Consider the following 56366-nt stretch of genomic DNA (forward strand, 5'->3'; position numbering starts at 1 on the left):
GAACCCCAGCACCGATGTATATCCCATCATGGAGGTGGTTCATTGCTGTTCAACGTGTGCATGCTTGGTCCACATGCAATGGAACAAATAGCTCTCGGTCCTGCACCATCCCTGTGATTGTGGACCCGCCCTTTACCATCCTTAGGGATATTGTGGACTGATTTTCTGATGACCCTCAGGTCTTTCTTCCTAGTCCATGGTATTCTGGAAGCTCCGCTGAAACTATGTGGGAATCTCCACTGACAATGACCCCTGGGGCTTCCTCAGTTGGAGATCAAACTTAGGTAACTCTCATGGTAAACAAGGTGTCTACCAGGGAACACCCATACTCAGAGGGCCTGCTTGCATGTTGATTAACCTACTGTTTGTCCATGTAAAGATCAATTTTGAGTGAATCCTTAAGGTTTTGAAGCTTCAAAATGCCACTATCACCTTTGAGTCAATATTGGAGTCCAGGACGTAAAGTGAGGACCCAACGCATTTTTGGTCTTCATAAAAATGAAAACAATTATTTGCAAGGTGCTATGGGAAATAGAAATATTTCTCCCAAGTTGGCTCCCCCAAATATATGCCAAACTTAGCTGCTTACTACACGGGGGAAATGACTACACTTGGATGTCAACGAAAAGTAGGTCAGGGGTTATTCTCCCTAAGGGCTATCAGGCATCTAGAGCAATCAGACTATATACTCTGTCCCACCCTAAGTAGGACCCATTGTCTTCTGAGAAGGATAGTAGCAGATTGTTTCCCTGAAGGAGAGCCAAGGGTAGTCTAGCCCACTCAAAGTGAGCAAGATTAGGCCGACATCATTCATCTAGGGTCCACCCTTCTTGTCACATGTATACCCTTAGTCCCTCCCCTTCCTACTGCCTGCACACCCCTAGCTCATCCCCTGCCTGTGACATGTGTGCTTACCTGTAATCACTCTACCTAAGTACTAATAAGCCTTGATTAGCAATACAGAAAGGCTCTGTCCTGTGCTCCCCACCTCACCTCGCTCCCTTGCCCTTGGCCCACGCTGTGTGTGCACCTGGCTGGTAAGATCATGGCCATGCAGGAGGTGAGCATGCTACCATGAAATGTGTCTGACTTCTTGATTTCACTCTGTCTCCCATTTCTCTATGACTTTATGATAATCTTTACATAGATCTTAATCATACAGTTGTGCTAACTGATCCCGTGATTAGTTGGGGGGGGGGCTGGCCTTTCCCCCACACGGCGCTATGAAACCCATAGGGAGTGAGCACCATGCCACCACTCACATGTAGAAGATGAGGCACAGGCAGAGAGCGAGCAGGATCGTGATGCCAACTCCCCAGGCGATGCCCTTAGAGACTTCTGACCTGGAAGTGGGGTTCCCTGCAAACAAATGATATTTTGGGGTGAGCCCCAGTCCCACCAATCAGACATCTGAACACATCAACACCCACATCCAAACCCACTGTCACCCAGTCTGTCCCAAACTTGAGTGACTCTGTGTCAGACAGGACAGACCCACTCTTTAGGGCTGCTGGGAGTGTACTTCACTCCACTGCACATTTCATTACAACATATGACTTTGTCTTCTTGAGCTGTGCTTGGACATTTTTCTGCTTAGTTCTGCGACCTCAATTCTTCCATTTGGTTTAGCTACAGAAACATCAAGAGCAAGTGTGTTAGTCTGGGTTGACTAGAGCAGCGGTTCTCAACCTGAAGTTGTGTAGCCCTTTGGGGGTCAAATGATCCATTCACAGGGGTGGCCCAAATCATATCAGTAGGAAAATTACAGTGATGAAGTAGCAACAAATATAATTTTATGGTTCGGGGTTCAACACAACATCAGGAACTGCATGAAAGAATCATAGCATTAGGAAAGTTGAGAACCACTGGGCTAGGGGGAAAAGATCTGGGATACTCTTGTGTGGGTGAGAAAGAACTTTATATCAAAGAGCAATTGTATATGGAGAAAATATCCCAGCCCAGTCCATATCAAGTCCATTAGTCCAATATTAGCCCATATGTCTGACACCAGTCTGTAAATTCCACTTCAGACTCATGCAGCAATGCCCTTGAATGCAGGAAGATCACTGGCCAGAGGGTGAAAGGTCTTGTGGATCCAGTGGCAGTGTAATCATCTCAGTGCTGGTTCCTCCAGCTCCAAGTCTCTGGCTGCCATCAGGATAGCTCCATGTAGTTTGTCAACAGAATGTCTGGCAGGAAGAGAGTGTGTGTCCCACCTGCAGTGAGCTATTTCTCTCCATTGCATCTCCAAATGTGGTCGTCAAGCTTCAACCTGATTGACAGGCTAGACTCCACCCCTTGGAAAGTTGACAGGAGATGACGTAACAGCCACAGCAAGTGCGAGAGTCTCTATGGACATCCATGTTGTCCTTTTCTTTCTTTCCGTCTTTTCAAATCACCTTTTCCTTTCTTCATGCATCATATGCTTTGTGTCTTCCCACAGCTCCTCAGATTTTCTTTCATTAGTTTTCAAGGAGTCAAATCTAGTTTTGAGATGTTCTGAAAATTCAGTTGGGATGTACTCAGAGTTATCCTTTGACTTTCATGGACTTGTTTAAGTTTTCTTCAACATCAACTTGGACTTACATATGAGCCATTGATGATCTGGCTCCTGGTCTTGTTTTGCCTACGGAATGTTGAACCTCTCCATTGTCTCTACACACAGATGTAATCAATTTGGTTTCTGTGTATTTCATTTGGGCAATCCATGTGTATAGTAATCATTCATGTTGTTGAAAAATAAAAGATATTTGTGAGGAAGGAGTCGTTGGTCTTGCAAAATTTCATCATATGATCACTAGCTTCGTTTCCATAGCCATCAAAGGAAACCAGCTTCTAACAACCATAGGCACAATTGTACAGTGATAATACATAAAGGTTATAGTCCTAGAAGATAGGAGACAGAGGAGAGAGAGTAAAATAAAGGAGTCAGACACACTTCATGGTAGTATGCTCACCTCCAGGACCGCCATGGTCTTAGCAGCCAAGTCCACACAGAAAGAGATATATTTCCAGTCACAGCTAATATATGTATAGGGAATGTACAAGCCCCCTTCTTTATAAATAATACCACATACGTCAGAGGAAGGGGCAGTCAAATAGGCACAGGCATGCAGGACATGTGACAAGATGAGCAGATCATAGATTCAAGATGTCAGGGAGGGTCTGTCCATATGAATATGCGAGACAGGAAGGGGATGAGCTAGAGGTGTACATGCAAGAGGAAGATGAGGGAGTACCGGTCCATAAGTGACTAGATGGGGGGGGGGGCGAAATCCTAGATTCAAATGGCCGCCCACCTATCATCTTCTTGACTTGGCTTGACCTTGTCTCTGGGCTTTCCTTCAGGGAAACAATCCATTCTCCTTATCAGAAGGGAGCGGGCCCCACTTATGGTGGGACACACAAAAAGGTCTGATTGCTCTAGCTGGCTAATACCATCAGGGAGATAACGTTTAAGTAACTGACTACCCATCATGGGCTAGAAAGCAGCACTCTATTCCCACATACAATATAGGGGACAATGTGGGGGAAAAACCCTTTTGCATCCCACACATAACTCAGGCTACATTTTCCAACTACTGTGCCTTCCTCTTTGTCTCTAGATTTCAAATCCCAGTCCCCAGTTATTATCAAGGCATGTTGATTGCAGGAGGATCAGTTTCAGAGTGAAGACTTTGATAGAATTCACTGTCTTCCTCACTGGCTTTAGTGGTTCCTGTATACATTTGAGTTGACCTGTGTTGACTGGACCTCCTAGTGTGCGCATAACAGTGATCCTGTCACAGACAGCATTGCATTTCCTGGGAGTCCTTTCAGATGTTGAATTTGACACCATTCCTCTTGATTTTGTCATTCCCAGCGTGGAAAACCATAGGATGATCTGATGCAAATGGCCAACACCAATCCATGTCAGCTCACGCGTGTCTGGTATATGGATCTATAGGCATACCATTTCATTTTGACAATGTCCAACTTTCCTAGGTTCATATTTTGTATATTCCATGTTCCAGTAATTAGCAGATATGTTCCGTGGCTTCCTTTCAAGTGGAATCATGCCCCACCAGCACATGGAGGTCCTGTCCCCATCACTCTGATCCACACGACTTTGAGAAGGCAGCAGCGCTTCCTTAGTCACAGTGTGAGGGCCTTTTAGCTGGAGACCCTCATCTTGGGGCATGAACTCTAGCAGCGTCTGACTGCTGTTCATGAGGGTTTAGTATTTGACTACGTTTCGTTGCTGTTCTTAGAGCGTTCCATGGCTAATTCCTTAAACATGAACAGTCACTTCCTTCTCTGTAGGGTGGGAGGCTCATGTCCCTCACTGAATCACCACCACTGAGTGGATGCTGACTCACAGACCCTATAGGACAGGGTAGAACTACCCCTGTGAGTTTCTAAGACAGTTACTCTTTATCAGAGTAGAAAGCCCGGTGTTTCTCCAAAGCAGCAGCTGGTGGTTTTGAACTGCTCACCTTGCAGTGAGCAGCCCAACTCATAACCCAACTCCACTAGGGTTCCATGACAGCTCACCTAGGTTGGCTTAATTGCACTGTGACCAAGGAGCTCAGTCCCATGAACAAGGCACGCCAAGGCAGATACTCACAAGGCCATTTGATTCGCTCACTGATGGACTCTGGCTGAGAGAGTCCTGAGATTGTCAAGCGAGGGAGGGATCCTTGGAGAGGAGAGATTGAAGCACAGCACGAAGAGCCTATAGGAGCTGCCTAGTGGGTGACGTTGGCGTGAAAGGGCAGGAAGGGAAGAAAGTATGGGAGTGAGAACTACAGCAGAGAGCCGAAATAGCGGCAATGACCTTACCCTGTAAGGCTTGGGTCAATGGGTATGTTTGGGAATGTTTCTTGCCCCTTGGTGGGACAGTACTTAGGCTTTTGACCAAAACACAGAGATTTTCCGTTCTAGCTCACCCAGTGTCTCTTGGCAAGAAAAGTCCTGCATATTTGCTTCTGTAAAAATTCGAGCTGGGATGGCCCCCATACCAGCTACGTGGACAACCACCCCTCACCCCAGAAGAATTTACTAGAGAGGATGGCACTGAAGCTGCAACTAGGGGAGAGGGACATGTCTGATCAGAGCAAAAGGGAGCAAATGAAGGGGGTGGAAGAGAGAGTGGAGCGCATCCTGGCCCATCAGCCTGGAGGACGATACCCCCACTCTGACCAGCCAATGGACAGAGTGGACAATATGGGTGATCCAACTATGAGACATGCCGGCCCTTGATGGCCCAGGACCCTAAGAGGGACAACACTGGAGACTCAGTGTCGGGGCTGGACCAGACTGACACTGTGAATCCAAGGCAAACCACTAAAAGTGTGTGGCAGAGTAGCCGTGGGAGCAGAGCAGGGAGCCCCTGCGGGAATACAAAGGACAGACTCTGGGGCCAAACCATGGTACCCCATGGGACCTGACTAAAGGACACACCTAGAGATAAAAAAAATCAGACCTTAATCTATTTACAGGTTTTTCTTTCTTTCTAAATTTGTTTATTTTAATTAATTTATTCTTCTATGGGTAAATAAATTGAGCTGGCCATTCGTCATCTATCTTGATATGGTTTGATTTTCTGTGCACATGATTATCTCTATAGATCTATCTAGATAAGAGAGACTGGATAAATAATCTGGAGGGGAAAACAATGGGACCAATGGTTCTGGGGGGACATGGGAGAGGGGGAGGCAGAGGAAAGGAGGTGGTGCTGACCAACCCAGGGACAGGGGATCAAGAAGTGATCCAAAATTGGTGGCAAGGAGGGTGTGAGAGGCCTGGTAGCGATTCAGCAAGGGCAATGCAACGCAGAGAAATTACTAAAACCCAAATGAAGGCTATGCCTGATAGTGGAACAAAAGGAAACGAAGGAGAGGACTAGGTGACAAAGGGTATTTATTTATGGAGGTCTAAATACTGGCATGTGTATATGGAAATATATTTATATAGGAGGGTGGGGAAAGAGACCTACATGGATATATTTATAGGCTTAGTATTAAAGCAGCAGCTAGGTATTGGGCCTCCACTCAAGTACTTACTCAATACAAGAACACATTGTTCGATTAAATTGGTATTCCAGGATGCACACTTTCCCGACACAACTGCTAAAGGAAAATGTGTGCATAAGCAAATGTGGTGAAGAAATCTCATGGTGCCCTGGTATAAAAAGATGTAGTTGTGGAGTCTTAAAAGGCTTGAAGATAAACAAGTGGCCATCTAGCTGAGAAGCATCAAGCCTAATGGCAGAAGCGCACCAGCCTGTCTGACCATGAGGTGTAGAAGGGACCAGTTATCAGTCATCAAAGAACAAAAAATTATTATCCTTGGGTGTCCACCTTTCCAATATGATCAATGAAGACAAACGTGTGCATAAGCAAATGTGAAGAAAGCTGATGGTACCCAGCTATCAAAAGATATACTGTCTGGGGTCTTAAAGGTTTTAAGATAAACAAGCAGCCATCTAGCTCAGAAGCCACAAAACCCACATGGAAGAAACACACCAGCCTGTGTAACCACAAACTGTCGAAGGGATCAGGTATCAGGCATCAAAGAACAAAAAATCATATCATTGTAAATGAGGGTGAGTGCAGAGTAGAGACCCAAAGCCCATCGTTAGACAACTGGACACCCCTTTACTGAAGGGACTCAGGAAGGAGAGAAGCTAGTCAAGGTGCAGGGTAGCAACGATGAAACATATAACTTTCTAGTTCTTATATGCTTCTCCTCTCCCACTATCATCATCCGAATTCTACCTTACAAATCCGCCTAGACTAGAGGATGTACATTGGTACAGAGAGGTACTGGAAACACAGGAAATCCATGTAAGATGACCCCTTCAGTGGTGGTAGTGGAAATGCCTGGAGGGTGGAAGGAATGTGGGGGTAGAAAGGGGAAACCGATTAATGAATCTACATATAGCCTCCTCCCTGGGGGATGGACAGAAGAGAAGAGGGCAGAGAATAGGGAGATGTTAGACAGTGTAACAGATGACAAAATAATAATAATTTATGAATTGTGAAGGGTTAATGGGGGAGGGAAAAATGAGGAGCTGCTATTAAGGGCCCAAAAGAAGACAAATGATTTGCGAATGATGATGGCAACAAATGTACATATGTGCTTGACACAATGGATGTATGTGTGGATTGTGATCAGAATTGTACTAGCCCCCAATAAAATGATTTTTTTTTAAATTCGACCTGGGAAACCCTATGGGACAGCTCTACTCTGCCATATGGAGTTACTGACAGCAGAAAACGGAGTTGACAGCAGCTAGCAAAGACCGCAATAACAGAGACCAGGGTAGTAGATGAGTTTTGTTGTGAAATTGCAAATGAATGTTCAAGTGGGGAAAGTCAGAGGCAATGAGCATATAGGTGGAATACAGCCGGTGGTTTGTAGGTAACTATTTAACAACTCCTAAAAAGCAAAAAAAAAAAAAAAAAGCAAAAGAACTCAAACGTGTAGCACTTGCCAATTGCCATGGTGTAAACACTCGTAGCATGGCCAGTTTTCAGGGCTCAACTAGAAATCCCTGTACACAGAATTTGGAAACAATGTCTCTGCGCAGTCATTCCCGCTGGCTGCAGCACATCACTGAATCTGCCTAAGCTACTACAGACCAGTGTGTGAGTTCAATGTTGCAGACACTGTATCCATCCATCTCCTTCAGGGTCTGTCTCGTTTGGCTTTTCCCCTTCCCCCACCCCTCTCTCTACACACACACACACACACACACACACACACACACACACACTTAACTGTACAGTAAACCCCAAACCAAACTGACTGCTGTTGAGTCAGGATCCTCAATCATACAATGACATTCTAACACACAAAATTTGTATATGCAATTGGGGAAAAAGATGACAAGAGACTGGAGGAGGCAGGGTTACCACACACCTTCAATTGAGGTCAGGGGGGTGGAACTGAGCAGTGCCTGTCCAGCGAAGCAAAAGAAAGGACCATGTGGGAGGCAGCCCATAGGCAGAGGAGTCCTAAGGGATGGTGGTATAATTGAAGGCAGGAAATAGACAAAAGTTTTGAGGTAGCCTCCTCCATGTAGTCATGTCTGAGTGGGAGAGAGAGAGAGAGAGAGAGAGAGAGAGAGAGAGAGAGAGAGAGAGAGAGAGAGAGAGAGAGAGAAGAGAGAAGAGAGAGGTTGTATTCCTACACCAACTTACGTAGTCATGGGGCATGTGTGTCCCACCAAACACAGACACCTACATACATCTCATGGTGGGCAGCATGTTGATGCTGAGGTCCCTGAGTCCACAGCAGGTGAACTGAACACCAGTGCTGGGGGCAGATAAGGAGCCTGGCTGTCCCCTATCAGGGAGTACAGTAACAGCATGTCCACAGCCAGAGTTCAAGCTGCCGGACAGATAGCAAAGCCATATGTTTGTCAAAGACCACTCTAAGGGGGCACTATGATGGGGGGATATTGTGGGGTGATTTTTAACTGTGAGAATGTGACTGGTTCTCTCCTCTAATTCACCAATGCCAAGGTGTCCCTGCACCCAGAGTCCTGGCCTTGCAGGCTTCTTTAATCCTGAGAATAGAATGTCCACACACACTCTCATCCGGCCATTCAGAGTCCCACAGGACCACAAAGCAGCGGTTATCAACTTGTGGGTCTTGACCCCTTTGGGGCTAAGTGACCCTTTCACCGGGATCACCTGATCAATAACAGTAGCAAAACAACAGTGACGAAGGAGCAATGAAAGTGATTTTATGGTTGGGGGGTCACCACCACATGAGGAACTCTATTAAAGGGTCATGGCATTAGGTAGGTTGAGAACCACTGTCATAAAGCGGCACACAGACACACACGCACACACGCACACACACACACAAACCACGCCCCCCACACCCACACCTTGGGAAAACCAGGGAGTCATAATGAGGACATTATGTTGGAATGAACCAAGTCAGTCATGAACTATGGGCTGATTAATGAAGATAAAACTGGCAAATGGACTTGTAGAGAGACATGAGTTGATGAGCAGCTAGTCAGTCTGGGAGGGAAGTGGGGGAAGAAAACCATAGCTCAGGGCTCATTGAACCTCTGTGATCGGTGGTGGAGACATTTGGGAATGGACAGTGAGTGGTGACGGTGCACCCCATGAGGAACAAAACCAATGTGTCTGAATTGCACATGACAAAGGCAGGATGGGCTAATGGGTGTCTCCTGCCGTAGACTAGGGAGAGAATCCCAACTGAACGAAATCCAACATAAAGGATGAGATCAGGGCCAGGTCCTGTGAGGCACGAGGGCTGAGTTCAGAACGGGACATTGGCCTGGGGCTGGTCACAGCTGCATCTCTTGGGTTTCACTAGAAGGTCCTAAATGGTCTTGGTGACCACAGGTCAGGGGTGAGGTGAAGCCCTTTGTAGATTGGCTCCTGAGCGGAGCACTTGCCCCCCCTGCTGTCCTGACACCTGGCCTCAGACCTTGTCCAATATAGATAGAAGACCTCAGACCTGCTGTGAGAGCAGAGTGCTCAGGCCCCCACAGCCCCAGAGAGGAGTGTCGGCCCCCGACCTGGGCCATCTCACCTACAACACCCGATGGTCAGGTTCTGCGGTCTATCTGGACAGACCGAAATAACCATCCCTTTTTCAGTAGCAGGAAGAAGGGTGTTGGCTCTTTACTCCCAGAAATTTAGGAAACAGGAAGGAGATGGTGTCTAGTGTCCCGTTCCTCACAAGCCCCTTCTTGTAGGACCCAGCACCCAGTATTCCAGGCTCTGCCCCACTCCACCAACACCCACTACCCCAAGGACCCAGGCTTCGCAGCCCAGCACTCACAGGACACGATGAGCTGGATGGTGCTCTCTGTGGTCACATTTGCTCCCGGGAGGGTCACTTGGCAGGTGAGGTTTGTGCCGTTGTGTGCTGGCTCCGGGGTGAAGGTGAGGATGGAGGAGTGGGGATCCATGGGGCCCAGGGATGTGACAGTGACCCCAATCCAAGAGAAGATTGGAGGTGTTCCTCTCCTGCAGGCCCATGCCGTATTACATGTTATGTTTCTGGGGTGACCAGCTTCTAGGGTCCCCTGGACGTGGATTTTGGGGGTCTCTGTCAGGACTGGAGAGAGAGAAAGAAATTGAAGCCCTGGAAGTGGTTACTGGCTACTGGTCCCGGAATGAAACTTCTACTCCAGGCAGGCGGGATCCTTCCCTGCTAATGGCAGCATCCTGCTTCCCTCTGTCCCTCCCAGCATGAGGAGCAGGGAACCCACTGCTCTGGTGCAGGGGGACCTGGCCCCGCTGTCACTTCTACTGGCCCCCACTTCTTACCTGTCACATTCACATAGAGCTGGTCATATTTGTAATTGTATTTCACATAAGTTCCCCTGACAAGCCTAAAGAAGTAGGATCCCACGTCTGTCATCCTGGCATCTGTGATGTCCATTGAGCAGCTGTAATTCCGAGGGTCCCCAGTGAGGTGGAATCTGTCCCTGGTCTCCTCCTGTGCTTTTCTCTTGGGGTCATTTGTGGCCACAGGAGGGTCTTTGTCAAAGTTGGACCCATTCCGGAACCAGTAGGCCAGAGTTGGGGTAGATTGATTCCAATCATTCTCGGGATAAGAGACAACACAGGGGATGGAGACACACAGTCCTTGCTGCACCGTCACGGACTTTGAGATCTGTAGGTTGAATTTGCGATGTTGAACCCAGAGCCCTGTAGGGAACAAAGATTGGCGTCAGCTCCAGCTCAGCACCACCGGCCGTCCCCAATGTTCACTGACCTTGACCCAGCAGGGGCAGTGGCAGCAGCAGCAGCAGCAGCAGCAGCAGGAACATTTTTGGACAAAGCGGGACAGGGCCCTGGTGTCACGAGTCTGAGAGGAAGCCCCAACAGGAAATTCAGATGATGTCCCCAAGTGATGTACCACAGAAAAGGAACTTCACACCACACGCTGCCAGAACCTCGGAGGGAAATGGCTTCTCCTTTCTAAATGGAGTACTGATAGCAGGGAGGATCCCAAGCTCAGCCCCTGACGAGGTGTCTGTGGACTTGCCCTCACACACCACAGCCCAGGCCAGGGAGGCAGACCCTGGCTGACAATACAAGTAGAGACACTGACCCTTTTGAGTTGCCCTGAGTGGTCATGGACTTAGCTTGTATACATGTCAAGACCCAAGAGGGAGGCACACCAGTCGCCAGGCCCTTCCAACTCCTGTTGGGGCCACTGTGGGGGGAGATCAGGTGGTGGGAATCCTGGTTGCTCTGTCCAAGGGGAAACTGAGTTCTCAGGGATGTTGTCACTGACAGCGAGTCATTTCCAACCCACAGTGACCTGTGCACAACAGAATGAAAAATTTCCCGGTCCTGCGCCATCCTCACCATTGTTCCTGTGCTTGATTCCACGGTCGTGACTCTGTGTGAATCCATGTCCGTGCGGGTAGACATGATGATCAAGGGCTGAGCCGATGAGGTCAGGACTCAGCCAATCGCAAGCCTGTCACCCTCAACAGTGGCCCTGGGGCTTTGGATTCCTCAACCTTCACAGTGACCTCTGGCCCAAGGATTCCTGATGTAGATTGACCACACAGATTAGGCTCTGGGGGCTGGGCCTTGGAATATGACTGAGACTTTGGGGTGTGGAGAAGTCCGGTTTTGGGAATAAGGTGGTCTCAGCTCCCACACTATTCTGAGGAGGGGGAGACCTGGGGTTGTGCTCTGGCATTAGGTATCCTTGAGTCCATTCCAGCCCACAACAACCACACGTCCCACAGGAGGAAACACTGCTCTGTCCTATCGCCACCTCATCTTTGTTCCCGACCTGAGCCCGTGGTTGCTGCCTCTGTGTCAGCTCATCTCAGTGAGGGCTTCCTGTTTCCCTCTGTCCTTCTAATGTACCTAGCATCACACCCTTCTCCAAGGACTGGGCTCTCCTGACCAGATGTCCAAAGTATGCCAGGCTTGCAGCATTGCCTCAAAGAACACTCTGGCCAAACTCCTTCTGAGACAGCCCCCTGGGACCTTTGAGCAGTCCATGGTACTTTCAATAGTCCCTGCAGCACCACACTCCAAATGCACCGAGTGTGCTTCTGTCTTCCTGGTTTGATGCCCAACTTTTCCAAGCATAGGAGGCAATGGACAATACCATGGCTTGGGTCAGGCGCACCTCAGGTCTCAAAGTAACATCCTTGCTTTTCAAACACTTCATTTATCTTAAATCATTTTATTGGGGGCTCATACAGCTCTTATCACAATCCATCCTTCCATTGTGTCAAGCACATTGGTACATTTGTAGCCATCATCCTTTTCCAAACCTTTTCTTTCTACTTGAGCCCTTGGTGTCAGCAACTCATTTTCACCTCCCTCTCCCTGAGGAACTTTTGCTAATTTATAATTTATTATTTCATGTCTTACATTGACCCATGTCTCCATTCACCCACTTGTCTGGTGTCAGTCCCATGGGAGGGGTTACAGGTAGATCATTGTGATGGGCTACCCATCTCTCCCCCATCACGGTGTGTCAGCATTCCATTCAATCATCTCTGGCTCTTCCTGTCTAGAGCTCTGCTTCTCCTGCCCCGGTATCTGCTCTCTATAGTCCTTCTCCACCTTGGGTCTCATCTAGATGGCTTTTCTCAAGAGTATCGTGGATAATAATTTTGTTGTTGTTGTGGAAGGACTATGTCTTTATTGGGCTCAGACCGGGAGACCTTGCGTCTTAAGAACCTCTGTGTACTTGTCGATCTTCTTCTCCAAGTTCTTCTTGGCCTGTTTCCGCAGCCTCATCACCTGCTGGATCTCCCTGTGATGCAGTAATTCATATGCTTCCTAATGACACGACCCTTTAATACAGGTCTTCATGTTGTGGTGACCCCCCCCCCCACCGCCCTCAACCATGAAATTATTTATGTTGGTACTTCATCACTTCATTTTGCTACCCTTATGAATCTGGCAACCCCTGTGAAATGGTTGTTCGACCCCCAGTGTGTCATGGATCTTGGTTTTTTTCCTCCCTTTTCTCTTGCAGGTTGGCTGTCACTCACTGCCAGGTTCTTCCGGCCCACGTCGGAACTAGGCGGCCAAGGTAGGTGAACTTCCACTGGCTTTCAACCTCACCCCCTTGAGGCAGCAGGAAACACCATCTGCTTTCCCTTGTGTAGAGAGTGTAGCAGGGGCAGGAGTGCAGGGTTTTCATGAGTCCATCAAAGTTCATGAGCCAGTTCAAGACTGCCTGGCCCCGCTTGATCTTCTGGGGCAGCATGCCTCCCAAGGGTTTTGCCTGAAGATGAGCGTGGGGGACCCAGACGTGGTAGGGTCCCCGAAGTGGTATGTGAGGCGAGAGATCTGGTGGTCATGCTCTTCTGGAAGAAGGCCAGGTCCTTTAAGTTGTTTCCTTAGAAATGGCCAGATATATTGATGCCCTCACAGCGCAGTGCCACCTTGTGGCTCAGCCACTCTTGCTCAGTCACAATGGCTGCCAGCCTGCCCAGGAGATGGCCATGGATACAGAGCGCCATCTTCTGCATCCTCCAGGGAAAAGTGGATAATGCTCTTTAATTTTCTGTTGCCAACTTGTTATTTTGCTAAAAAGTGACCTCAGAGGCTAGTTTCCCCTCAAGCTTACAGGGGCATCTCCCGGGCAATGGATTTAGGGGTCTGCTTACATCAACGTTCACATCAAGCCTTGACTCTCAAGGAAATGGAGCTTTTCCTTTTGTGGGGTTTTGTTCTCGATCTGGCAGGGTCAATGTGGAGGGGTTTCCTGATCAGAAAAGTCAATTGTGGTAGCTGGGCACCATCTAGTTCTTCTGGTCGCAGGGTAGAGGAGGCTGTGGATTATGTAGGCTAGTAGCTCTACAGAGTAGCAGCATCTTGGAGACATTGGTTTCTGTCTTTCTCTATTGCTCCTGATGAATGGAGACCAAGAGTTTTATCAGAGACCATTGGTCACAGCTCCTCGGTTGTGAAATTTGATTACTTGGATGTTTATGGTCTTGGGGACAGAAAGGGGTTTTCCACCCAAATAAAGGGTTCTGATAGGATTCGGTCCAGACCACAGTGGCGACTTGATAAATCTCAGATGGTTCTGCTCAGAGAAAGAAGGGGGAAAGGGAAGTGTGTGTCTGAGAAATCACGGGGGCTTGCAGCTTATTTGGGGGAAGTTATAGAAACCCTCTGCTTGTGGCCAGCACGTGCTGACCTCTGCTTGGATGAGAAGAAGGGCTGTGTGAAAGCAGCAGGGGGTTCAACTCTCCAGAGAAAGGAAGCTGGGGCTCTCCCGGGGTTGGTTTGACATCGTTTATTGTGTCCAGTAAATGTGAGGTGTAAGGCGACGACTCTGGAATGAGAGTAGTGTGGTGGAGTTTGAGGGGTGGCATCAACTTAAACTCTTGAACAATGCACGGTGTCTGTGAGTTTCTTTGTAGGCATGGGAGTGGGGATCAGAGCCCATCAAAGTAGAACAGAACATCCATTTAGACAATGCGATAGGTAGTCAGTGCAACTAGGGAGTGGTGTTTATGAATGGACAAATGCATGTCACTCTTCTCAAAATTTACCGTGAGTACGATGGTGTAAGACTTCATTGGCCAAAGAAACAAATGCAGAGACACTCAGCTACGTATATGGAGAGCTTTATATCAAAGAACTCAATTGCATATAAAGAAAACACTGCAGCCAAGTCCAGATCAAGTCCATAAGTCCGACGTTAGTCCATACGTCTAATACTAGTCCACCCATTCTTCTTCGGACTCATATAGCCACTCACAACGATGGTGAATTCAGGAAGGTCACAGGGCAGTGGGTGAGAGTCTTGTGTATCTAATGGTGGCAGAAGAATCCCCAAGGCTTTGACAGCACCAGCCTGTGGTTTGTCAACCGGAATGAGCCAGAGAGAGAGTGTGTGCAGCCTCCAGGGAGAAAAAGTGGGAGATTCCCGTGTCCTCATGGGAAGGCCACGCCCATAAGGAGGCATCAGGATGTGACCCGACTGACAAGGTAGACACCATCCCTTCCCTCTTCATATCCTCATATTGACTCGAGGTTTTATAAGTACCACAACTGTACACTCGCACAAACACACATCTGTATATATGCAAAAGCATTGATTCAGGAGAGGACTGGTCAGGGGCAGGTGTGATGAGACAAGGGGTGAACATGGGGCCTGAAAGTGACTGGCTGCAGGGTCGCACAGGGACAGGTCCTTAGATGCTGGCACATCCAGGCTAGGCTCCCACCCATTCTGCATCCAGGTGAGGTCACGTCAGCCGCGCTCACACGTTGCAGGAACCGGACAGTAGCTGTACCTGGAAGAGCAACCTGGAGCCCGGTGTTGGGAGAAGAATGGGAGGCGGGGAGAGGAGGTGAGTTCAGTGAGGGGAAGAAAAGCTAAGGGCACAGGAAGCCTGGACGGGGTCAAGATGAACAGCAGGGGAGCATCTGTCTGGGCAGAAGACCAAGATGATGAAATCTAGTGGATTATTAGATCTTGGAGATAGAAGGCAAGACAGAGTCTGGACTGCATTGTGGATTCGGCTGGATCAACAGTGATTTGGATCCCAGCAGGAGCTGTGGGGTGTGGAGGGAAATGAGAAGCTCCCCCTTGGTCATGCTGAGTAGAGGAATCCAGGGGGCTTCCTGAGGCAGGTGTGAAGTGGAACATCAGAAGGTGAGAAGTTCTGGTCACTCACCTGAGACACTAGACCACGGATGTGGGTGCTCCTTGCGTGTCTGTACCCTCCTCACCCACTGCCGGCCTGGCCGCTCCTTTCCTGGAGTGTTTCACTCTGTATGAAGAGACCACAGAGCCTCTCAGCTGGGCCATATGGAGCCTGCTGGCACAGGGACTCTCTGTTTCCCCTTAGGGAACTGGAAAGTGAGGGAGAAAGGGGACAGGGCAGGCCTTCTCCAGAGTCCTTCTGATGAGAGCTAGGGACTCCAATTCTGGCACATTGGCCAGGTGGACACAGACGCCAAGGCTCAGTCATATGGACGCCTGTGGAAGTGTCACCATCAGTCCACCTTTGCTCTTGGTCTTGAGCCCCAGAACCACAGGCCTCCCACCAGGGCTGGGTGTCTGGGGTTTGGTGGCTTCCCTCTGCCTTCTCCACATTCCCTCCCTTCATGGGGTGGTGCTCACATGCAGAAGGTGAAGCAGATGCTGAGGAGGACAGCCTTGACCACAGAGACCGCAATGGTCAGCTGAACCGCTTCGGCCATGGGTTCGGGTGTCCCTGCGGGAGAATGGGATGAGAACTTGCTCCTTTCCCAGAGCACATGTCTAGTTCCTTCTGCTCGCAGAACTGAGCTATTGCTCTCTCATCCTCTCCTGCATCAGGGCACGGGGACCACAGTCAGCCAGCCTTCACCCCAACCCACATCCTAAAGGGAAGGGAAAACCTCAAGTCTTAGCTCGGGGGCACCAAGTTACTGGGAAAGCTGGTGGAATTTTCTGGCTACTGACATTGTTGAGAGTCACACAACTTGAGAAACACAACACAGCTAACTGTGAATAGGGAAAGAAATGTCTTCATGTCTCCACACATCTCAGGATTATCAATCTATCTATCTATCTATCTATCTATCTATCTATCTATCTATCTATCTATCTATCTATCTATCTATCTATCTGATGGAGCTCTGGTGGCAAGGTTTGCATGTTGGACTGTGTTCTGCCGTAAAAACGATTAACCTACCCCATGAGAATAAGACTGGACTTTCTGCTCCTGTGCAGAGTTCAGTCTCAGAAACCCACAGGCGCAGTTATACTCTGTCGTACAGGGAGGGTCACTAAGTGTCAGCATCCACCCCATGGCAGTGAGTTTGAAAAAAAAAAACACATTGGTGTCTGTGGGAACCTGAGACCTGGGAAGAGAGTGAGAGTATGCAGACTCTCGATGTGCATATTTAAGTTCATGCGAACTTCTTCTGAAGTCCCTACATTTTCCCAAGCTCCTTCCTCTGGGAGCCCTGGAGGATTTTTTTTTATTACTTGTAGAGAAACATGCATCCTTCATTATGTTGCTGCAACACCTGTTTTTTATTTCTTTTCAGTAAGTGTAAGTGGGTGAGTGTAAGACAGTGAATTTCAGATTTGCTTCCATCTTGTCCCATTCTCCTGCTTAACATATTTTAATTTTATTATTAATTTTTATTTGCTAATCTACCAACAGGATTCTCCCTTTGAAATAATTTCCCTGATTCACTTTATTTTCCAATGAGTTTGCACAATCATTGTACGGGGCGATTCCCAGGGAGCTCTTCCCTTAGTCTCTGTTTCAAGGTGCATTTTGGGGGGACCAGCCTCTGCAACCATACGGGTCCAGATGTACGATGGGTGGGTAAATTAAAGACATCAAACAACCCATGCAAGCGGCCACCTCCACATATGGCAGCATCAAAATAGAGAGAGAAAATTTATTCTCTCATGGGCTTCTATAATTCCAGATATGCAAGCGACACCATACATATTCATAACAGGAAGGGGATGTGCTAGAGGTCTGCATATAACCGGGAGGTATGTATGTAAGCAGATGGGTGGGTCTAGAGTAAAGATGTCATCTTAACCTTGATAGACTTGATCTTGAGCCTCCCTGAGCTCTTCTTCAGGGCAGCAATCTATGTTCATTATCTGGAGGGAGTTGGCCATACTTAGGCTTAGATAGAGTGCTGGCTCTCGATGGCAGAAAATCTTCAGGAAAAGAGCCTTCAAGCAGTGAACCTCCAAGCATATAGTAGCACCCACGTGTTTGCAATGGCCACTTGAGATTGGGGTTGTTTGGGGGGATCTGCTGGGGGAACAACTTCAGTTTGGAGAATGTGACTGGGATTCATCTCTAACCCACAAAAGTGAAGGCCTTCGCCCAGGAGATTCTCAGACTCTCATACTCCTCAAAGTATGAGTGTAGAGAATGTGTGTGCATACCCTCCCTTCCCGGTTCTCAGTTTCCCACAGGAAACCCGAAGGCACAATTCTACTCTGCTGCATGGGAGTGCTGAGGAATGAAAATGGAGGTGACAGCAGCTAGCAAGACCACAGCAGAGATGAGCGTGCTGGATGAGTTTGGTGGTGAAATTTCAGAGTAATGTTAAAGTGGGGACAGTGAGTGGTAGAGAAAATAGTGATAGATGAGACAGTGGTTTGTAGGTTAATAATTAATAACCCCCCAAAACGCTCATTTGTGTTGCCCTTGCGAATTTCTAAGTTGTGCATGCTTCCATTACGGCCATTTGTAAGCATGCAACTTGAAATCGTTGAATAGAGAATGGGGAAACAGCCTTTACACACGAATACCACCCAGTGCTGGCCTATCTCTAGCTCACCACTGAACAGACCTAAATAAGTTAAATTATATTTACATCTATATTAGCCAAAGCACCATATAATAAGTCGAAAGGCTGCTAAGAAATATTATCATCTAGGCAATAACTGACTTTTCAGCAGTTCTTAAAATGCAATGACCCGTACTCAAGTGATGCTCACCATAGTCACGAAGTGAGACTGCCAATCTAGACAACACTGCATTGACTCATGCAACAGAGGCAAACACGGCCAGACTGTCCTGAGCCATCCTCGCGAGTGTTATGTGTGAGCTCTTTGTTGCAGACACTGTGTCCCTCCGTCTCCTTGAGGATCTTATTCTTTTTCACTCTTTCCATCTCTCCATCTCTCTAAGGAACAGTAAACCCCAAACCACGCTCAGTGCCATTGGGTTGATTTCAACTCATCGAGACACTATAGAGACTGATGAGAATTGCCCCTGTGGGTGACATTCTGAGACTGTAACTCTTTACAGGTGTGGAAAGCCTCTTTTTCTCAGAATAGCTGCTGGTCTTGAACTGCTGACCTTGTGCTTAGAAGAACCCACTACCCACACCCCGCCCAGGGTCTCAATAGTACAATGACATTGTCAAGAACACAAACTGTGAACATGCTATTGGAAACATGATGCCAACAGACTCAACGGGGCAAGGCTGCCACAGACCTAAAACAAGAGTTTGCAGTATCTCTAAAGCAAAGGACCATATAGCAAAACACAAACACACACACACACACACACCTGTCCTCGAATTGCCATGCAGTCCATCCTTATGAAGACATATTACGCTGTAATGGACCAAGTCAGTCTTCAGCTATTGGCTGGTCCACTGAATATAAAAAATGGCAAATGGACTTGTAGTGAAACCCAAGTTCACTAGTGGGCAGTGAATCTTGGAGGGGGGTGGGGGAAGGGAAGTCTTCGCTCAAAGGTCATTGAACCTCTGTTGGTCATGTTGGAGACATTTGGGAACTGAGAGCAGTGACACACGAGGAACACAAGCAAGCAAGCAAGCAAGCAAGTCTCAGAACTGCACACGCAAAAGGCACACTTGTCTGCGGGATGACTTGTTCTGCAGACTTTCAAGAGAAAGCCATGAACAAAACCCAAAATAAAGAGTCAAGTTGGGGCAGAGTCTGTGAGGCAGGAGGGTTGAGGATGGGGTGGGGATATTGGCATGGGACTGGTCACAGCTGCATCAATTTGGTTTCACAAGAAGATCCTCTTTGACCTTGGTGACCCCAGGTCAGGTGTAGGGGAGGCTGTTGGTGGTCTCACACAGTAGTGGAGGATTTTTCCCACTTTGCTGTTCCCACACCTGGCCTCAGACCCCGTCCATCATGAATAGGAGACTTCAGATATACTGAAGGCAGAGAGCTCAGGTCCACCACAGCACAGTCCCAGAGAGGAGTGACTGCAGCACACCCGTGCTATGTCCCCCACAACTCAGGAATGGTCACGGTCTATGGGGCATTTGCACAGACAGAAATAAGATTTGCCCTTTCCGTAGCAGGAAGATGGGTGTTGGCTCTTTTCCCCCAGAAATTTCAGAAACAAGAAGGAGGTGGAGTCTAGTGTCCCGTTCCTCACCAGCCCCTTCTTGTGGGACCTGGCACCCAGTATTCCAGGGTCCTACCCACTCCCCCAACACCCACCCTCCCCAGAGACCCAGGCATCGCAGCCCAGCACTCACGGGACACAATGAGCTGGATGGTACTCTCTGTGGTCACATTTGCTCCCGGGAGGGTCACTCGGCAGGTGAGGTTTGTGCCGTTGTGTGCTGGCTCCGGGGTGAATGTGAGGATGGAAGAGTGGGGATCCATGGGGCCCAGGGACAAGAGGGTGACCCCAATCCAAGAGAAGATTGGAGGTGTTCCTCTCTTGCATGCCCATGGCACCTCACATGTTATGTTTCTGGGGTGGCCAGCTTCTAGGGTCCCCTGGATGTGGATTTTGGGGGTCTCTGTCAGGGCTGAAGAGGGAGAAAGAAAATGAAGCCCTGAAAGTGGTTACAGCCTACTGGTCCCAGAAAGAAACTTCTGCTCCAGGCAGGTGGGATCCTTCCCTGCTAACGGCAGCATCCTGCTTCCCTCTGTCCCTCCCAGCATGAGGAGCAGGGAATGCACCCCACTGGTCCATGGGCCCCTGTCTCCCCTTTAAATTCTACTCTCCTCCCACTTCTTACCTGTCACATTCACATAGAGCTTGTCAGATTTGTAATTGTATTTCACATAAGTTCCCCTGACAATCCTAAAGAAGTATGATCCCAAGTCGGTCCTCCTGGCATCTGTGATGGCCAGAGAGCAGCTGTTCCTCCGAGGGTCCCCAGTGAGGTGGAATCTGTCCCTGGTCTCCTCCTGTGCTGTTTTCTTGGGGTCATTTGTGGCCACAGGAGGGTCTGTGTCAGTATTGGACCCATCCCGGAACCAGTAGCCCAGAGCTGGGGTAGACTGATTCCAATCCCTCTGGGGATAAGAGACAACACAGGGGACAGAGACACACAGTCCTTGCTGCACCGTCACGGTCTTTGAGATCTGTGGCTTCAATCCGGGATGCAGAACCCAGAACCCTGTAGGGAACAAAGATTGTTGTTAGCTCTAGCTCAGCACCATTGCCCATCCCCACTGTTCACTGACCTTGACTCAGCAGGGGCAGCGGCAGCATCAGCAGGGGCACCACCAGCAGCAGCAGGAACATCTTTGGAGAAAGAGGCACAGGGCCCTGGTGTCACATGTCTGAGAGGAAGCCCCAACAGGAAATTCAGATGATGTCCCAAAGTGAAGGACCACAGAAAAGGAACTTCACACCACACGCTGCCAGAACCTCGGAGGGAAATGGGCTCTCCTTTCTAGATGGAGTCCTGATAGAGGGGGAGGATCACAAGCTCAACCCCTGACGAGGTGTCTGTGGACTTGCCCTCACACACCACAGCCCAGGCCAGGGAGGCAGACCCTGGCTGGTCAGGCTCCGTGGGTCACAGCTTCTCCATGCTCAGGAGGGCAAGACCTGTTGGCATGGGACTCTGGAGGGGCTGAGGGACCTGCACATACGGAGAGGAAGCCATGCCCTGGAGTAGGGGAGACTACTTTAATTGCTGAATGAATGAATCCACCAACTGAGCTATGTGTGGGGATCTTCTACTGGGGAACGCAGTCAGGAGAGCATGCCAGGTTGGATTAGGGAGCTCCTTCACTGAGGATGCGAGTCTGGGCGACATTAATGGTGACATACTCAACTATGTGCAAAAAGGATGCTGCCTGGGATTCACTGGGTGCCTGGGGAGAGTGGACTTGGAGTCCACTTTGGACAAATCAGTCCTTGAAAACACAAGTGGAGTAGGGAGTGATCTAGGGTAAGCTAACGAAGAGGTATAGCTGAAACTCAGGTTGGGACAGAGCATGATAGTGGGACAGGAGGAAAGTCAAGGGAAATGGAGGAAAGAGGTAGGAGGCAAACGGCATTTATAGAGGTCTAGACAAAGACATATGCATATGTAATATATATATGAGGATGGGGAAATAGATCTATGTGCCTATATTTATAGGTTTAGTATTAAGGTGGCAGAGGACCTTGGGCCTCTACTCAAGCACTCACTCAATGCATGAATATTATCTTCTATTAAATTGCCATTCTATGATGCTCACCCTCCCGACATAACCGCTGAAGCCAAAGCGGGCGAACAAGCAAATATGGTGAAGAAAGCTGATGGTGCCCGGCTATCAAAAGATATAGCATCTGGGGTCTTAAAAGCTTCTAGATAAACAAGCGGCCATCTAACTCAGAAACAACAAAGACCACATGGAAGAACACACCAGCCTATGGGATGTCGTGGTTCCGAAGGGATAAGTTTTCAGGCATCAAAGAACAAAAAAATCATATCATATGGTTCACACTTCCATGATACGATCGCTGTGGACAAACGGGTGCATAAGCAAATGTGGCGAAGAAAGCTGATGGTGCCCGGCTATCAAAAGAGATAGCGCCTCCGGTCTTAAAGGCTTGAAGGTAAACAAGCGGCTATCTAGCTCAGAAGCAACAAAGCCCAAATGGAAGAAGCACACCAGCCTGTGTAATCAAGAGGTGTTGAAGTGTTCCGTTATAAGGCATTATCAGAAATAAGAAACTTACCATTGTGAATGAAGGAGGAAGTGCAGAGTGGAGACCCAAAGCCCAGTTGTAGACCACTGCAGATTCCCTCACAGAGGGATCTAGGGGAGGAGATGAGTCAGTCAGGGTGTGATGTAACACCGATGAAGAATACATCTTTCCTCCAGTTCCTAAATGCTTGCTACGCCACCCCCCGCAATTATCATGATCTGAATTCTACCTTGCAATCTGGATAGAGCAGAGGATGTACACCAATGCAGATAGGAGCTGGAGGCACAGGGAATTCAGAATGGATGATACCTTCAGGACCAGGGGTGTGAGGGGTGATCCTGGAAGAGTAGAGGGTGAGTGGGTTGGAAAGAGGAAACCGATTACAGGGATCTACATGTGACTTACTCCCTGGGGGATGGACAATAGAAAAGGGGGTGAAGGGAGACATTGGACAGGGCAAGATATGACAAAATAATAACTTATAAATTATCAAGGGCTCATGAGGGAAGGGGCAGCGGGGAGGGAGGGAAAAAAAGAGGATCTGATGCAAAGGGCTTAAGGGGAGAGCAAATGCTTTTAAAATGATGAGGGCAAAGAAAGTACAGATGTGCTTTTTACAATGGATGGATGTATGGATTGTGATAAGAGTTGTATGAGTCCCTAATGAAATGTTTAAAAAAAAAACAAAAAGAAAAGAAAACACAAGTAGAGACACTGACCCATCTGAGTTGGCGTGAGTAGACATGGACTTGGCGTGTTTACATGTCAAGACCCAAGAGGGAGGCACGCCAGTCGCCAGGCCCTTCCAACTCCTGTTGGGGCCACTGTGGGGGGATCTCAGGGGGTGGAATCCTGGTTGCTCTGTCCAAGGGGAAACTGAGTTCTCCGGGATGTTGTTCGCTGCCAGCAAGTCACTTCCAACCCACAGCGACCTGTGCAAACAGAATGAATCATTGCCTGGTCCTGCGTCATCCTCACCATTGTTCCTGTGCTTGATGCCCCAGTGGTGGCACTGTGTGAATCCATGTCCTTGGGGGTAGACATGATGATCAAGGGCAGAGCCGATGTGGCCAGGACTCAGCGAAGCACAAACATGGCCACGTCAACAGTGGCCCTTGGGCTGTGGATTCCTCAACCTGCACAGTGACCTCTGGCCCAAGGATTCCTGATGTAGATTGACCACACAGATTAGGCCCTAGGGGCTGGCCTTGGAATATGACTGAGACTTTGGGGTGTGGAGAAGTCCGGTTTTTGGAGTAAGGTGGCCTCAGCTCCCAAGCCATTCTGAGGAGAGTCAACCTGGCGCTGTGCTCTTGCAACCTAACTTTCTCTTGGGTGTCCTTGACTCCATTCCAGCCCACAACAACCACACGTCCCACAGGAAGAACCACTGCTCTGTACTGTAGCCGCCTCATCCTTGTTCCCAACCTGAGCCCATGGTTGCTGCTTCTGTGTCAGCTCATCTCAGTGAGGGCTTCCTGTTTCCCTCTGTCCTAATTTAGCAAGCATCACGCCCTTCTCCAAATACTGGCCTCTCCTGACCATATGTCCAAAGTAGGCCAGGCTGGCAGCCTTGCCTCAAAGAACACTCTGGCCAAACTCCTTCTGAGACAGCCCCCTGGGACCTTTCAGCAGTCCATGGTACTTTCAATAGTCCCTGCAGCACCACACTCCAAATGCACCGAGTGTGCTTCTGTCTTCCTGGTTAATGTCCAACTTTTCCAAGCATAGGAGGCAATGGACAATACCATGGCTTGGGTCAGGCACACCTCAGGTCTCAAAGTAACATCCTTGCTTTTCAAACACTTCATTTATCTTAAATCATTTTATTGGGGGCTCATACAGCTCTTATCACAATCCATCCTTCCATCGTATCAAGCACATTTGTACATTTGTAGCCATCATCCTTTCCAAACCTTTTCTTTCTACTTGCGACCTTGGTGTCGGCAATTCATTTTCATCTCTCTCTCACTCAGGAACCTTTGAGAATTTAAAATTTATTTTTTTATGTCTTACACTGACCCATGTCTCCATTCACCCACTTGTCTGTTGTCGGTCCCATGGGAGGGGTTGCAGGGAGATCATTGCGTCTCTCCCCCATCACTGTGTGTCAGCATTCCATTCAATCATCTCCGGCTCTTCCTGTCTAGTGCTCTGCTTCTCCTGCCCCGGTGTCTTCTCTCCGTAGTCAATCTCCACATTTGGTCTCATCTAGATGGCTTTTCTCAAGAGTACCGTGAATAATAATTTTGTTTTTGTTGTGGAAGGACTATGTCTTTTTTGGGCCCAGACCAGGAGACCTTGGGTCTTAAGAACCTCTGTGTACTTGTCGATGTTTGTCTCCAAGTTCTTCTTGGCCTGTTTCCGCAGCCTCAGGAGCTGCTGCATCTCCTGTGATGCAGTGCTTCTCCAGCTGCCTAATGCCACGACCCTTTCAGACAGGTCTTCATGTTGTGGTGACCCCCCGCCTCCCCCCATGAAATTATTTTTGTTGGTACTTCATCACTTCATTTTGCTACTCTTATGAATCTGGCAACCCCTGTGAAATGGTCGTTCGACCCCCAGCATGTCATGGATATTGGTTTTTTTCTTTCCTTTTCTCTTGGAAGTTGGCTGTCACTCACTGCCAGGTACTTCCGGCCCCCGTCAGGAGCTAGGCGGCCAAAGTAGGTGAACTTCCACTGGGTTTCAGCCTCACCCCCTTGAGGCAGCAGGAAACACCCTGTGTTTTCCCTTGTGTAGGGAGTTTGGCAGGGGCGGGAGGGCGGGGTTGTCATGAGTCCATCAAACTTCATGAGCCAGTTCAAGACTGCCTGGCCCCGCTAGATCTTCTGGGGTAGCATGCCTCCCAAGGGTTTTGCCTGAAGATGAGCGTGGGGGACCCAGGCGTGGTAGGGACCCTGAAGTGGTAGGTGAGGTGAGAGACCTGGTGGTCATGCTCTTCTGGAAGAAGGCCAGATCCTTCAAGTGGTTTCCTTAGAAGTTCCCAGAAATGTTGATGCCCTCACAGTGCAGCGCCACCTTGTGGCTCAGCCACAATGGCTGCCAGCCTGCCCAGGAGATGGCCATGGCCACAGAGCGCCATCTTCCGCAGCCTCAGGGGAGGGTGGATAATGCGTTTTAATTTTGTGTTGCCAACTTCTTAGATGGTAAAAAGTGACCTCAGAGACTAGTTTCCCCTCAAGCTTACAGGAGCATATCCCAGGCAATGGATTTAGGACTCTGCTTACATAAACGCTCACATCAAGTCTAGACTCTCAAAGAAATGGAGCTTTTATTTTGGGGGGGTTTCTTCTCGATCTGGCAGGGTCCATGGGGAGGGGAATCCTGATCAGAATGGTCATTTGTGGTAGCTTTGCACCATCTAGTTGTTTTAGTCTCAGGGTAGGGAAGGCGGTGGATTATGTAGCTCTACAGAGTAGCAGCATCTTGGAGACATTGGTTTCTGTCTTTCTCTATTGCTCCTGATGAGTGGACACCAAGAGTTGTATCAGAGACCATTGCTCACAGCTCCTCGGTTGTGAAATTTGATTAGTTGGATGTTTATGCTCCTGGGGACAGAAAGGGTCCCCTGCCGCCAAGAGTTCAGATAGGATCTGGTCCAGGCCACAGTTGCGAATTGATAAATCTCAGATGGTTCTGTCAGAGAAAGAATGGGGAAAGGGAAGTGTGTGTTTGAGAAATAAGGGGGGCTTGCAGCCTATTTACGGGAATTTATAGAAATTCTCTGCTTGTGGCCAGCACGTACTGACCTCTGCTTGCATGAGAAGAAGAACTCTGTGAGAGCAGCAGGGGCTGAACTGTCCACAGAAAGGAAGCTGGGGGCTCTCCCGGGGTTGGCTTGACATTGCTTATTGTGTTCAGTAAATGTGAGGTGTAAGGCGACGACTCAGGACTGAGAGTCATGTGGAGTTTGAGGGATGGTGTGAACTTAAACCCTTGAACCATGCACGGTGTCTGTGAGTTTCTGTGTAGCTATGGCAATGGGTATCAGAGCCCACCAAAGTAGAACAGAACATCCATTTACACAATGCGATGGTTAGTCAGTACAACTAGGGAGTGGTGTTTGTGAACGAACAAATGCATGTCACTCTTCTCAAAATTTACAGTGAGTACGATGGTGTAAGACTTCATTGATTAAAGAAACAAATGCAGAGACACTCAGCTACATATAAGGGAGAGCTTTATATCAAAGAACTTAATTGTATATGAAGAAAACACCGCAGCCAAGTCCAGATTAAGTCCAAAAGTCTGATGTTAGTCCATAAGTCCAATACTAGTCCATCATTCTTCTTCAGACTCAGATGGCAACTCACAATGATGGTGAATACAGGAAGAGCACAGGCAGTGGGTGAGAGTCTTGTGGATGCCCTGGTGGTAGAAGCATCTCCAAGGCTTTGGCAGCACCAGCATGTGGTTTGTCAACAGGAATGTGAGCCAGAGAGAGAGTATGTGCAGCCTCCAGGGAGCAAGAGTGGGAGCTGCCAGAGTTTTCATGAGAGAGCCATGCCCATAAGGAGGCATCAGCCTGTGACCTGACTGACAAGCTAAACACCACCTCTTCCCTCTTCATATGCTCAAATTGACTCGAGATTTTATAACTATCACAATTGTACACACACACACACACACATCTGTGCACTTGTGAAAGCATTGATTCAGGAGAGGATTGGTCAGCGGCAGGCGTGATCAGACAAGGGGTAAACATCAGGGCTGGAAGGGACCGGCTGCAGGGTCCCACAGGGACAGGTCCTGAGATGCCGAGACATCCAGGCTAGGACCCCACCAATTCTGCATCAAAGGTGAGGTCACGTCAGCCGGTGCTCACACTTTGCATGAACCGGAGTAGCTGTACCGGGAAGAGCAACCTGGAGCCCGGTGTTGGGAGAAGAATGGGAGGCAGGGAGTGGAGGTGAGGTCAGTGAGGGGCAGAAGAGCTAAGGGCACAGGAAGCCTGGGCGGGGTCAAGATGCACAGCAGAGGAGCATCCCTCTGGCCGGAAGACCAAGGATGATGGAAATTAGTGGATTGTTAGATCTTGGAGATGGAAGGCAGGACAGAGGGCGGACAGCACTGTGGAGTTGGCTGGGTCAACACTGAGTTGGATCCCAGCAGAGCTGTGGGTCGTATAGGTAAATGAGCAGCTCCCCCTTGGTCGTGGTGATGGAGGAATCCTGGGGGGTTCCCAAGGCAGGTGTGAAGTGTGATGTCGACAGATCAGAAGTTCTTGTCACTCACCTGAGAGTCTACCCCACGGATGTGGGTGCACCTTGTGTGTCTGCGCCCTCCACGCCCACTGCCGGCCTGGCCGCTCTCTCCCTGCAGTGCTTCACTCTGTATCAACAGACCAGAGAGCCTCTCAGCTGGGCTACGTGGGGCCTGCAAGGACAGGGACTCTCTGTTTCCCCTTAGGGAACTGGAAAGTGAGGGAGAAAGGGGACAGGGCAGGCCTTCTCCAGAGTCCTTCTGATGAGAGCTAGGGGCTCCAATTCTGGCACATGGGCCAGGTGGACACAGACGCCAAGGCTGACTCATAGGGACGCCTGTGGAAGTGTCACCATCAGTCCACCTCCCTCTTGGTCTTGAGCCCCCAGAACCACAGGCCTCACAACAGCGCTGGGTGTCTGGGGTTTGGTGGCTTCCCTCTGCCTTCTCCACACTCCCCTCCCTTCACGGGGTGGTGCTCACATGCAGAAGGTGAAGCAGATGCTGAGGAGGACAGCTTTGACCACAGAGGCCACAATGGTCAGCAGAACCGCTTCGGCCATGGGTTCGGGTGTCCCTGTGGGAGAATGGGGTGAGAACGTCCTCCTCTCCCACAGCACACGTCTAGGTTCCTCTGCTCACAGTAGAATTCAGCTATTGCTCTCTCATTCTCTCCTGCATCAGGGCACGGGGACCACAGGCACCCAGCCTTGCCCCCACCCACATCCTAAAGGCAAGGGGAAGCATCAAGTCTTAGATGGGGGCACCGAGGCACTGTGGATACTGGTGGGGATTTCTGGCAACTACTATTGTTGAGAGTTACACTATTTGAGAAACAAAACACAACTATCTTTAATGGAAAAATATAATTTTAGCTCCCTACCCATCTCGGGATTATCTATCTATCTATCTATCTATCTATCTATCTATCTATCTATCTATCTGTCTGTCTGTCTGTCTGTCTGTCTGTCTGTCTGTCTGTCTGTCTGTCTGTCTGTCTATGTAACCCTTGTGGCATAGTTCTTACACGTTAGGTTGCTTGCTGAAGTTCAAAACCACTACCCACTCCTTGGGAACAAGACAAGGCTTTTTGATCCCATAAATGGTTTAGACTTGCAAACCCACAGATCCAGGTTATTCTGTCGTGTAGGGTCCCCAAGTGTCCTCTCATCACCATGGCAGTGAATCAAAACAAATTTTTCATGGCTATTGGAAATGGAAAACCAGGAAGAGAGAGTGGAGGCTGGTCTCCCACTGGTGGCAGAGTGGTATAGAGATGGACTGCCAACTACAAGTCAGTGATTTGAAACCACCAGCTGCTCTGTGGGTGAGAGAGCAAGCTTTCTATTCCTCTAAAGATGTACAGTTGAGAAACCCACAGGGCCAGTTCTGTTCAGCTGCAGGGTCACTATGAGTCAGAATTGGCTCCGTAGCAGTGAGTTTGCTTTTGGGGGTTCTCTAGGTTATGTGTATGTGTACTCTCTTTTCCTTTAGGGCAGTGAAACAATAGCAGCCCAACTCCTCACCCCCTGTCTCCAATGCCACCTCCATCACTAAAAAAAAGCCCCCCAAAACCTCATAAAATCTGGGGCTTGATTTGCATTGGACAGAGAGTACTGAGACAGTCTGAAAGATCAGACACCCGTGTAAAACAGCACTGCTGGAGTTGAAGCCCCATTTTCTGGATTCCCCACAAATCCTGACACCCATAGTAATGGGCATGTGGCCGAGTTTCCTTCCAGTCTTTTCTCTGTGCTAATGAACCCACTAGGGCACCTTGTGGTGCATCCCTAATTGGATGGATTGGGTGTCGGTGTCAGCGAGGAATATTGAAGTCCATGGGCCGCCAGAGGAACCAACACATCTGTCTCAGAAGTACGCAGGGTCATCATGCTCCTTAGAAGTGAGGACAGTGAGATTCTTTGTCTCACTCTCTTTGGACAGGTGGTCAGGAGAGACCAGTCCCTGGGGAAGGACAGCACACTTGAAGGGCTAGAGGGACAGCAGACAAGTGGAAAGCCCTCGAGGAAATGGACTGGCACCGTGGCTACAGCGATGGGCTCAGACAGAACCTCTGTGAGAATGGGGCAGGGCCAGACAGTGTTACTTAGAGACGACCCCATGACACCCCACAACAAGCAGAAAAACAGAGACACAGCCCAGCCTCACCCCTTCCTGATTGCCTCCATCTCAGTCAGACCCAGATGCAGGCCTCTGACCCACTGCTCTGGCTGCTCTCTTTCTCCCTGGTGATTGTACCCGTGTGCTCCTGCCTTTGCTAGTCCTTTGCTTTAGCCATGGGCTGCACTACCTGTGGGCCCTGTCAACCCATGGGTCCTGTTGCCATAGAACGCATGCATGGCTAGAGTTTGAGGCTCCATCAGGACCTGCTTTGCCAAGCTCCCCAGCTCCTGGCCTCTGGTACCCCTCAACTTCTCATCTCCCTGCTGCGGCTGCCCCACCCTGCTGTGTCAGAGGGCAGAGTCTGCTGTGTGCTGTCTGCTTCCTTTGAACCAGCCTGTGTGGGTTGAAGGACCTTCAGGACACAAACAGTTCCTGGAAAGTAATTTGAACTGACTCCTCGGCACTGCTTTGTGGACCAATTAGCTGTCGTTTTCCTTCTCAATATCTACACCTATCCTTTTATTTATATAATCATAAGTTTCCTAGTTTTGTTTCTCTAGAGACCCCGCCTAAGTTTGAGTCCCAGATCCAGCTACTGTCTACTCAAGCGCTCATACACAGACCAGTGGTCCTTAAAATCAGAGCGCAAGCGTGGAGATTTCAATTTGGGGAATTAGATACGGAGATACTGGCATACTCTCAGAATTGTCCAGTCACCTCCCAGGACAAAGGCTGTTTCCCTGTGGGGAAGAGGAGCCTTCCAAGGAGGTGGGGAGAGATATACTGCACCACCTGCTGAGCCTCAGAAACCCACTACACTGGTATTCAAGCAAGATAGGGGTTTGGAGCCTAGTGTGTGTGTGGGGTGTGGGGTGGGGGGGTGGGAAGGGTTTGCCACTGCCCTTGGGACAGGCTTCCTCCCAGCTCTGAACTCTGACTCCAGGATCCCCAAACACACTGTCCCCAGGCCCAGAATCCTACCCGCCCACATGCACATTGCATCCAGAGGCTCAGCCAGTTCTGCTCGGGGCTCATCCTGTGGTCAGCTCAGCAGCTGAAACACCCTCAATCCCTGGCCCCCACCTGAGGCAGCCTCAGCTCTACAGTTCTGGACCCTGAAGCAGGGGACATGAAAGCACCCTGTTATCCAGGACTCAGCTCAGCCTGGCAGGGGGTCTGCTGTTAGCCACACAGAAAAGGCTCAGGGACTGGTCCTCCAGGAAAAGGAAAGATGTGCCATTCCCAAAATGTTTCAGGGCCGGGACGCAGGGGGGAGGCAGCAGAGCTGAGGGCACCTTCCTACACCAGGCGTCTGGACGCCCTGATGGGATGTAGCTTCTGCTGAGGCCACCCCCATTTCATACCCATCCTGTTTGCTCAGGAGACCATGATTTTAGGTTCCCTGAGGGTCTGAAACAGAGACTGGGCCAGGGGCTGGCTGGCTTAGGTGGTCAGGGCTCTGCTCGGGGAATGGCACCACGGGGTTATGGGGCAGAGCAGGGAGCCCCAGAAACCACCACTCTGCGATCTAGACAGGTGGGGACCTGCTGCCATTGCTCTGGGGGCAGACCCCTCCCTGCTCTGTGCGCCTGACTCCAGGACCGGCCCCCACCCCCATCCCTGCCACCATTGTCCCCTCTCCGGGAAACCCGCTGCCCACACTCACATTGCACAGAGAGGTTCAGCCAGCTCTGCTGGGAGCCCAGCCTGTTCTCCGCTTGGCAGGTGTAGCGCCCCGCATCCCTGGCCCCCACCTGAGGCAGCTCCAGCTCCAGAGGGCCGGACCGGGTGGGAGAGGACGTGGAGAGCACCCTGTTGTCCAGGACCCAGCTCAGCATGGCGGGGGGCTGGCCGTCTGCCTCACAGCGCAGGCGCAGGTATTGGCCTTTCTGGACTTCCACGGAGTCTCCTTGGGGCCGTGGGGCTGGAGGGGAGAAAGGAGGATGGAGGTCTCACTCCCTACCACCCACAAACATTTCCCCACCGCCCCCAAAAAAAGAGTGCTATATTCGCACTCAAAAATCAGCACCGCCCTTCCCAGCAGGTACCTGATGCATTGGTCTGGGAAATGCTGATGACAGGATCCTTGGGGGCATCTGCAAGGAGAGTGTGTGATAACATTTGGAGAAATGGTTTCCCCAGAGTCACAGAGAGCACCCCCGGAAAGGAGGCGTGACTGTCCCTGGCCTCGCCTGGGGCCATGCAGCCGGCACCAGCTGGGCCCAGAAGAGTGGCCCAGCCACCTCCCAGGTTGAAGGCAGCTTTGCCAGGACACACCACTCTGCCCAGGTTCCCTCCCGGACCCCAGCCTGCTGGCTGCCACAGCCGTTTCTCACCTCCCTGTAGAGATTGCCTGTCCCCACACCCCAGAGTCCTGCCCCAAACTCACGGTCCACCTTCAGCTGGATGGTCCTTTCTGTGCTCACTCCCTTGTTGGAGAATCCCACTCGACAGGTGAGCTCAGTGTTGTGGTACTGGAGTCTTGGCGTGAAGGTGAGCTCAGAGAAGGGGGAGGTTTGTGGTTCAGGTTGTTTGGGGGAGAGAGCCACCCCTGTCCAGGAGAACGTGGGGGTCGGACAGTCTGCAAAGACTCCAGGAAACAGACAGACTAGCCTTGCCGGGCGTCCAGGCTCCAGGGTGTCAGGGACATTGACATCTGGCTTCTGTGTCAGGTCTGGGTCAGAGAGAGGGAGATCCTAGGCCCAGGCCCACTGCCCGACCTCACAGTCTGTCCCCTGCCCACGCGGCTGGGTCGGCTCTCCTACCTGTCACTCCCAGAGACACCATGTCATCCGTATAACTATGTTTCAGAGTTCCTCTCTCCACTCGAAAGAAGTATTTGGCTGTGTCCTCCCTCCGTGCATCTCTGATCATCAGCGAGCAGTTTTGGGTCCAGGGGTCTCCGAGCATCAGAAATCGGTCCCGGGCCCACGAGGAGACCCACCAAAGTGGGTGGTTTGTGGCCACTGGAGTCCCGTAGTTAATGTCGGTCCCTTTCTGGAACCAGTAGCCGTAGGCTGGGTCAGAGTCCTGCCAGCCTTCCCGGGGGTAGTTAAAGGTGCAGAGTATGGATATGCACAGACCCTCCTGCACCGTGGCCGAACGCTGTACCTGCAGATTGTATCTCCAACCCTGGACCAGGGACCCTGAGGGGAGACAGAGGCTTGTCCTGCAACACACACACACACACACACACACACATCCACCTTCACCCCCTGAGACCCCTCTGGTTCTCAGGCCACTCACCCCCATGCAGCATGGGTGGCAGCAGCAGCAGCAGCAGCAGCATCTTGGAAGCACCTCATGGCCCTGACTCCGGGGCTGAGTCTGGGCTGGGGCAGAAGAGGAAGCAGCATCCGGAAGCTGTGCCTGGGGACTGAGCATGAAATGAACTTCTGCTCCAGACACCCTGGGACCCACACTCAGTAGCCTCTCCATGCCCCTTTCCACCGCTCAAGGGCTCGCCATCTTTCGGGGGAGGGGTTCAGGGAGGTCATGGCCTTGGACTTGCTGACCTGGACCTTCCCGTGTCACCTCTGTGGGATTGGGGAAGGGAAGTCTGGGATCTGAGTGGAGACTGGGCAGGGGTGGATGTAGGCATCTCCCCACTGGGTCTTGGACCATTGAGGAAGCAGAAGTGAAAGTTCTGAGGAAGCAGAAGTGAGAGCCCACAGTGAGCGCTCTTCTCACAGGCTCTGGGAGTCCTGTTGGTCTGGTGCTTACAAATTGAGGTACTTAGCCTCAAGGTCAGCAGTTCAAAACCACCAGCCGCTCTGAAGGAGAAAGATGAGGCGTTGGACTCCCGCAAGGAGGTGCAATCTCAGAACCCCTGCGGGGGAGGTCGACTCATCCTGGAGGGTCCATCTGAGTGGGCATGCTCGCGACGGCCCTGAATTCACTGTGCTGCTGGGCAGAGCTTCTCTGTGGTGAGATGTGTGATACTAACTGGTCTTGGCGGTTTCTCAGGCCTCGTAGGCCGCCAGTCCACATGCTTGTCTAGAGCTTGGATTTGGGATTGGGTGGTGTGAGCAGGAGCCAGGACTCTGAGGAGGAGGATTCCTGGAGGCCCGGTATTTCCAGATAAAAAGCCAGACGTCCAGTTAGGAGTGGACTCCCATTTAAACAAGGAGGCTACTATAATTTATGTATTAGAAATCATTTTATTAGAGGCTCCTGCAACTCGTATCACAATCCATACGTACATCACTTGTGTAAAGCACATTTGTACATTCATTGTCCTCAATGCTACTTTCAATACAAGAATATCCCAAATATTACGTAACAACCAACTACAGTAAAAAGAAGAACTCCAATTGATATGAGTTGGAGGATGTGTGTTTGCATTTCAGGTGGGTCTGTGCTGAGGAGTGGATCTACTGACTGTCATGCTCATCTGAGGGGGGAGTGAAGCACGCATTTGCCCAAGTGCTGTGCCATTTCTCACCCCTTCTAGAAGTACAAGAGCATTCCAGTGCCTTCCCATCCACACCAACCCTCAGTGTTCTTAAGGTTACTTTAAACAATTTCATCCAAGCTGGTGGCAGTGTCCTCACAGAGCACTGCTGTTTCTAACATAAATATCCTTAGCAACTGCCGGAGTTGTGCGTCTTTCTGTATGCTTACGGCCCATTGGACCATCCTGTTTTCCACTGGGCAGTCTGCCTTCTCCTTGTTGATTTCTACAAGATATTTATAGATTCTTTAGACACCCTGTATATAAGTCTTGTGTGATCCATCAACATTCTACCACTGTCTTCTCCCACTGGAGAGTTACATTTAGAAACATATTTACTTTAAACATAGAGCGTGTTCCCCCCCCCCCACACACACATGATCACAGCAGATGGACGTGTCCAATAGAGTGAGGGGATGTAAGTGTCGTGGCCCCTGCTGAGATCGACACGTTAACAGTCATGCTTATCTTACTTGATGAACTAACTCGTTCCGAATGATGTCACTACGAATCCACTACAAGGAAATGAGACTCTCTGATGTATGTATATGTATGGATTGTGATAAGAGTTGTATGAGTCCCTAATAAAATGTAAAAAAAGAAACAGGAGAAAAAAAAAAGAAAATGATTAGGGCAAAGAATGTACAGATGCGCTTTATATAATTGATGTATGTATATGTATGGACTATGATAAGAGTTGTATGAGCCCCTAATAAAATGTTTAAAAATGAAAAGAAAAAGGAAATGAGACTCTCATGGATTTTAATAGAACAGTATAAAAAAAGCGCCCAAAAAACCAGTCCTGATGAGAGAAACTTTGGTCAAGTTTGGGTGTTATCCGAGAGAAATACATGTAGTCATCTTGGCGTGAGATTGCAATTGTTTTCTCTTAACCTAAAAGTTTCCCCAAAGTGTTCTTCAGGCCAGCCTGTCCGCCAGAGCATGGTGCTGTCCACCCCAGGCTGTGTGGGATCAGAAGGACAGCAGGTATTTGAGAGGTTACCTGTGGTAGTTACATGCTTTCACGTCACTCTGAAGATAGATACAAGTGCAGGGGTGGAGTCTGGACTGTCAATCAGGCACAGCTCAGAGGTACCTCCTGGGTGGGCTGGGAGGTTTGCTTGATATGTAATTACTTCTTGAAGTCTCTTAAACTATACAGGAGTGTCAGTGGATTTGTTTCTCTAGTCAAAACGGGCTACCACGGAGACCCTGGGAGACAATGAGTTTGTTACTGAGAGAGGGTACAAGTGACTGTACAGCTGGAACATCATCACTATCACTACATGACCCATGTAGAGACTCATTTACAATGCATGCCCTCTACAAAATTTAATTAGAAAAATCTCCTTTTTTTTTAAAAGGTCCACTTCTCCGTGGACCGTACAAACACCTCTCTTTTTTCTCTGTGACAAGAGAAAATGGCAACCTCAGGAGTGCAGGGACTGGCCTGACATGACGTGCGTGGGAAGTACTTGAGCCTGGATCTGAGCCCAGGAATGTCCAAATGTGACCGTCTAACCACTTTGTTGTAGGTTGAACTATGACCCCCCCTTAAGAGATAGGTTCACGTTCTAACTCCCCTAACTGGGAACGTAGCCTTATTTGGATACAGCATCTCTGTGGGCGGAGCTAGCTAAGTTAATGTGAGGTCCTGCTGGTTAGGTGGGCCTTGATCCAAGAACTGAGAAGAGAGGAGACGTAGAGCGATATCTCTTGATGGTCATGACTTTGCTGGTTGGTGGTGTCCTTCACGTTGGTCCTGCCCCACAGAGGCCCCGTGTGTACAGAGCACAACTGCTCCGTACAGGGATTCTTTTTCTTGTTAAAAACTGTGTGAAGACATAGAGTTTGTTGTGCTAACCCATTGAAGGCAAAGAGGAAGAGTTGTATTGTGCTGCTGCTACAAGCCAAGGAATGCCTAAGTCTACCAGAAGCTAGAAGAGACCGGGAGAAGGATTTTTCGTCTAAGTCTTCAGAGAGGACGTGACTCTGGCAACACCCTGAGTTGGAACTTCCATCCTTGGCAATGGTGAGGGAATGAATGTCTATGGCTTCAATCACCCCAGCTGGTGGACACTTGTTATAGCAGCCACAGGAAGTGGAGACCCACTCTGAGCAGCTCCCCGTGTCCGTGGCCTGGAGAGCAGGGGTCTGTCCCCGAGGCCACATCCATCAGGAGTGCTCTCACGGGGGCTCTCCACAAGCCCTCACTTGGCGAGTCTGATCTCTGAGTACTCGGTGGTGCTGGGGGTCTCCTGTTCCTTGATGTGCTCTGAGCTCCTGGACTGCGGCTTTTGGAAGGGGACAGAGGCGTAGTGAAACTCTTGTTCCTTGACGTGCTCTGAGCTCCTCGACTGTGGCTCTTGGAAGGTGACAGAGGCGTAGTGAAGCTCCTGTTCCTCCTTCAGGGCGGGGACCGCTGCAGTGGGGTGTGGGCCATCTGCGGGGCTTTCTGACCAGGATTCATGGAGATGACCCTGAGTGGGATGACAGGGGGTTGAGAAACAGACATGTCTGAAGAAGGAAACAAGGATCTTCAAGGCACTTGGGCAGATGGACATTTATTTATTCATTTATTCCACACATATTCCTGAGGACTCGTCATTCCTGCGTAATTTTGACAAATTTCACTTCCTCTAATGCAGTGGTTCTCACTCTGCCTAATGCAAAGACCCTTTAATGCAGTTCCTCATGTGCTGGTGACCCTCAAGCCATCAAATTATTTTTGTTGTTACTTCATCACTGTAATTTTTCTATGGTTGGCAACCCCCGTGAAAAGGTCCCTTGAACCCCAATGGGGTCATGACCCACAGGTTGAGAACCACTGCTCTGATGGCCTGGGGGAGCCCTGGTCGCACAGTGGTTATGGGTTGGGTTGCTAAGAGTTCAAGACAGTTTGAAATCACCAGCTGTTTCTCTGGAGAAAGACAGGCTTTCTACTCTCATCTACCCGTGGGGACAGATCTACCCCATCCTGTAGGGTCTCTGTCAGTGGGCATGGACTCCATGGCAGGGAGACAAAGGCTTTCTGTTCCTATTGCTATGGGAGCGCCAGGTCTAACTGCAAGGCCAGCAGTTCTGAACCACCAGCTACCCTGAAGGAGAAAGATGCAGCTTTCTGCTCCGGAATATCTACCGAAGGGGCATCTAATGTCCTTGACGGGTAGCTGACAGATGGAGCTTCAAGCCCCTCCACATCCCCGGCCAGAAGAAAGGTCTTTTGCCCTGCTGTCCCTACAAGTCACCCTCTGACAATCATGTGGGGCCTTATTCTAACAAGGGATCCATAGAGGGTAAATTCCTGGGAATTTCTGGGAGATGGAAGAGAGGGAGAGGCAGGGAGAAACCCAGCAGGAGGAATGGATATGGGTGAGTGGGAAGGACAAGTGGAGCACAGTCCTGGACATGTTGAGTGAGCACTTGCGGATCATCCCCAAGGAGATGTCCTTCTGGGACACTCGATGAAAGGATGCTCGCATCACTCACCTGGGGGGAGGTACCCAATGCAGGATGGACGTCATTCGTGTGTGCTGCCGTCTCAGCCGACTTCTTCCGGTGGATCTTCATTCTGAACAAAGAGATGGAGCCTTTCAGCCAGGCTGGCTCTCAGGTAGGGACCCGGAAGGGGTGATCAAGCCAGGGGGCTGTAGGCCGTTGTCTACCTCAGATGTGAAGACAGGGTTCTTCCTCATGCACCTCAGGAATAGGTGTTAGACACACACCCTATGCCTCGCTAAGATGGGGGAGGCTAATTATTGACATTCTTCTTTGCCCTTGACTCTGTATATACATTCGTGATTGGTCTAAGCCGGTTCACACTGTTACCTAATGTCTTGGTTGACTTGGGTGAACTGGTTCACACTGTTACATAATGTCTTGGTTGACTTGGGTGAACTGGTTGTTAGACTGGCACTTGTCATCATGGTTCTCTCTAAGGCAGGTGGCAGGGCAGGTGCTCCATGTGGAAATCACACATGGACATTCCAGCCGCTTTTTTAACCTTCATCTGTACAACAGCATATTCTGGATGCCCATGGTAATGTTCATTCCATCCATGGGTGTAAGAAAGTTAGACAAAACTATGCTGGTAATAGTTGTTTTCAAATATATAGATATTTGAATGCTCATTAGGGTAGTGAACTGGTCGTTAAGTGATTTGAACCCCAGCACTGATGAATATCCCATCATGGAGGTGGTTCATTGCTGTACAACGTGTGCATAATTGGTCCACGTGCAATGGAACAAATAGCTCTCGGTCCTGCACCATCCCTGTGATTGTGGACTTGCCCTTTTCCATCCTTAGGGATATTGTGGACTGATTTTCTGACGACCCTCAGGTCTTTCTTCCTAGTCCATGTTATTCTGGAAGCTCCACTGAAACCTGTCCAACACCAGAGCCACGTGGGTATCTCCATGAAAAACAACCGCTGGGGCTTCCTCTGTTGAAGATCAAATTCAGGCCACTCACGTGGAAAGCAAGTTGTCTACCATGGAACCCCCATACTCAGGGGGTCTGCTTGCATGTTGTTTAACCTACTATTTATCCATGTAAAGATCAATTTTGAGCGAATCCTTAAGATTTTGAAGCTACAAAATGCCACCGTCTCCTTTGAGTCAGTATTGGAGCCCAGGATGTAAAGTGAGGACCCAATGAATTTTTGGTCTTCATAAAAATGAAAACAATTATTTGCAAGGTTCTCTGGGAAACAGAAAGATTTCTCCCAAGTTGTCTCCCACAAATGTATGCCAAACTTAGCTGCTTACTACACTGGGGAAATGACTATACTTGGATGTCAAGGAAAAGTAGGTCAGGTGTTATTCTCCCTGAGGGCTATCAGCCATCTAGAGCAATCAGACTGTATACTCTGTCCCACCCTAAGTAGGGCCCATTGTCTTCTGAGAAGGATAGTAGCAGATTGTTTCCCTGAAGGGGAGCCATGGGCAGTCTAGCCCACTCAAAGTGAGCAAGATTAGGCTAACACCATTCATCTAGGGTCCACCCTTCTTGTCACATGTATACCCTTAGTCCCTCCCCTTCCTACTGCCTGCACACCCCTAGCTCATCCCCTTCCTGTGACGTGTGTGCTTACCTGTAATCACTCTACCTAAGTACTAATAAGCCTTGGTTAGCAATACAGAAAGGCTCTGTCCTGTGCTCCCCACCTCACCTCGCTCTCCTGCCCTTGGCCCACGCTGTATGCGCACCTGGCAGGTTAAGATCATGGCCATGCAGGAGGTGAGCATGCTACTATGAAATGTGTCTGACTTCTTGATTTCACTCTGTCTCCCATTTCTCTATGACTTTATGATAATCTTTACATAGATCTTAATCATACAATTGTGCTAACTGATCCCGTGATTAGTTGGGGGGGGGGCTGGCCTTTCCCCCACATGGCGCTATGATACCCATAGGGAGTGAGCACCATGCCACCACTCACATGTAGAAGATGAGGCACAGGCAGAGAGCGAGCAGGATCGTGATGCCAACTCCCCAGGCGATGCCCTTAGAGACTTCTGACCTGGAACTAGGGTTCCCTGCAAACAAATGATATTTTGGGGTGAGCCCCAGTCCCACCACTCAGACATCTGAACACATCAACACCCACATCCAAACCCACTGTCATCCAGTCTGTCCCAAACTTGAGTGACTCTGTGTCAGACAGGACAGACCCACTCTTTAGGGCTGCTAGGAGTATACTTCACTCCACTGCACATTTCATTACAACATATGACTTTGTCTTCTTGAGCTGTGCTTGGACATTTTTCTGCTTAGTTCTGCGACCTCAATTCTTCCATTTGTTTTAGCTAAAGAAAGTTCAAGAGCAAGTGTGTTAGTCTGGGTTGACTAGACCAGCAGTTCTCAACCTGAATTTGGCCAGCCCTTTAGGGGTCAAATGATATTTTCACAGTTGTGGCTCAAATCATATCAGTAGCAAAATCACAGTGATGAAGTAGCAACAAAAATAATGTTATGGTTCGGGGTTCAACACAACATCAGGAACTGCATGAAAGAATCATGGCATTAGGAAAGTTGAGAACCACTGGGCTAGGGGGAAAAGATCTGGGATACTCTTGTGTGGGTGAGAAAGAACTTTATATCAAAGAGCAATTGTATATGGAGAAAACATCCCAGCCCAGTTCATATCAAGTCCATTATTCCAATATTAGCCCATATGTCTGATGCCAGTCTGTAAATTCCTCTTCAGACTCATGCAGCAATGCTGTTGAATGCAGGAAGATCACTGGCCAGAGGGTGAAAGGTCTTGTGGATCCAGTGGCAGTGTAATCATCTCAGTGCTGGTTCCTCCAGCTCCAAGTCTCTGGCTGCCATCAGCATAGTTCCATGTAGTTTGTCAACAGAATGTCTGGCAGGAAGAGAATGTGTGTCCCACCTGCAGTGAGCTATTTCTCTCCATTGCATCTCCAAATGTGGTCGTCAAGCTTCAACCTGATTGACAGGCTAGACTCCACCCCTTGGAAAGTTGACAGGAAATGACGTAACAGCCACAGCAAGTGTGAGAGTCTCTATGGACATCCATGTTGTCCTTTTCTTTCTTTCCGTCTTTTCAAATCACCTTTTCCTTTCTTCATGCATCATATGCTTTGTGTCTTCCCACAGCTCCTCAGATTTTCTCTCATTAGTTTTCAAGGAATCAAATCTAGTTTTGAGATGTTTTGAAAATTCAGTTGGGATGTACTCAGAGTTATCCTTTGACTTTCATGGACTTGTTTAAGTTTTCTTCAACCTCAACTTGGACTTACATATGAACCATTGATGATCTGGCTCCTGGTCTTGTTTTGCCTACGGAATGTTGAACCTCTCCATTGTCTCTACACACAGATGTAATCAATTTGGTTTCTGTGTATTCCATTTGGGCATTCCATGTGTATAGTAATCATTTATGTTGTTGAATAATAAAAGGTATTTGTGAGGAAGGAGTCGTTGGTTTCGCAAAATTCTATTATGTGGTCACCAGATTCGTTTCCATAGCCATCAAAGGAAACCAGCTTCTAACAACCATAGGCGTAATTGTACAGAGATAAATACATAAAGGTTATAGTCCTAGAAGATAGGAGACAGAGGAGAGAGAGTAAAATAAAGGAGTCAGACACATTTCATCGTAGTATGCTCAACTCTGGGATCGGCATAGTTCAACCGCCAGGTCAGGACAGAAAGGGAATACATTTCCTGTCACAGGTATTTATGTAGAAGGTGTGTGCAAGCCTCCTTCATTACAGGTAATACCACATACGTCACAGGAAGGGGCTGTCCAATAGGCACAGGCATGGAGGACATGTGACAAGATGAGCGGATCGTAGACTCAAGATGGCAGATTCAAGATGGCAGGAAGGGTCTGTCCATACGAATATGCGAGACAGGAATGGGATGAGCTAGAGGTGAACACGCTAGAGGAAGATGAGGGACTACCGGACCATAGGTGACTAGATGGGGGGCATCCTAGATTCAAATGGCAGACCACCTTCATCCTCCTTGACTTGGCTTGACCTTGTCTCTGGACTTTCCTTCAGGGAAACAATAAACTCTCCTTATCAGAAGGGAGAGGGCCCCACTTATGTTGGGACACACAATAGTGTCTGATTGCTCTAGCTGGCTGATACCCTCAGGGAGATAACGTCTAAGCAACTGACTACCCACCATGGGCTAGAAAGCAGCACCCTATTCCCACATACAATATAGGGGACAACCAGGGGGGAAAACCCTTTTGCATCCCACACATAACTCAGGTCACATTTTCCAACTCCGGTGCCTTCCTCTTTGTTTCTAGATTTCAAATCCCAGTCCCCAGTAATTATCAAGGCATGTTGATTGCAGGAGGATCGGTTTCAGGGTGAAGTCTTTGATAGAATTCACTTTCTTCCTCACTGGCTTTAGTGGTTCCTGTATACATTTGAATGGACTTGTGTTGACTGGACTTCCTAGTGTGCGCATAGCTGTGATCCTGTCACAGACAGCATTGCATTTCCTGAGAGTTCTTTCAGATGTTGAATTTGACACCACTCCTCTTGAATTTGTCATTCCCAGCATGGAAAACCATAGGATGATCTGATGCAAATGAACAACACCAATCCATGTCAGCTCATGCGTGCCTGGTATATGGAGAAGGGGAGGCAGGGGTAAGGAGGTGGTGCTGACCAACCCAGGGACAGGGGAGCAAGAAGTGATCCAACATTAGTGGCAAGGGGTGTGTGAGAGGCCTGGTAGGGATTCAGTAAGGGCAATGCAACCCAGAGAAATTACTGAAACCAAAATAAAGGCTATGCCTGATAGTGGGACAAAAGGAAAGAACTAGGTGAGAAAGGGTATTTATGGAGGTCTAAATACTATCATGTACATATGGAAATATATTTATATAGGAGGGTGGCGAAAGAGAGCTATGTGCATATATTTATAGGTTTAGTATTAAAGCATCAGATAGACATTGGGCCTCCACTCAATACTTACTCAATACAAGAACATATTGTTCTATTAAATTGGCATCCCAGGATGCACACCTTCCCGACACGATTGCTGAAGAAAAATGTGTGCATAAGCAAATGTGGTGAAGAAAGCTGATGGTGCCTGGCTATCAAAAGATATAGTGTCTGGGGTCTAAAAGGCTTGAAGATAAACAAGTGACCATGTAGCTGAGAAGCATCAAGCCCACATGGCAGAAGCACACCAAATTGTTTGACCACGAGGTGTAGAAGGGACCAGTTATCAGACATCAAAGAACAAAAAATTATTATCCTTGGGAGCCCACCTTCCCGATATGATCAATGAAGACAAACGTGTGCATAAGCAAATGTGAAGAAAGCGGGTGGTACCCAGGTATCAAAAGATATACCGTCTGGGGTCTTAAAGACTTTAAGATAAACAAGCGGCCATCTAGCTCAGAAGCAACAAAGTCCAAATGGAGGAAGCACACCAGCCTGTGTAACCACGAACTGTCGAAGGGATCAGGTATCAAGCATCAAAGAACAAAAATTCATATCATTGTAAATGAGGGTGAGAGCAGAGTAGAGACTCAAAGCCCATCGGTAGACAACTGGACATCCCCTTACTGAAGGGGCTCAGGAAGGAGAGAAGCCAGTCAGGGTGCAGGGTAGCAATGATGAAACACAGAACTTTCCTCTACTTCTTAAATGCTTCCCCCCTCCCACTATCATGATCCCAATCTACCTTAAAATCTGCCTAGACTAGAGGATGTACATTGGTACAGAGAGGAACTAGAAACACAGGGAATCCATGTAAGATGACCCCTTCAGTGGTGGTAGTGGCAATGCCTGGATGGTGGAAGGAATGTGGGGGTGGAAAGGGGAAACCGATTAAAAGAATCTACATATAGCCTCCTCCCTGGGGGATGGGCAGAAGAGGGCAGGGAAGAGGGAGATGTCAGACAGTATAACAGATGACAAAAAAATAATAATTTATGAATTGTGAAGGGTTCATGAGGGAGGGAAAAATGAGGAGCTGCTATTAAGGGCCCAAGAAGAAGACAAATGATTTGAGAATGATGATGGCAACAAATGTACATATGTGCTTGACACAATGGATGTATGTGTGGATTGTGATCAGAATTGTACGAGCCCCCAATAAAATGATTTTTTTTTTTAAATTTGAGCTGGGAAACCCAATGGGACAGTTCTATTCTGCCACATGGAGTTGCTGAGAAGTGAAAACGGAGTTGACAGCAGCTAGCAAAGACAACAATAACAGAGACGAGGGTAGTAGATGAGTTTTTGTTGTGAAATTGCAAATGAATGTTCAAGTGGGGAAAGGCAGAGGCAATGAGCATATAGGTGGATGCAGCCCATGGTTTGTAGGTAACTATTTAACAACTCCTACAAAGCAAAAACAAAACAAAAGAAGCAAAAGAGCTCAAATGTGTAACACTTGCCAATTGCCATGGTGTAAACACTTCTAGCATGGTTCGTTTTCAGGGCTCAACTAGAAAGCCCTGTACACAGAATTTGGAAACAATGTCTCTGCGCAGTCCTTCCAGCTGGCTGCAGCACATCACTGAATCTGCCTAAGCTACTACAGACCAGTGTTGCAGACGCCGTGTCCATTCATCTCCTTCAGGGTCTGCCTCCTTTAGGCTTTTCCCCTTTCTCTCTCTCTCTCTCTCTCTCTCTCTCTCTCTCTCTCTCTCTCTCTCTCTCTCTCTCTCTCTCTGTCTCTCTCTGTCTCTCTCTGTCTCTCTCTCTCTACACACACACACACACACACACACACACACACACACAAGTGTACAATAAACCCTAAACCAAACTGACTGCTGTTGAGTCGGGTTCCTCAATCGTACAATGACATTGTAACACACAAAATTTGCATGTGCAATTGGGGAAAAAGATGACAAGAGACTCCAGGAGGCAGGGTTTCCATGCACCTTCAATTGGGGGCGGGGGCAGGACAGAGGGAACCGAGCAGTGCCTGTGCAGCAAAGCAAAGGACCATGTGGGAGGCAGCCCACAGGCAGAGGAGTCCTACGGGACAGTGGTGTAATTGAAGGCAGGAAATAGACAAAAGTTTTGAGGTAGCCTCCTCCATGGAGCCATGTCTGATTGGGAGAGAAAGACAGAAAGAGAGAGAGAGAGAGAGAGAGAGAGAGAGAGAGAGAGAGAGAGAGAGAGAGAGAGAGAATGTATTTCTATACAAACTTACATAGTCATGGGGCATGTGCGTCCCACCAACCGCAGACACCTACATACATCACATGGTGGGCAGCATGTTGATGCTGTGGTCCCTGAGTCCACAGGCCGGGGAACCGAACACCAGTGCTGGAGGCAATAAGGAACCCGCCTGTCCCCTGATCAGGGAGTACAGTAACAGCATGTCCACGGCCAGAGATCAAGCTGCCGGACAGTTAGCAAAGCCACGTGCTTGTCACAGACAGCTCTAAGGGGGAACTATGATGGGGTGATATTGTGGGGTGATTTTTAACTGTGAGAATGTGACTGGTTCTCTCCTCTAATTCACCAATGCAAAGGTGTCCCTCCACCCAGAGTCCTGGCCTTGCAGGCTTCTTTAATCCTGAGAATAGAATGTCCACACACACTCTCGTCCGGCTCCTCAGAGTCCCACAGGACCATAAAGCAGAGGTTCTCAACCTGTGGGTCTTGAGCCCTTTGGGGCTAAACGACCCTTTCACAGGGGTCACCTGATTCATAACAGCAAAATGACAGTGATGAAGGAGCAACAAAAATAATTTTATGGTTGGGGGGTCACCACCACATGAGGAACTGTATTAAAGGGTCACGGCATTATGTAGGTTGAGAACCACTGACATAAAGCAGCACACACACACACACACACACAAACCACACCCCCACCTTGGGAAAACCAGGGAGTCATAATGAGGACATTATGTTGGAATGAACCAAGTCAGTCATGAACTATCAGCTGATTAATGAAGATAAAACTGGCAAATGGACTTGTAGAGAGACACGAGTTGATGAGCAGCTAGTCAGTCTGGGAGGGAAGTGGGGGAAAGAAAACCATAGCTCAGGGCTCATTGAACCTCTGTGATCGGTGGTGGAGACATTTGGCAACTGACAGCGAGTGGTGACGGTGCACCCCATGAGGAACAAGACCAATGTGTCTTTATTGCACGTGACAAAGGCAGGATGGGCCAATTGGTGTCTCCCTCTGTGGACTAGTGAGAGAAACCCAAGTGAAGGAAACCCAACATAAAGGATGAGATCAGGGCCAGGTCCTGTGAGGCACGAGGGCTGAGTTCAGAACGGGACATTGGCCTGGGGCTGGTCACAGCTGCATCTCTTGGGTTTCACAAGAAGGTCCTAAATGGCCTTGGTGACCACAGGTCAGGGGTGAGGTGAAGCCCTTTGTAGATTGGCTCCCGAGCGGATCATTTGCCCCCTTTGCTGTCCTGACACCTGGCCTCAGACCTCGTCCAGTATGGATAGGGGACCTCAAACCTGCTGTGAGAGCAGAGCGCTCAGACCCCCACAGCCCCAGAGACGAGTGTCGGCCCCCGACCTGGGGCATCTCACCTACAACACCCGATGGTCAGGTTCTACGGTCTATCTGGACAGACAGAAATAACAGTCCCTTTTTCAGGAGCAGGAAGAAGGGTGTTGGCTATTTACTCCCAGAAATTTAAGAAACAGGAAGGAGATGGTGTCTAGTGTCCTGTTCCTAATGAGCCCCTTCTTGTAGGACCCAGCACCCAGTATTCCAGGCTCTGCCCAACTCCACCAACACCCATTCCCCCAAGGACCCAGGCTTCGCAGCCCAGCACTTACAGGACACGATGAGCTGGATGGTGCTCTCTGTGGTCACATTTGCTCCGGGGAAGGTCACTCGGCAGGTGAGGTTCGTGCTGTTGTGTGCTGGCTCCGGGGTGAAGGTGAGGATGGAGGAGTGGGGATCCATGGGGCCCAGGGATGTGACAGTGACCCCAATCCAAGAGAAGATTGGAGGTGTTCCTCTCCTGCAGGCCCATGCCGTATTACATGTTATGTTTCTGGGGTGACCAGCTTCTAGGGTCCCCTGGATGTGGATTTTGGGGGTCTCTGTCAGGGCTGCAGAGAGAAAAAGAAAATAAAGCCCTGGAAGTGGTTACTGGCTACTGGTCCCAGAAAGAAACTTCTGCTCCAGGCAGGCGGGATCCATCCCTGCTAACGGCAGCATCCTGCTTCCCTCTGTCCCTCCCAGCATGAGGAGCAGGGAACGCACCCCACTGGTCCAGGGGTACCTGGTCACACTTTTTATCTTGTACTTGCCCCCACATCTTACCTGTCACGTTCACATAGACCTGGTTGTATTTGTAATTGTATTTCACGTAAGTTCCTCTGACAATCCTAAAGAAGTACAATCCCAGGTCGGTCCTCCTGGCATCTGTGATGTCCAGAGAGCAGCTGTTCCTCTGAGGGTCCCCAGTGAGGTGGAATCTATCCCTGGTTTCCTCCCGTGCTGTTTTCTGGGGGTCGTTTGTGGCCACAGGAGGGTCTGTGTCAGTATTGGACCCATCCCGGAACCAGTAGCCCAGTGATGGGGTTGATTGATTCCAATCTCTCTGGGGATAAGAGACAACACAGGGGACAGAGACACACAGTCCTTGCTGCACCGTCACGGTCTTTGAGATCTGTAGATTGAATCTAGGATCTGGAACCCAGAACCCTATAGGGAACAAAGACTGGTGTCAGCTCCAGCTCAGCACCACCGGCCATCCCCACTGTTCACTGACCTTGACCCAGCAGGGACAGCGGCAGCAGCAGCAGCAGCAGCAGCAGGAACATCTTTGGATGAAGAGGCCCAGGGCCCTGGTGTCACACATCTGAGAGGAAGCCCCAACAGGAAATTCAGATGATGTCCCCAAATGATGGAACACGGAAAAGGAACTTCATACCACACGCTGCCAAACGTCGGATGGAAATAGCTTCTCCTTTCTAGATGGAGTCCTGTTAGCAGGGGAGGATCCAAATCCTAGTTCCTGACCCTCTGCTTGTGGACAAATGCACTTGGCGTCTCCTTTGGATAAATCATTCTTGAAAAGACAAGTAGAGATCCTGACCCATCTGAGTTGGCGTGAGTGGTCATGGACTTGGCTTGTTTACAGTCAAGACCCAAGAGGGAGGCACACAAGTCGCCAGGCCCTTCCAACTCCTGTTGGGGCCACTGTGGGGGGAGCTCAGGGGGTGGGAATCCTGGTTGCTCTGTCCAAGGGGAAACTCAGTTCCCAGGGATGTTGTTCGCTGCCAGCGAGTCATTTCCAACCCACAGTGACCTGTGCAAACAGAATGAATCATTGCCTGGTCCTGTGCCATCCTCACCATTGTTCCTGTGCTTGATGCCCCGGTGGTGGCACTGTGTGAATCCATGTCCTTGGGGGTAGACATGATGATCAAGGGCAGAGCCGATACGGGCAGGACTCAGCGAGTCACAAGCCTGTCACCCTCAACAGTGGCCCTGGGGCTGTGGATTCCTCAGCCAGATTTGTAAGGTAGAATTGGGATCATGATAGTGAGGGGTGTGGGGGGAGGAAGCATTTTGGAACCAGAGGAAAGTTGTATGTTTCACCGTTGATACACTGCACCCTGACTGGCCCGTCTCCTTCCCGCAACCCTTCGGTAAGGGGTGTCCAGTTGCTTACCGATGGGTCTTGCATCTGCCGGGTCGCTCTTGTATGGTGCTGCTGAGTAGATTGGAATTACCAATGTCTAGCTTAGAACTCACGTACAAACAAATGAGTGTGCAATCCACTGACCTCATGGGTCACATTCCAGCATCATTCTGTGGAGTCCATTCCAACTCACACAAACCTTTTAGGACTGATTCGAGGCACCCAACATGAGGTCTGCAGCAGCAGCTCCACAAGTATTTTCTCCCACAGAGTTGTTAGTGGGATTGACTTGGGTCCTTCTGGTCTGCAGCTGATGATCGAGCCGCTGCACCATCAGGTCTCATCGAGGGCTTATAACGTTCAAGATCCCTCAGTCTGTGGGACATTTCTGGGCAGAGATGCTGATGAGCATTCTGTGCACTCAGGTGTGGGTGTGCAGCTAGTATCCCTGGGACAGGATCAGAGTGGTCATTATGAGTCTTGTCCTCAGTGAGAAGCTCTTGGTGGGAGAGACTGCATCATGCTTCCTCCTCATCAGTGGACCTTGAGGCTGGACCAGGGAGGAGATTGGGGGCTGGATGGCTCCCCAGTGTTCACTGAGCTGAATTGATCAGAAAATTAATCACTCTGCTGCGATCTTCTGCTGGTTCCAGAACATTATATATACAGCTGGTTTGGGTTTTTTTTTTTTTCATGAATATTGCCTCAGCTAATTAGTTCCCTTTGGGCTATTTCTAAGCACATTGTGTGGTGAACTCAGTTACCCTGGTCACATGTGCTAAGTTTCTGTGTCATCATCTCCTGGAGCTTCCTCTTTAGTGATCTGGCTCTCCTACCCCCTTATCTTCTCATGTTCGTCATTCTCCACCTGGGGCCTCAAATGGATGGCTTTGTCTTTCTTTTCAAAAACCACTTTATGGGGGCTCTTACAACTCTTATCACAATCCACCGTCCATCCATTGTGTCCAGCAGATTTGTACATATGGTTCATCATCACTTTCAAAACATTTTATTCCTAATTGAGCCCTTGGTATCAGCTTATCCACCCTCCCTTTCTCCTGCAAGATCACTTGATAGTAAGATGACTGTTATTTGTCACTTTGCTGCTAAAAGCATTGAGGGATAATTCAGCTATTTATGATCTCTTTGAGGCTCTCTTGAATCTTGCATATCCGTGTGATTGTCTTTGAACCTAGTGCTTTTATTATTCTAAAGTTAAGAAACTGTGACTAGTTAAGTAACATTTGCATAGATTAGAGTTTAGGAATGTTTAAGTTCTTTGATGTTTGTTTGTAACCAATTCCTTCCCTTGTGTAAGAAAAGTATAAAAACCAAGCTTCAAATATACTCTAGACCTCAGTCCATCAGATTGGAGTCCTCCCTATCCCATGCTTTGTACATAGCTCTTTCTTTTCCTTTCATCCGCACGCCTCAGTTCGAACCCAGCTTGATGCGGGATAGCTGGTCTAATTCCCCGCACTTCTGTCAGAGAAAGAATGGGGAAAGGTAAGTGTGTGTTTGAGAAATCAGGGGGGCTTGCAGCTTATTTATGGGAAGTTATAGAAACTCTCTGCTTGTGGCCAGCATGCACTGACCTCTGCTTGCATGAGAGGAAGAACTCTGTGAGAGCAGCAGGGGCTGAACTGTCCACAGAAAGGAAGCTGGGGGCTCTCCCAGGGTTGGCGTGACATTGCTTATTGGGTCCTGTAAACGTGAGGTGTAAGGCGACTACTCAGGACTGAGAGTCATGTGGAGTTTGAAGGGTGGCGTGAACTTAAACCCTTGAACCATGCACGGTGTCTGTGAGTTTCTATGTAGCCATGGCAGTGGGTATCAGAGCCCAACAAAGTAGAACAGAACATCCATTTAGACAATGCCATACATAGTTAGTATGACTAGGGAGTGGTGTTTGTGAACGAACAAATGCATGTCACTCTTCTAAAAATTTACAGTGAGTATTATGGTGTAAGACTTCATTGACTAAAGAAACAAATGCAGAGACACTCATCTACGTACATGGAGAGCTTTATATCAAAGAGCTTATTTGTATATGAAGAAAACATCGCAGCCAAGTCCAGATCAAGTCCATAAGTCCGATGTTACTCCATAAGTCCGATATTAGTCCATCCATTCTTCTTCAGACTCACATAGCCACTCACAACGATGCCGAATACAGGAAGATCACAGGGCAGGGGTAAGAGTCTTGTGGATACCCTGGCAGTAGAAGAATCTCCAAGGCGTTGGCAGAACCAGCATGTGGTTTGTCTACCGGAATGTGAGCCAGAGAGAGAGCATGTGCAGCCTTCAGGGAGCAAGAGGGAGAGATTCCAGTGTCCTCATGAGAAGGTCACGCCCATAAGGAGGCATCAGGCTGTGACCTGACTGTCATGCTAGACACCATACCTTGCCTCTTCATATCCTCAAATTGACTCAAGTATTTATAAGTACCACAATTGTACACATACACACACATCTGTGCACATGCAAAAGCATTGATTCAGGAGAGGGCTGGACAGGGGCAGGCGTGATGAGACAAGGGGTTAACATCGGGGCTGGAAGGGTGTGGCTGCACGGTCACACAGGGACAGGTCCTGAGATGCTGACACATCCAGGCTAGGCTCCCACCCATTCTGCATCCAAGGTGAGGTCACGTCAGCCGTGCTCACACGTTGCAGGAACCAGACATTAGCTGTACCTGGAAGAGCAACCTGGACCCCGGTGTTGGGAGAAGAATGCGAGGCAGGGAGAGGAGGTGAGGTCAGTGAGGGGCAGAAGAGCTAAGGGCACAGGAATGACTGGGCGGGGTCAAGATGAACAGCAGAGGAGCATTTGTCTGGGCAGAAGACCAAGACGATGAAAACTAGTAGATTATTAAATCTTGGAGATGGAAGGCAGGACAGTGTGCGGACGGATGGCACTGTGGAGTCAGCTGGGTCACCAGTGATTTGAATCCCAACAGGAGCTGTGGGTTGTGGAGGGCAATGAGCAGCTCCCCCTTGTTTGTGGTGAGTGGAGGAATCCCTGAGGTCTTCCTGATGGAGGTGTCAGGTGGGACATCGGAAAGTGAGAAGTTCTTGTCACTCACCTGAGAGTCTACCCCACGGATGTGGGTGCACCTTGTGTGTCTGTGCCCTCCATGCCCACTGCCAGCCTGGCCACTCTGTCCCTGCAGTGCTTCACTCTGTATCAACAGACCAGAGAGCCTCTCAGCTGGGCCACGTGGGGCCTGGTAGGACAGGGACTCTCTGCTTCCCTTCAGGGAACTGGAAAATAAGGGAGAAGAAGGACAGGGCAGGACCTCTCCAGAGTCCTTCTGATGAGAGCTAGGGGCTCCAATTCTGGACACATGGGCCAGGTGGACACAGACGCCAAGCCATGAATGCACTATGTCTTTAAATCCCCCTCTCACCCACCCAAGAGAGGACTGACAGGTTTTTATTCAGAGGTACATTTCTAGGTGCATAAAAAGGTCACTAGTTCATGCTGTTTAGAAGGGGGGGAACATCTTCCTCCTCTTCCAGGATGCTGTGTAGAGGCATTGAAAATGGTTCTGTGCCTGACCTCACTGTCCGTGGTTCTCTACCTGGGGGTCTCAACCCCTTTGCAGGTGGAGCGACTCTTTCACAGGGGTTGCCCGATTCATAAAAGCAGCAACATGACAGTGATGAAGTAGCAACGAAAATAATGTCATGGTTGGTGGGTCACCACCACATAAGGAATGGCATTAAGGGGTCACGGCATTAGGAAGGTTGAGAACCACTGGCCTAGGTGGTCCTACAAGAGAGCCGCTAACGGAAGCAGGCTGTTCCGAACCCCAGGGGGAGAATTGCTTCCCTTTATGCTAAGAAGGCTGGTGAAACCCCAGAATCTGCCATGTACCTGGTGTCCAGGCTGGCCCACGCATTGAGATCTGAAGTTCTCGTGAGTTTGTGAGTAACAAAACCCCACGTCAGCAGGGCCTGTGGTGGTGATGGTGTGCCTGGGCCAGGGTCATGTGTGTCTCCTTTCTGAGGAGCAGAAATTCACGAACGTGTCAGAGGCACAAGTGCAGAGTCAGAAAGCGAAGTGAACCCAAGCAGAGCTTTTTATGAATAACGAGCAAATTAAATGACAAAAAAAGAAAAAGGGTCAAACATACATTGACTAAGGGCTTCATTAAAAAAACCAGAAAACATCTAGCCGTTGGTTCTGGCTTCTGTCAGCTTGTGTTTCCATTTTCAGGGGGACATGCAGACACTCTGAGCAGTGACTCCGGAGACATCTGCTTCCCGAGATCCAGGGCTTCCCCTTCCTGACCGTGGCCACCAGATGGCAGTGAGACCCTTCAAGTTGTTTTATTATTTTATTTTAAAAAATCATTTCATTGGGGGCTCCTACAGCTCTTATCTCAAACTATCCATCCATCCATTGGGTCAAGCACATTTGTACATTTGTTGTCACATCATTTTCAAAACATTTTCTTTCTACCTGAGTCCTTGATACCAGCTCCTCATTTTCCCCCTCCCCTCCCTCATGAGCCCTTGATCATTTATAAAATCCACCCCCCACACCATGTCCTATACCGACTGCTGTCTCCCTTCACCCACTTTTCTGTTTTCCACCCCTCTAGGAAGGGGTTATATGTAGATCATTGTGAATGACCCCCCTTTTCTTCCCCAACTTCCCCTTCCCCTCTTGGCATCTCTATTCTCATTATTGGTCATGAGGGGTTTATCTGTCTAGGATTCCCTGTGCTTCCAGCTCCTATCTGTACCCGTGTACATACTCTGCTCTAGTTGGACTTGTAAGGTAGAACTGAGGTCATGATAGTCGGGCGGGGGGAGGAAGCATTAAAGAACTAGAGGAAAGTTGCATGTTTTATCGGTGCTATCCTGCATCTCAACTGGCTCATCTCTTATGGCCCTTCTGTGAGGGGATGTCCAATTGTCTACAGATGGGCTTTGGTTCTCCACTCTTCACTCACCTTCATTCACAATGATAGGGTGTTTCTGTTCTGGGTCCCTTCAAGTTCTTGACCATTTGAACCAAATGGGTCCTGGGGATCTGATGAGCAGCTAGGTAGGAGCTTTCTCATGAAATCATGGGATGCGGCGCAGGTATGCCGCACCTGATTCATTTCGAGTGTTCAAGAGCAAAGGTGTCATATGGAGGACCAAGAGGCACCTGACCATAGGCTGGGGTATTCTCAATGACCTGTCCTACATGTGAAAGCTGGACCCTGAAGAAGACTGAAGAATTCAATGCTTTTGAAGGATGGTGTTGGTGAAAATATTGACATATGAAAGATAGGTGGTAGGTTACATAATCTGGTGCCAACGTGAGACTATTGAGAGTGAAAATGGAGTCTAGCCTGTCCATCAGCTTGATGACCTCATGTGGAAACGCTACGGAGATAAATAGCTAGCTGGAAGTGGAACAGACAGACACTTCCTGTGAGACTTTCCTGCTGATAAGACACATGGAGCAACGCTAGAACCCTGGAGCTGGAGGGGCCACATGGAAACCCACACCAACGCTGAGATGCTTCCACTGCAACTGGATCCACAAGACTTTCCACCCACTGGCCTGCGATCTTTCTTCTTGCAGTCAGCATCATTGTGTGAGTCTGAAGAAGAACTATAGACTGGTAATGGACATAGGGGCTATTATCGGATTTATGAACTTGACCTGGACTTGACTGGGCTGTTTTCTCAATGTACAATTGCTGTTTGATAGACAGCTCTCTCTTACATACAGATAAGTGTCTATGAATCTGTTTCTCTCGTCAACTCCGACGAACGCAGCTGGACTCCCAGAAGAACCACCCCCACAACAACAATTGTCTCAGAGGGATCACACCCAGAATACGGAGAAGCGGTGATGGCGAGACTTTGTCTCCAGTGGTTTGGAGATGGATATCTGGAGAGACCAGCTCCTGGAGAAGGAAATCGTACTTGGGAACGTTTAGGGTCTGAGCAAAAAGGAAGAACTCTCAATGAGATGGACTGACACAGTGGCTGCAACAACGGGCTCCCAGAGGACAACAGTTGTGAACATGGCATAGGACTGGGCAGTGTTTCATTCTGTTGTACATATAGTCCTGACCAGTCAGAGCCTACTTGACCGTACCAAGAGACCCAACAAGACAGAAACCCAATGAGTAATTCCGAGTCATGGCAACCCTAGAGGCTAAGCTAACAACTGCCCTCTTGGGGCTCCAAAATTGTCATTCTTCTTCTTTTAAAAAAAATTTCCTGTAGTTTTCATCTCCATGGTACCAACTTTATCAAGCACGCACAGCAGAAAGCATATCAACGGTGCATCTCAGGGTAAGTCAGTGGACGGCAAAACTGAACAAGGCAATCGGGTTCACAGAAAAAAAGTTCTCAGCAAAAAAAACCCCTCAATACCCCCACCCAAAAAAATTATACATCATACAGTCAACTGTTAACACAGCATTCATACTTTATAGGGGCTTGGGGAAGTGGAAAATCAAATTCTTTGTTGTTCAGCAAGCAAGGGGGGAAAAAGTTGAAAAGACGAGTGGAAATCAGATTAAGGAGTTGAGAAAGGAAAGGTCTTCTTGCTAATGGCACATGTTGACACTGAGTGTCCCACTTCAGTCATTTCAAATGAAAAGTCTCACCAACTGCACGACATCACCAAGAAGGAAGAGGTAGAGTGGCCAGAAATGCCAAGCCAAGATTATAATTCCTTACAGGAAGAGAAAGTCTCATCTTTCTCCCGAGGAGCGGAGAGTGGTTTCAAACTGTGGACCTAGCGGTTGGCAACCCAATCCATAAGCCACGATGCCACTCAGGGCTAATTAACTGTGCATAGCAACTGGGCCTTCAGGGTCAAGCACTTGCTGTTCTGGATGGCTTATTGCCATCATCTCTGCAGGCCCGTGGCTCTGTGAGTTAAACATTAAGCTGCTAGCTCCGGTGTACCAGCCCTGCCCAGGAGAAAGACGGGTGATTGCTCCCATAAATATTTATGGTCTTAGAAACCTAATACAGGCTTGCTATGAGTCAGTACCAACTGGATGACCAGAGGGGTTAGTTTTATGACTCAATAGCTAGGGACTCTGGTAGCAATGTTCACTGTGGGGTTGCTCACAGCAAGGTTCAAGCCCACCAGCTATTTCTCAGGAGGAAAATGAAGCTATTTCGTCCCACAAGCTGAGCAGCCTTGGAAACCCTAAAGAACTGTCTACTGTGCTCTACAGAATCACTGTGACTCGATGGCGGTGGGCTTTGGGTTGTGTTGAGCCCCTGGGAGTCCTTGAGTGACACACACAGTTAAGTGCTTGACTACCAGCCCAAAGAAGTTGGTTTGGACCCACCCATTGGAAATCTCGCACAGTGGTGACGAGTTGGGCTGCTAACCGCAGGGCCAGCAGTTCGAAACCACCAGCCTCTCTTGGGGAGAGAGGGGGGCTTTCTACTCCCATCAAGTTACAATCTTGGAAACCCACCTGGGCAGTTCTATCCTGTCTCTATGAGTTGGGATTGATTCGATGGCCATGAGCTTGAGACCTGAAACCAAACCAAACTCTCTGCCGTCGAGTGGATGCCAACTCACAGTGATCCGAGAGGACAGGGCAGAACTGCCCCTGTGGGCTTCCAAGGCAGTCGATCTTCACGGGAGCCTCATCTTTCTCCTGCGGAGTGGCTGGTGGGTTTGAACTGCTGACCTTGTGAGTAGAAGCCCGCTGTGTAACCCCTGCCACCAAAGACAGATCACAGTGCTGAAGCTCCTTTGGAACAATGCAAGTCTGCATCCTTGGGTTCACCATGAGTCCCAGTGGACCCCACCGTCACTAGCAACAATGATAACAGGACCGGCCGAGATCGGTCATACACTCATGCCCCCCACCCCACCCCAATGTCATTTTATGAGGGATGACGCAAACATTCCCAGATACTTTCTAAAGAAGATGTCTAATGCACACTGAAGCCACAACCTGAAGCTCCTCTACCGGTCTCCAGCGCATCTGTAGTCAATGGGACTCTACAGATTCACAGAGCGATGGGAGGGATGAAGAATTGTTTTGGGATCAGCTGAACAGTGGGAAACTAGCACTGAGGGGACTAGGACGAGGACTATATTCCCTAACTTATCACAG

The 56366-nt window shown here is 49.1% G+C and overlaps 3 protein-coding genes across 3 annotated transcripts; all 3 read right to left on the reverse strand.

Annotated features, from left to right (window-relative positions):
* Positions 1–12668: 12668 nt before the first annotated feature.
* Positions 12669–24775, reverse strand: LOC142432644 (myeloid cell surface antigen CD33-like). The gene is made up of 6 exons (XM_075537864.1): positions 24680–24775; positions 20926–20986; positions 20475–20858; positions 19983–20261; positions 16111–16204; positions 12669–12774 (listed from the first exon to the last, which is right to left on the reverse strand). The coding sequence occupies exons 1-6, from the start codon at positions 24773–24775 to the stop codon at positions 12669–12671; spliced, it is 1020 nt and encodes a 339-aa protein (XP_075393979.1).
* A 3296-nt stretch (positions 24776–28071) lies between these two features.
* Positions 28072–33005, reverse strand: LOC142432645 (sialic acid-binding Ig-like lectin 10). The gene is made up of 6 exons (XM_075537865.1): positions 32963–33005; positions 32482–32862; positions 32106–32390; positions 31765–31812; positions 31383–31640; positions 28072–28169 (listed from the first exon to the last, which is right to left on the reverse strand). Exons 1-6 carry the CDS (start codon positions 33003–33005, stop codon positions 28072–28074), a joined length of 1113 nt encoding a protein of 370 aa, XP_075393980.1.
* Positions 33006–36379: 3374 nt separating this feature from the next.
* LOC142432646 (myeloid cell surface antigen CD33-like) lies at positions 36380–47435 on the reverse strand. Its single transcript, XM_075537866.1, has 4 exons — positions 47384–47435; positions 46933–47316; positions 46440–46718; positions 36380–36591 (listed from the first exon to the last, which is right to left on the reverse strand). The coding sequence occupies exons 1-4, from the start codon at positions 47433–47435 to the stop codon at positions 36380–36382; spliced, it is 927 nt and encodes a 308-aa protein (XP_075393981.1).
* Between the last annotated feature and the right edge of the window lie 8931 nt (positions 47436–56366).

The sequence above is a fragment of the Tenrec ecaudatus genome, chromosome 18 (assembly GCF_050624435.1).
Source record: "Tenrec ecaudatus isolate mTenEca1 chromosome 18, mTenEca1.hap1, whole genome shotgun sequence".
Taxonomy (NCBI): Eukaryota; Metazoa; Chordata; class Mammalia; order Afrosoricida; family Tenrecidae; genus Tenrec; species Tenrec ecaudatus.

Bases quoted from the DNA above. Each gene is read 5' to 3' on its own strand.
- LOC142432645 (XM_075537865.1), bottom strand. From the start codon at position 33,005: ATGCTGCTGCTGCTGCTGCTGCTGCCACCCATGCTGCATGGGG. The intron at 32,863-32,962 runs GTGAGTGGCCTG...GTCTCCCCTCAG, and splicing joins GCCACCCATGCTGCATGGGG to GGTCCCTGGTCCAGGGTTGG. The intron at 31,641-31,764 runs GTACCTGCTGGG...TCTCCCCTCCAG, and splicing joins TTCCCAGACCAATGCATCAG to CCCCACGGCCCCAAGGAGAC.
- LOC142432646 (XM_075537866.1), bottom strand. From the start codon at position 47,435: ATGTTCCTGCTGCTGCTGCTGCTGCTGCTGCCGCTGTCCCTGCTGGGT. The intron at 46,719-46,932 runs GTAAGATGTGGG...TTCTCTCTGCAG, and splicing joins GGTCTATGTGAACGTGACAG to CCCTGACAGAGACCCCCAAA. The intron at 36,592-46,439 runs GTAAGTGCTGGG...ACCCCACTGCAG, and splicing joins CATCCAGCTCATCGTGTCCT to CGGTCCCCGCCCTGAAGGAG.
- LOC142432644 (XM_075537864.1), bottom strand. From the start codon at position 24,775: ATGCAGCAGCTCCTGAGGCTGCGGAAACAGGCCAAGAAGAACTTGGAG. The intron at 20,262-20,474 runs GTAAGAAGTGGG...CTCCCTCTTCAG, and splicing joins GCTCTATGTGAATGTGACAG to CCCTGACAGAGACCCCCAAA. The intron at 16,205-19,982 runs GTGAGTGCTGGG...ATTCTCCCGCAG, and splicing joins CATCCAGCTCATTGTGTCCC to GGACACCCGAACCCATGGCC.